At 38.6% G+C, this 72,089-nt stretch overlaps 1 protein-coding gene across 1 annotated transcript; it reads right to left on the bottom strand.

Moving 5' to 3' along the window:
- Positions 1 to 29,631: 29,631 nt before the first annotated feature.
- LOC117615246 lies at positions 29,632 to 30,018 on the bottom strand. The gene has a single exon (XM_034344302.1). The coding sequence runs from the start codon at positions 30,016 to 30,018 to the stop codon at positions 29,632 to 29,634; it is 387 nt and encodes a 128-aa protein (XP_034200193.1).
- Positions 30,019 to 72,089: the final 42,071 nt, after the last annotated feature.

Below are 72,089 nucleotides of genomic sequence, written 5' to 3'. Positions count from 1 at the left end.
CAATTCAATGCACATACTTCTAGGAACCCAGGGCTAGGGTTTTGGATAAAATAATGTTGATGAACTTTATTGTTTGTGTGTGAGCTTTTAGGAAGTTCATGTACGTGCGAATGTTCATTAGTTTGGTTATGGCATTAATTTCATGGTTTAGAATACCATATCACTTATTATGAAATTATATGACTATGGAGTGTGTAGATGTGATTGTATACATATGGATTGCTAAATTATATATATATGTATTTATGTTATATTGTATTTGGAAGGTATTATAGTATGTGATGATAAACCTAAAGGGTATTTTCGATAATTGAAGATTATGTAGTATTGAGAATTGATTTCTGGAAAATTGAGAAGAGAATATAAGCAAGGTTTATGAAACATGAGGAACTTTGAGATAAGTTTCAGAACATGGTTTTTAAACCCACCTCAAGAGTACTGCCTCCACCCCCCCCCCCCCTTCTCCTTTCCCTAGTTGCCTTGAGACAGTTTGTTATTTATGATAATGCCCCACGAGTTTCAGGGACGCCTAAATCATGTGGTGCGATGATTGCGGCTCATATTGAAGTGTTATCTCTGAGACCTGCGAGGAATGCGGCTAGATTAGCTTTATGTTTCCGGGACCTGCGAGGATGGAATTAATGGACTAACATTGGAATTGACGGTTTATTATTGGAATTGATGGTATTAAAGGAATTGACGGATCAGAAATGGGGGTAAGCCTAGGTGGAGAGAATTTAAGTTATGAGATGCTTTTAAAACTAAATTGAGGATTTTATATAGTTACCATTATTTTCTTAAGCGTCACATTTGTTTTACAAGCGATAGATGGAAATGTATATATTGATTTTTATCACGTTATTGATATATATATATATATTTATTTATTTATAAACTTTACATGAGTTCAATACAAGGGTGTTCGGAGTTTATAAATCTTTAACTTATTTTATTTTATTTTATTATGTTTATTTATCTTTATCTTGCATTATTTTATATAATATTAAATAGCTTAAGTGTTTCTAGCATATTTTGCCTCACGAGTCTTAGATATATCCGGACCGTGGGAGCGAGAATTGTGGATCAGGTTGACCAGATGTCTCCTAAGTCCAACGAGGATTACAGGTCAGGACATGTCACCATTATGGCTTGCCAAGCATGATTACCGTATATAAATGCTTTTATTTATTCAATTGAATATATATTGCCATGTGAGAAATGCTAGGAAGCTTGAAACAGAAAGCTGAGATGAAATATTGGAACTAGAGTGGTTTTGCAACTAAAGAACTACGTGTGGCTTGATCCCTCAGTAAGGGCACATAGGCAGCCTAATGCAACAAGGTGCAGCCATGAGTTGGAGTCTTTGAGATTGCTAATGTACTATGGATATTATGAAAGTTGAAATGAACTTATTTTCCAGAATGATTTATTGGATTGGTTGAGGCCTGAGGCCAGAAGGATATACTGTTGTTTTCTTGGATAAAATTTAATGCATGCTGGCAGCTGGGTTATATACATATATATGCTTGTTTCACAGGTGGAAATTTTTTGGAAATGTTCAACTTACAAAGGAGTCGAAATTTCGGCAGAAGTCGAACTTGAATTTCTTTTGGATTTGATATAAAATGGCAATTTGGTCATTTGTGCCCGACACCCACTAGGTGTTGGAAACACACAGGGTTCGGCTCGAATTCCAAAGTGGAATTTGGGTCAGGTCCTGTCATTCGGTGCAGAATTAGAAAGCCTATTACAAGGTGATCTAGGCATTAACATGACATTTATCTTACCAAAAAAGTTCAGGGCAGTAGAAGGGAAAGAAAGCACTTTGGAAGGAGATGTGCTTTCCCAGGAAAGTTTTGAGTGCAGATTGGCAGAGGTAGAGGAGGTGCTAGAACAACAAACACCTGCCAAAACAGGCAGAACTGCCATGAAATTGACTGCAAAACAGCTTTGTTTCTCCCAACCAACCAAAGAGATGGCCAATCATCTCAGACCTCTGTTCATAAGAGCAAACTTTGGAGGTATTCCTATTCCCAAAGTGATGGTAGATGGAGGTGCAGCCATTAATCTTCTAGCTCATAGATTGTTGAGCAAGGTGGGCAGAACAGAGAAGGATCTAATTCCAACACGCTTGACCATAACCAACTTTGCTGTGGGCATCACTAAGACTCATGGAATCCTAGATGTGGACTTCATAGTTGGAACCAAAGAGATGAAGATTGCATTTTTCGTGGTAGACACCACTTCTACCACTTACAATGCATTGCTTGGCAGGGACTGGATCCACCAGAGCCTATGTGTTCCTTCTACTCTACATCAGCAATTAGCCCTTTGGAATGAAGAAGGTTTCATGGAGATAGTACAGGCCGATCCACGACCATTTCTACCCTCTGCCATGTGTTTTGAGGCAAGGTATTATCATAATGACTTTGGTCCTTTCACATTCTTTGGAGTCAACCAGAACGGCCGGCCCCATGGCATCACGGCCCAGAGACTCATTGAGTATGGTCTAACCAGTTCTCTAGAGGACTGGAATAGACCTTTTGTTCAAAATCTCTAGAACTCTGATGTTTAGTCTCAACCAACAAGAAAAGGATCGAGCTGCAACAATCCGATCTATTACAAAAAGATTGTTGATATATTGGGAAGAAATGAAGTTCTTTATGCAGAATTCAGCGATCAATATGGTAGAATTCACCCATGAAAGCACTGGAGAACAAGAAGAGAGTTTACAAGAGGAAGTACTGGATTTTTCACCAGCAGCACTAGATGACTCTTTTCCAGAAGTGAAAGATCCATTACAGGAGATAAACTTAGGGATAGAAGAGGATCCAAGACCTACTTTCATTAGTGCACTATTGAAAGAACCACTCAAGAGTGAAATCATTGCACTTTTGCATGATTTTAGAGACTGTTTTGCTTGGTATTATCATGAGATGCCTGGATTAGACAGAAAACTAGTAGAACACAAGTTGCCAATCAAAGAAGGCTACCTTCCAGTCAAACAGGGCAGAAGAAGAATGTCCATGGAAATGGAACTGAAAGTCAAAGAAGAGATAGAAAGACTGGTCAAGGCAGGATTCATCATACCAACCATCTATGCTGATTGGCTAGCCAATATTGTCCCAGTTCTGAAAAGAAAAACAAGGGCAGTTAGGATATGTGTGGATTATAGGAATTTGAATGAAGCATCTCCCAAGGATGAATATCCTATGCCAACGGCAGATATGCTAGTAGATGGAGCTGCTCATAACCAGATACTATCTTTTATGGATGGCAATGCAAAATATAATCCGATCATGGTAGCAGAACAAGGCATCCATAAGACAGCCTTCATGTGCCCAGGACATATAGGTGCTTTTGAATACACTGTAATGCCTTTTGGCTTAAGAAATGCAGGAGCGACTTATCAAAGAGCAATGAATTCTGATTTACAAATGATAGGTCATTCTCTAGAGGTGTACATAGATGATGTGGTGATTAAGTCCTCAGAAGAAGAAGATCATGTATCGAACCTAAAAAGGGCATTCCTAAAAATGAGACAATACAAGTTAAAAATGAATCCCAAGAAGTGTGTTTTTGGAGTTCAAGCAGGAAATTTCTTAGGTTTCTTGGTCCACCAAAGGGGCATAGAGATCGATAAAAATAAAAGCAAAATCCATAATAGAAGCTCTACCACCTCTGAACAAGAAAGAGTTGCATAGTCTCCTAGGAAAAATTAACTTTCTAAGGAGATTCATATCTAATCCTGCAGGAAAAATCCAGCCTTTCTCCTCCTTTTTAAGGTTGAAGCAGGAACAGACATTCAAGTGAGACGAACAGCACCAGCAGGCTTTTGAGGAAATCAAGCACTACCTCTCAAATCTGCTAGTTCTATCCCCATCAAAGAGAGACAGACCACTCAAATTATGTGTTTCTGCATCAAAAGTGCCATTGGGAGTCTGCTAGTTCAAGATGACAAGGAAAGAAAGGAATAGGCAATCTACTATCTGAGCAAAACTTTGACAAAAGTAGAAAGGAAATATTCTGCAATTGAAGACTTTGTCTAGCCTTATACTTCACTGCTGTGAAACTCAGACACTACATGCTGCCATTCACCATCTACATCATTGCCAAGACAGACCTAATCAAATACATGTTAATAAGACTAATGTTGAGACACAGAATTGGCAAATGGACTTTGGCTTTGACAGAATTTGCTTTCAGATATGTTCCTCAGAAAGCTGTCAAAGGACAAGCTGCAGCATATTTCCTAGCTGATCATCCAGGGGAAGAGATTGAAAACATGGATTCTTCGGATATAGCAAATGTAGATTTGTTGACTAGAGCTCATACTTGTCTTAACAATCCCATCTACTCAGTTTACCTCACACTTTGGAAACTGTACTTTGATGGATCAAGGACTGATGTAGCCTCTGCGGCAGGGATTGTTTTGGATGAGCCATTGGGGATAAGACATTGTTATTCTTTCCAGCAAGATTTCCAATGCACCAACAACAGGGCTGAATATGAAGCTTTAATCATTGGCCTCGAAATTCTGGTAGAATTAGGAATCCAGTCTGTGGAAATTTTGGGAGATTCTATGCTTGTGTTAAAACAGATTGCTGGAGAATACAAGTGTCTAAATCCTTCTCTAGCTGTCTATCTAGTGGCAATCAGAAATCTTCTGACAGAATTCAGGGAATCTACTTGGGAACATATCCCAAGAGAGGAAAACTTCACAGCCAATGAAATGGCTCAGATAGCAAGGGGCACAAATGCTTGAAGACTGTGTGCAAAGGATCATCAAGGTAGGAAAGAAAAGTCTACCACCTATTCTGACTAGAGGAATGGAGATAGATGTCAATTTTACCATAATCATTGAAGATGACTGGAGAACTCCCATCATAAATTACTTACAGTATCCAACTCTGCCTTATGAAAAAAGAGTCAGAATCATGGCTTTAAATTACCTTATGTGAAATGGAGATTTGGTCCGAAAAAGCAATGATGAGGTACTTTTGAGGTGCCTGGGGAGGAAAGAGTACATAAAGGTCATGGGAGAAACCCATGAAGGAATCTGTAGAGCTCATCAAAATGGAAGAAAAATGTGCTGGTTAATTAAAAGGTATGGCTACTTCTGGCCAACCATGATGAAGTATTGCATTTAGTATTCCAAGGGATGTGAAGCTTGCCAAAGACATGGACCAATCCAGCAAGCTCCCTCAATTCCCATGAATCTAGTAGTCAAGCCATGACCATTCAAAGGATGGGCAGTGGATCTCATTAGCAAAATCTATCGAGCCAGTAGCAAACAACATTGTTTTATCATTGTAGCTACAGACTATTTCACCAAATGGGTGAAGGCCAAACCTGTTAAATCTACTACATCTCAAGAGATCATCACCTTCATAGAGGAGCAGATTATCCAAAGGTTTGGCATTCCAGAATCAATCACAACTGACAAGGGATCTTCTTTCATATCTTGAGAAATGCTAGATGTGGCAGAAGCATTCAAATTTAAGCTACTTCAATCCACTCCTTACTATGCTAAAGCTAATGGAAAGGCAGAATCAAGTAACAAGGTGATCATCAACATTATCAGGAAAATGCTTGAGAAAAAACCAAAGCAGTGCCATGAGAAATTATCAGAAACTCTATAGGCATATAGGACTTCAAGGAGAGAAGCAACTGGCACGACCTCATATGCTCTAACTTATGGTCATGATGCAATTCTGCCTATGGAAATAGCAATCCAATCTCTCAGAATTGCTCACCAACACAATCTGACTGGAGAAGACTACTCTCAAGCCATGCTGCTAGAACTGGAAGGATTGGATGCAAGTAGAATTGATACCCTCAACAAACTCTTAGCAGGAAAACAGGCTGTATCAAGGGCCTACAACAAGAGAGTTAAAAACAAGAGTTTTGAAGAAGGAGAAATAGTCTGGAAAGCAGTTCTGGCCCTTGGAACACATATAGCTGGTTATGTAAAGTGGTCACCAACATAGACAGTGCCTTTCATAATTAAGCAAATCCTCAAATTTGGGGCATACAGATTACAGGATCGAGATGGAGATGTTCATACTGCACCAATCAATGGCAAATGGTTGAAGAAATTCTATCCAACTATGTGGGATTCACAAGCTATGCAAACAGATCCTGGAATAGAGAGGCAACAAAATGAAACTGTTGTTTAAAATTTCTATTCAGAGTTTGGTTTTGATGTAATTTGTTAAGTATATCTTTTATTTTTCTGCTTTCTTTTATTTTGTCAAAAGAAATTGAAAATGGAAAAATTCCACAAAAATAAATAACTTTTTATTAAATATAGTCATTTTTTATGACTAGTTGTTTATTACATTCATAATCTAAATTTAAAACCCCAATTTCCTAAGGGTTTCCTGCAAACTAGTCTTCTTGATGGAGAGTTCTGTTTGAAGCAGCACCCCTTAGTGGATTGAAGCCTCTACAATTTCCAATGCTGGCCTGAAACCTGAGACCATACTCTGCACAAGAAAGGTGGCCTTGGTTTTAGAACTTAGTCCAGCCCCAAGCTTGTTCTGTACCTCCCCACATTCTGCCAGCTGCTTTTGGAGTTCTTCAATTTGCTTCTCCTGCTGGTCGGCAGTAGCCTTAGCTTCTTTGTAACCTGTAACCATCTGGTCTAGTTCTACCTTCTGTTTTGCATAATCACCCATATTGGCTTCATGAGTAGCCTTGCATAACTCAGAGGTTTTAAAGGTAGGCTTGAGGTCCTCATAACGATCTTGAAGGTTGAGCACATCTCTGGCTAAGCCAAGGCTCATCTTAAGTATAGCCTTGGGAGCCATGTTCTTTCTGTGCAGTAGGTCCAGGTCCTTCATCAACTAGTCAACAGCTTCCCTATTCTCATCCAGTTCAAGCTCAGTGGCTACCTCAACTTCAGATTCTGGGACTGCAACAGGAAGTTCAGCCTGTTCCACAGGCTCTGATGGAGATTGCTCTGCTTGCTCCCCAAATACTGAAATTGCAACGGAGTGTTCTGCCTCTGCATCCTCGAAAATGGCCAACTCTGAGCTGGTCAGTTCTGCGCTTAAGGCCTCCTGCTGCGCCAGAGTGATGCTCTCTGCAATCACTTCAGCAGGGATTTCCTTCTACAGATAGACAGAAGTCAGAACAGAAGAAATAAAAACAAGACAGAATTGTTGTTACAGTTAGAAAACAAGACTCACCTCATCTTCCATTTTTTTGTTTTTTCTTGGGGTCCTTCTTTTTCTAGCTCTTTCTCCTGCTCCACTGCCTCAAAGGCCTCTCTTAGCTCTTCATCTATCCTAGAAGTGGTGGTGGGAGCTGCTGCAAATTCTGTGGCTACGTATTCTGCCATTGCTCTCTTCTTGAGCCTTTTTGATTTAGTAGGTGGGGGAGGAGGACTTTCAAGTACAATAAACATGCAATAAATGATTAGGACACAAGCTGAATCAGATTAAGACAGCAGAGCAGAATTAAGAAGGCTCAAACTTTCAAAATTTACTTGAAGTTGCAGGCTGAGCAGCACTGTCATGGACTGGAGCAGTCTCTTTCCTCTTATTCCTTCTACCAGAAGGAGTCGCCTCAACAGCTGGTTGATCTGCCAGAGTTTCATCCTCTTTATCTCTAGTGGGAAGCTCCAAGTCTCCAGCAGCAATGACAGAAGTGACTGCATAGAAAACAAACAAGTCAGAAGATAATCCAGCAGGAAAATAATAGAAGGAACAGAAGAGATGAAAGCCTACCAATCACTTCTCCAGCCTGGATAGACTGCCCACCTATGTTTTTTGTCAAAGAAGGATCTGTTGCAGATAGAACAAAACGTTAGAAATCATCACAGAGGCAGAATAAGCAAAGCACAGACAGAATCATGAATCTATCTTCTATGATTTGAGCAGTGATATCTTTGGTGGTCTGCACCATGAATCTGTGGGTTTCCTTTCCTGCATGAACAGTCCAAGAGTCCCAGCCATCAAATAACACTTTGAGGTCAGTACTCGAGGCAGGCAGACAGTGAAATCTGGCTTTCCACCAAGTGTCAAACTCAGCAAAACTGCAGGAATTTGGATCCCAGGATGGATAGAAAGCGTCTGTGCTGTTATTTATCTTGTTCACCGCACATCTAGCATCCTTATGAAATTCTAGATCATCCAGATCCCTTTAGAAAGTGACCCAATTGGAGCTTCTGTAGGATTTGAGTGGAATAAGCTGAAGGTAGCCAAGCTGTCTTGCGCAAAAGTTGGGATGATAGACTTCTGCCTCCAAATGATAATTTGGAGGCTTTCCACCTCCATGGGGCAGGTCTCTCGGCAGGGCTGAAATCTGTTATAGCAATTTCTTCTTCTAGCTCCTTCTTAAACAGCTAGTATCCAGGCTAAAACCAAGGATATGTTCTTCTGATCACCACTTGCCATTGAGCAACAGACCTCTTGGTACAGTGCTTGAAGAACATCAGATACTCCTTAATTGAATGCTTAGGCACTTTTGCTGACATCAATGAATGAGTCAGAACCTGAACTTATGGCAAAACTATGTCTGGAAACCTCAATTCTGGGAAATAAACTTGCAGCCAGATCTGGATCATCCAGAATGCGCCAGGAGTAGGCAGGTTTAGAGGATTTTCTAGAGTAGCCGCATGCAGATTCCTGAACAGATGAGCCAGAACAGTAGGTCCAAGCCCTAAATCAGTGTGGTTGTGTAGTGCTTTTGCCAAATGCCTGTATTCAAGTAGAACTGCTGAGGAACGGTTTGAGAAAACGAACCGATTTAGCTAGTATAGAAGGAACAACATATGCTGCTGATCCTTGTCCTTCTCAGCACTGAACTTCCTTAAATTGTTGGAGAAGGAGCAGTTCTGGTTGATTGTGGTTGGAGAGATAGTGAATGGCTTAGACAGTTTTTCTTGATTCTTCCTCCTATGGTAATCACCAACTGCATCCACATGCCTTTCCTTGGGGTCTGAACCCAAAAATCTAAGCCATTTCCAGCAGAGTTGGAGTTATTGGGCCTAGGCGGAAGTCGAAAGTATTGTTGGCAGAATTCCAGAAGCACAGAGTAGCAGCCAAAATGTTCTCATCCTTGTTTATCGACTGCTTGGACAGAAGAATGGCATCATATATGCCAGCCCTCTTCTAGTGAACTCCATACCTGGGGAGGAGCCTGTCAATCCAGTCTGACCACTTCATTGGACTATTCCTCACTTCACTAGAGGGAAAAGAGTGGCTCAGGTTCTTACTCACCCAAGTGTGGGATGCTAGAGTGGAAGAACTTTGAAAACATAGAGGAGCTTCAGGGTCACCCTTGAACAATTCTGCCATCTCAGCAGGAACAGGGCCAAACCAGTGGGGCCTAGAACCAAGGTATTTTCGAAAAGGTGAAGGACATTCTGGTCCAAATTCTTTCAGGCAAAAGGGTGAAGCTTGCTACGGACCTCTATGGCATGATTATCAATGCCATCTTCGGTGAGATAAGCAGGAGATCGAGAAGAGGAAGAACCCTTGGCTCGAGTGTTTAGAGAAGACATTTTCAAGAATTTTGAGCTGGACTAGGAGGAGTCAAATTGAAAGAAGGTAGGGTTTTGGTCGAAGAAAAGGGTAAAAGTTATGAGAAAAACTAAGAAAATCAAGGTATGAGGAAGTTAGATTTTGAAGTGAACAGAAGCTAAAGTTTTAAATCCCTTAAAAAGGCTCGAAATTGTGGAAAGAAGAAGACAAGAAGCCACCTGATAATGACTAGCTAGTAACTGACCATTTTCCCATGAAGTCTAGTTTGTGGTAGGCAGACGTGGCAGACGAGGGCTAACAAAAGAAACTGGCGCGCACAAATTAATGGCCAAGTCATTAAGTCTGGAACCGTTCCAAAATGATTCAAACTTAGGGGTCATTGTTTGGGCCTAATTTGGCACACCCAGTCCAATATCAAAAAGCCCATGTCAATTTTGGACAGCTGCCAAAGCTCCCCTTATGATTGGGCCTAAAATTTGCACGCCCAGCCTAGGACCTGTCGACCCATGAAAATAAACTTGGGCTTCGGAAAACAAAGAAAAGGAATCAGCCCACAAGTTCCAAAACACAAACATGGCCCTGGCAACCCACATGACTACCTAGCTTTGAAAAATCAGCAATTTCAACTGGGTTGATGAGGAATTAATGAAAATAGGTCTTAAACAGGCAAAAGTCTCCAGCCTTTTTTAGACAAAAGAAGATCGAAACCCCTTCTCTATATTCAGAAAAATTCTGCTCCAGAGCAGGTGCCATTTCCAAGAGATAAGCAGGCTATATTTTCTAAAAGAGATAAGTAGGGAGTTGTTCATCTGGAAAATCAAACTAACCATCACGGAAGATTAAATTCTCACAGGAGCAATTAGGAATAGAAGAAAGATTAGGTTTTCTTTCAAGAAAATCAGGGAAGTGATGCCTTAGAAACTGATTGTTGATGGTCTTTTTGCCAGAAAGGATAACTTCCCTTTTTCTTTGGCACTTGAAAATGAAAAAATCTTGTTCTCTAGAAAATCTGCCGCCCATTTTAAAGACTAAAAATCCCACTCCAAGCATTTCTTATAAATATGAGAAAGCGTGAACAGAGCAAAAAAAAACCAAAAAATCAATCAAAGACAAAACTCAAAATGATCACTTGATCTCAAAAAACCTTCAAACAAACTGAAGCATCCAAAAGCTCATTGAGCCACCAGAACGAAGCCAGCTACAAATCAAAAACTTCCAGTTTCAGTTCAAACTTAGAGAAATAAGTCATTCAAACAAGATTTCTCTTGTTACAAATTTGGTTCAGCAAAAGCCAAATTAAGCAGAGTTCGGGTTTTTACAAATATGAAAACCTCAACAAATTTATGAAGAGCCCTGATCAAGCAGAACAGGTACCACAATGCAGTTCCAGCTCAGTAATCCTCAAGTCCAGCCATTTCTACCCCTTTCAGACTGAATAGGCCGCAATTCTGCAGTTCAAAAAGCCTTCTAGGGCTTGAAATAGATTAAACCTCTGCCAAACTCGAACGTAGGTATCGATTTACAGCTGAAACTTAGCAGTTGAAGTTTTTGACAGTCCAGTCCAACACAGGCATACCCAGTCCAGCCTGGATCGGAAGCATCTATCCAGGCAGAAATGGAAGTCCAGCCTTCTTTTTGTCTTTCTAGAATTGGTTTTTCCTTTTTGAGTTTTGTAAAAGGTAGTTCCACCTGAAAACAGTTCACTTTCTTACCATTTATTCTAGCCAGAACTACCAATCTTGTACTATGAAAAATTGTGAAGTCCTCACCAGTCTGAGGCAAGAAAAGAACTTACTTGGGAGATATTCCTCACCCTAATTCATAATCGCTTGTTTAGAAATCAGTAACTTGGGGAGCAAGATATCTATTTTTAAGAAGTTTGCTAGGATTTTTCATTGCTAGTAGTGGCACGCTCGCACACTAGAGAAAGTTAACTTGTTGACCAGTCAAGGGTTTTCAAGGCAATGGAGAACTTTACCCTACCATCACAGGAACAAACATAAAACGGGTGAATAATTACTGCAATTGTTGCCTTATTGGGTGATTATTGTCTTGCTCAGAGATTCTTTGAAGGTATGGTTGTGATATAATTAAAGGTATATGGATTGATTTAGAGCATGATTGGAAAAATTAGGCAATTAGTATATAGAAGGTTCTTTTATAATATGGAAACTGAATTTTTTCAATGAATTGCTGAATTGTTTATAGTCTTCACTTTGGACTTCAATTTGTTCAAATTTTAGAGATCTCTCTTTAGGTTTATTTGTCTTGATTGGAAAGTTGGTATTTGATAGGTTCCTGGTGAAAGATTTATATGGTTTTTCTTAATCTTATATGCTCTTATCGATTAATTTCAGTATGCGAGAAGTGGGAAAAAGAAGAAATTTTACACCCAAACGCAATTGGACGAGGTTCAAGATGAATGGGCATGTCATGTGCTAGAGAGGATTTGAGTTGGAACATTCTCCTTGTTGTTTTGGTAGTATGTTGCTTATATATGTAAGGATGATGGATGGATTTTGGTTTAATGGCAGGAGAACTCATAAGTTTACCTATATATGTATGTTTTTTGATGTTGTAATGGCAATATATATGAAATGGATGTGATGCCTCTATTTTTCCATTGTGTATAACAACTCCAGTTTTGCCATAACAACTGATATTAAAAACTGAAAACAACATCAGCAGTCCATGAGAACCGAAGCCTATAATCAGAACGGCCAATGATATTTGTAGAAAGTCAAACCATTTTAGGCTTTCTACTTCAGCATAAACACAAAAAACGAAGGCATAGACGATAATTTGCTACAGCTGTAGTATCTTTTTTGATGTGATAAATCATACATCAGAATAATCAAAACTCTTGATGCTATAATGAGTATTTAACATCAATGCTAGGATATTCCCTGATGTTGTTAAAGGTTTAGGCATCGGAGGTCAACGCTTTTTTTGCACATGGTAACAACTTACGCATTAGGGATTATGTCAATAGTGATGCCGTAAGCAATCTTTAGCAACGGATAATTTCCGAAGAGTATGACTATATCATATGCATCTGTTCGTAATACTTCGATTCTTAGGTACGTTTAGCAACGGATATTATCCGTGGCTAAAAGTCAATTTTCACATAGTGACAGGCCATGCTCCTTTCATTGCTTTTTTTACATAAGTGTTATAGTTCTCTCATAGTCATTTGGCGGTCCACATTGACAATGTCACATACTTGCTTCTGAAGCTCCTTCAATGTAATTGTACTCCTTCAGCTCTGAAATTTTCGTACCCTGAGTCAACCCACCTCCCACCGTAATTTTTGTACATTTCACTAAAAACTAAGCCCAAAAAAATAAATAAAAAAATAGCACCTATTTAGCTATGGAATAAAAATGAAAGTAGAAATACTAGTCAGCTGTGAAACAAAAATGAAATTAAAAGATAGCAGATATATTTTATGTATACGTTGATAACAGATATAAATGTTATATTAGTACTATTTAATAAGTTATTAGATAATACTGCTCTTTTTTCAACCAAAAAACAAAAGAAAAGTTACTAGAATGTAGAACCATTAATGAAGCACAACCTCAGTAACATGGCTCCTTTTCAATAATATGGAATCTGCTGCACCTATACAAAATTTTGAACCGCATCAGTCATTCTTATAAGAAAGTAAGCGAGATATATCAATACAATAGGCATAATTATTTGAATTTTTTTTTTATAGTAGCATAATCATAATCTTTCCAAGACATTTGACCTTTTCTTTTGTCCATATGAACTTTACTAAAAGGAACATGTAGGCATGTTACCTACACTGCTTGATGTAAAGCCCAATAAAGAAAAGAGGATATGCCACAATTATATCCAACATCTTCAAGTTCAAGAGGAGTGAGTATTTGCTGCAATGGGAAGCATAGGCAGCCAACAGTACATAGCCAATGATAGTTGGGAGTTTTGCCAATTAGAGAGCTGAAAATGGAGTAGTGTTGTGAAGAAGAGGAGTAGGAAGACGATTAATAAGATAGACCGCTGTTTGGAGGGCATGAGACAAGGGCATATAGGCATGGTGTAGACGATTACTTAGAGTTCTCACTGTATCTAGATTAATGGGGTTCATTAATTTAGATGCTAGTTCAATGTATGGGATGAGAGAATAAGCCTTTAAATACTTGTGTTTGGGCCCAAATTCCATGCGCCAGCCCAACTAACTATTGGCCCATGACAAAAGCATGTGTTTACGCTTTGTTGTATTAAAATAAGAAATCAGCCAAGGTTGGTTTAGAGGCTCAAACTATTGTGAACCAATTGCAAGGAATAAATCTACAGATTAAAGATTAATTGCCATTAATGTAATTTAATCTAAACAAATCAATTTTTCATTGGTTTAAAGGCTAGGCCTAGCTTCTAATCTCCCCAAAAGGCTCAAAATTTGACCATCACCTTTGATCATAGTTTTAGAAATCAAGTCAGCATATTTCTGGGAAGATCATTCTCTCAAGGAGGCCCACGTGACTCTAAAGTCAAAATTTCAACAGGGTAGAGGACGTGATGGGGAGTTGGTAGAAAGTTTAATCAGAAAACCACTCCCCATAACTATTTAATTCCAGAAAAGAAGGCCAAAGCTTCTTTACTATGCTCCTGAGGGCTTTGCATCAGGGCAAGTGGGGTTTTACAAGAGATAAAAGAGTTTGTTGTTAGAAGATCAAAACTGATCATCATGAAGATTGACTCTTAATGGGGTCTTTTGTGAGATCCCACATCGACCAAACGGAGAGGGGGTGATGTGCCTTATATGGCACACCTCGCATCCTCATAGCGCGAGGCCTCTTGGGAGCTCACTGGCTTTGGAGTCGTAGGAACTCCGAAGTTAAGCGAGTTGGAGGCTGGAGCAATCCCAGGATGGGTGACCACCCTGGGAAGTTGCTCTGTGAGCTCCCAGGAACAAATCCGTGAGGGGGGCGTCGGCCCAGCCCAGAGCGGACAATATCGTGCTAGTGTGGAAATCTGCTGAGGCAGTATGGAAACTTAGGCGAGGCCTTTTGGGAGCTCACTGGCTTTGGAGTTGTAAGAACTCCAAAGTTAAGCGAGTTGGAGGCTAGAGCAATCCCAGGATGGGCGACCACCCTGGGAAGTTGCTCTGTGAGCTCCCAGGAACAAAACCGTGCGGGCTGGTGAGAATGTAGCCAGGCCCAAAGCGGACAATATCACGCTACGGCTGAGCCGGTCCGGGGTGTGACATCTTTCTCGTCAAACTAACCACCACGTACCCCTTTTTAAGCTAAAAGCAGATGATCATCTCAACATGTGTTCTTCATACGATCTCAAAAGACCTTTAGACTCTAAAGCAATTAGACTCTAAAGAAATTAGACCATTTGGTTTGAAAATCCATTCAGCCTCTAGACAAAACAAACAGAACTCAGGCTTCTACAATTCATAAAGGAAAAGACATTGATCTCATTACAAATTTGATTCAGCATAGGGCAATCAAGCACAATTAAGGTCTTTCACATATGAAAACCTCAAAAAATTTGCAAAGGTGCCTTGATGTTTGAGAATCATTAGAATGGGTCGCAGGTGATCCATAATTAAGTAGAGCAGGTGGTGGAGTACAATTCCATATTAGAAATCGTCAATCAAGCCTTCTGTGGAAGCAAATTTCCCCATGAGAATATTCGATTGGAAAGATTCCCCTTTCTTCTTTGCCGCCTCTTTCTTCTTGTAAAATAGAACAAATAAGAGGACCACACCTAGGGCGTTGATCAAAGGCCCTCTGATGCCTAAATTAGTTCAATCGAATCGTATAGAAAACAATAGCTAATAGGGTACGGAGATGTGTTTATGGTGTAAACCGAGCGGCCGGAGCCTTATGTCAAAGAGAGAGAGAAAAGAGGTGGCTAGGGTTTGAGAGGAATTTTCTGCAGAGTTTCAATAAAGATTTCAGACATACCTCAATCCCTGTCTGTGGCCATCTTTTTATAGTGGTCTTGGAGGCTAGGGTTTCAGAGGAATAATGCCGTAGATGGAAGGGAATTATTCCTCCCCTATTTGGAATTGATTTGATTAATTAGGGATTTGATTTATTGGGGTAAATCAAATTTATGATTGTGGTAGGTATCGAATCAAATCCTAATTTAATTAGGTAACTCCTCATTTAATTGGGAATTGTGGTAGGAATCAAATCAATTCTCAACCTAATTAGGTAACGTTCCATTTAATTAGATAATCCCCAATTAAATTGAGTAACTCCCAATTAGGTTGATTAATTCCCAATTAGGTCAAATAATACCCAAATGGAAGGAATTATTTGACCTAGGGTCTGATTTAATTCGGTTCCCACACCTTCCATATTAGAAATCGTCAATCAAGCCACTTCCAATTCAATCCAGACTGAAGAAATCCTAGTTCTGCCCATCTAGCAAGACTCTCCATGGCTAAAATAGATTGAAGCTCTGTCAATCTCAACATTGGTATTGATTTCCAGCTGTACTTTATCAGTTGAAGGTACTAACGTTCACATCTAGCACAGACACATCCAGTCCAACCTGCATCACAAGTAACAAACCAAGCAGAGAATCGAGGCCCAATGTTCTGTTGTCTTTCCAGACGTGGCAGTTTCTCTTTTGTTGTAAATTATGCAATATGCAGTTCTCTTTTAAAACAGTTAGATTTATTTTCAATACTCATTTTGGCCAGAACTACAAGTTTTTGAAAAATTTGTGAAGTCCTCATCAATCTGAGGCAAAAAAAGAACTTACTGGGAAGATATTTCTCACCCAAATTGACAATTACTAAAGTAAGTAACTTGGGGCGCAAGTTATCTATTTTTCATAAATCTGTTAGTGTGTTAACTGCTAACTGTGTCACGCTTGCACACCAAAAAAAGTTGACTTGTTGACCAAAAATGGTTTTCAAGTCAATTGGGAATTTTTACCCTACCATCACAAGAACTAAATCAAAACGGGTGAATAACTTGTATGCTCAGACTTCTCAAGGAAGAAGTTGTTGATAATTGAAATTGAAAACAAGAAAGTGTTCTCCCATCTTTGGTCATAATATGACTTCCATTCTTGATCAAAGCAAACTACTTCCTTTTGTGCCTCCATTGGCCGGCCGTACATGTCTTCCCTGGGCAATTGTAGCACGCCTCTCATAACATTTAGCCCAACGTTGCAATTGAAATGTGTTTAATCAGATTGTGAGTTTCATTAGCTTCATTCGAATATGTCCTCAAAGTCATGCTCAGTCTTAGAGGCATTTTCTAGGAGGAAGGTTGTAAAGGCATTTAAAAAGAAAACGAAGAAGAGATACTAACGTCTTTAAGGTTCACGTTAGTTCAGTTAGGGCTTTTTTACAATTTAAAATTCCTTGAATTGAATTTTAATAAGGTGGCATATAGAGAGGAGAAGTCAAGCAGATAATGGGTGAGAGAATCCAAATTCCATCTATTCACCCCATAAGGATGATCAGTTGCTATTAGCTCACGCCTTTAGGCTGGTATTTAATTATTTTTATTATTAATAAATGTTGATAATTATTCAGGTAAACAAATACCAACGTTAATTTAGTGAAATATTTATTTGAATATATTTTGGAAAATTTCTCGAAGTCCAGTTATTTGAGGATATAGTTCTGGGGTGTAACAGTTCTAATAATTTGTACGACATGGGTATTATTGGAATTTGAGAAGTCATCTAAATTATTGTTTCGCTTAAATTACAAAAAGCTTATTGTATTGGCTCAAAGTGCTACAGAAAAAGCAGTTATTTGTACCATGTATTTGTATATGGTGGTGGTTGAATCGATCGGGCACTAAAACTACATTGCTCCGTAATGTCACCATATCGACCCCTCGGGTTGGCCCATATGGTTAGGAGAAATCAAGGGTATCTTCCTACATACCTTTGGAAAGTCCCGGCCAACCACCATGAGGGATGCCTCATTCAGAGACTTAGGAACCGCAAATGATTGAAGATGTCCACGTATCTGATCACCATTGGGCCAGTTCTAGGACAAAACATGCCATTACGAGTAATAGCAGATCTAGGAATTTTTATAGGGGTAGGTTAAATAATTATTATTATTTTTAATAGAGGAGATATATTATAAGCCTTTTTCTCTTGAAACAAAAATGTAAATAAAATTCTATAAATCAAACAAAGTCACATTACAAGCAAATATAGCACAAAGAAGTACAAAATATAAATTGTTCACCCGTTTGATGTTTGTTCTTGTGATGGTAGGATAAAGTTTCCCACTGCCTTGAAAACCATTGATTGGTCAACAAGTCAACTTTCTTTAGTGTGCGAGCGTGCCACTGCTAGCAATGAAAAATCCTAGCAAATTCTGAAATAGATAACTTGCGCCCCAAGTTATTGATTTCTAAACAAGCGAATGTGAATTTGGGTGAGGAATATCTCCCAAGTAAGTTCTTTTCTAGCCTCAGACTGGTGAGGACTTCACAATTTTTCACAGTACAAGGTTGGTAGTTCTGCCCAGGATAAATAGTAAGAAAGTGAACTGTTTTCAGGCGGAACTATCTTTTGCAAAACCCAAAAGGAAAAAACCAACTCTAGAAAGACAAAAAGAAGGCTGGACTTCCATTTCTGCATGGATAGAAGCTTCTGATCCAGGCTGGACTGGGTATGCTTGTGCTGGATTGGACTGTCAACAACTTCAACTTCTAAGTTTCAGCTGTAAATCAATACCAACGTTCGAGTTTGGCAGAGCTTTAATCTATTTCAAGTCCTGGAAGGCTTTTTGAAAGGGCAGAATTGCCGCCTCTTCAGTCTAAAAGGGGCAGAAGTGGCTGGACTTGAGGATTACTGAACTGAAACTGCACTGTGGTACCTGTTCTGCTTAATTAGGGCTCTCGATAACTTTGTTGAGGTTTTCATATTTGTAAAAACCTAGACTTTGCTTGATTTGTCTTTTGCTGAACCAAATTTGTAACGAGAGAAGTCTCATTTGAATGACTTTTCTCTAAGTCTGAAACTTGAAGTTTTGATTTGTAGTTGGCTTCTTTCTTGTGGCTCAATGAGTTTTTGGTTGCTTTATTTATTTTTAAGGTTCTTTGAGATTAAATGATCATTTTGAGTTTTTGTCTTTGATTAATTTTTTTGGTTGTCTTTTGCTCTGTTCACCCTCTCTTATATTTATAAGAAATGTTTTGGAGTGGGGCTTCTAATCCTTTAATAATGGGCGGCAAAATTCTCAAAAAGATCTTTCATTTTTAAATGCAAAGGAAAAAGGGAAGTTGTCTATTCTGGCAGACAAACCGTCAATAGCCAGTTCTAAGGCAATCATTTCCCTGTTTTTCTTGAAAGGAAACCTAACCCCTCTTCAATTTTAACTGCTCTTTGTAAGAGCTCAAACTGTGATGGTTAGTTTGATTTTCCAGATGAACAACTCCCTGCTTCCTACTTGTCTCCCGAAACATTCTGCTTATCTCTTGAAAATGGTGCCTTCTTTGGAGCAAAAATTTCTCTGAATATATAAAAGGGACTTTGATCTTCTGGTAGCAGAGATTTCAGAGATGTCTTTCTTTTATACCTGCCCCTATTAACTCCTTATCAACCCAGTTGAAATTGCTGACTTTTCCAGGTCATGGAATCACGTGGGTCTGTTTCGTTTTTGGGCTAATCTCTCTTCACTTGACCATGCCAAGCCCAATTTGGGTTTGTTCGAAGCCCAAGTTTATCCTCGAGGTTTGGTAGGTCCTGGGCTGGGCTTTCTTGGATTTGGCCCCTTGATTTCAATTTAAATGCAAAGTTCAAACTGCTCGGGTCCTGAAGTTGTCTTGTTATTCTGGGCCTCAATGTTGGGCTGAGTGTGTAATTTTGGCCCATTTATTAGGGAACATTGGTGGCTGTCCAAAATTGATATGGGCTTTTGATCTTTTGGACTGAGTGTGTCAAATTAGGCCCAAACATAAATAAATATCAAATCAAACACATTGTCCAACTTCAAAAAGATATGTTCGATTGCAAAAAAAAAAAAAAAAATTAAAGAGCTTGCCCTTCGAATCTCATCACGTTGATTGATTGGGTGTTCACAAATTGGAATGCGTTTCCCAGAATCCTATTCTAAAGAAGCAATATCAAACTCTTTAGATTCAACTACTTGATATCCGAGTTCAAAAAAGTTCCTCAGAAATTGAAGTATCAACATTAGATTTGTTATCGTTGCTACTTTTTTTGAAGAATGAATAAATAGTTTTTCCTCTTTTTTGTCAGTGTATTATCATCATGTGACATGATATCCTAATAAGAATTACTAGACACCAAAAATCGTATATGCTAATTAATAATTCAAGTTGTAAAAATAAAACATATATCAATAATCTCCAAAAAATTTCACCCAAACCCTAAATCATAAAAAGTTAACAACAACAATTAAAATTAGAAATTGAATATACATAAAAATATAAAATATATAAAATAAAAAAAATTTACCAAGATTGAAGAACCCATTGAAGATAGGTTGGTAAAATTTTTTAGAGGAGGAGAGCTATTGCCTCTAGGTTCTCAAGGATCAAATATGACGTTTTGAGTGGCTAGAAGAAATCTTTTAATGTTTGCTCTTTGTGGTCTCTGTGGGTGTAGCCCAATATCATTACCATTAGAATAGCTCAAGTTGGAAGTGCCTAAGCGTGAGTTCTGCTTCTAATCAAATTTATATAGGTTTGGATTGATGTTTATTATTTCATATATGCTTCAGGAGTGGACTTATTTTAAATAGAGAGATGAACTATTATTTACTTTACTTAGATTGGACTATTATTAGTTTATTATATTTATTTTGGTGCAATGGACTAATATTTATTGGAGTAAGAATAAACTTATAAAATTTAAACCATATTTAATATTTAAAAATCTTTCCCTAGGCTGGAGCCTACCCCAGCCTAAGCATAAATCCGCCCTTGACTACGAGAGGAGATGCCATTGGGCCTCACACATGACAAGACGGCATGCCAAGACCTGACCGCATGTTATTGGGCATGAAAAATTAAATATGTATGGACTTGTTTTGTGGCAATCAATAAGTCAGATTTCTTCGTTATTAGTTCTTTCTCATGCTCAGAATTAGACTCTCAAATGTTCATGGCATTTGAATGCGGGAAAGTTTCCTCCTCGTTTGCTCAAATTAATAAGTTCAAATACACACAGATTACTGATGAGTATATGTTAGGGGTTGATCCTTCTATGATTTTGATCAAGACTGATAGATTCATATTTTGCATATATAATCTACCTTTATTTGCATTGTTTTCATGTGAAATTGGTTAGTTTAATGTGCTTGGTGGAGAACTTGTAGGAAATCATACTTAGCAAGGCTTTGGAGCAAAAACTATAATTTTGGAAGCTTAAGGGATCAAAATGGGTGGAATTATCATCTCAACAAAATCTCAAGAAGTCACTCTGTCATTTCATCAAACACCTGGAGTGCATCTGTGCAAGTGTCAATTTATATCCACAACTAATCTCGGTGACCAGCGCCAGAAAGATTGAGTTAGAGAAGCTTACCATCACATCACTGCCTTTCTCATGAAGAAGAACCCATCGTGAATTGCTGAAATGGTGGTTGCATCATTTCAGCAATTGCAAGAGATGCTAGATGACAAAATAATGACATGGTCTGAAAGGAAAGAAAGCAACATGAATGAATTGCACTATTGCCAACGTAAAAGGCTGATTGGCTTAACAATTGTGAAACAATTGTTGGTTACCTTTTTTTGTTGAGCCACCACCGTGAGCTACTTTTGGAGCAAAGCATGGGTATTGGCTGGACGCTTAATATACTTTCCTATTTTCCCTTAAAACCCCAAAGCCAATTACCTCTATCTTTTGAAGCCGCATATTACTTTTCCTTTTGAGAATAGGTATTGTTTTCTTAATACATTCCTATTTTTCCTTTCCTTCCTAAATAAATATTATCTTCCTTATTTTTGGAGGAGTCCCTTAGCCTATAAATACAAAGCTTTTAACCTAATAGTCAGATAATCTTTTTCCACCATCGTCTTCTCTACCATATTTTTCCACCCACTTTTATTCAACTAGAGAAATATCAGAGAGAGCCAAGAATTTGCTGCTGCTTTATTTGAGGAGCTTTTGAAGGTGTTCCTGTGAAGATTTTGAAGATCAAGTCCATCGGCCAAATTGGTTTTATGACAATAATTCTCTTGTTTATATTTTCTGCTGTCATGAACTAATTTCCCTTGCTAGGGCTACGATGTAGCCTAACCTTGAATACTTAATTTCTATTGTTATATTAATTTCTGATTATTATCTCATGTTGAGTATTTGTTACTGTTCTTAATGATTTAAATATCTAGCTAATATTTAATTGATGATCCAAGCGGAGACCGAGAGGAGATGTTTGGTGTTTGCTTCTTGTAACAAATACCATGACTTGAATGAGTGCCCGAGAGGGACTAACATGACTCATGCAGTTTTCTTGTAGGTTCTCATAGAACTTAATGGGTTCTTGGTTTTCTAAATCCGTTGCTCGAGAGAGAATGGGTTGTTAATTGAGAATACTTTTGGTTGAGCCCGAGAGGGGATATCAAATGAATTAGGAGAAACCAACTGTCAACATGGATAGTAATTAGGGTTAATTGGCTATAAGAATTAAGTAGAATTGGTTATGGTGAAGTCGGATGCTCTAGTGTCTCATCATCTTAATTTTCTATCGTTAATTAAATTGTTATTTTTCATAATTGTTTTAGTTTTCTTAAAATTAATCAATCTTCTTAATCAACTGTTCAAATAAACTTATGCATTAATCATAATTGGTAATTAATAGGAAATTACAGTCTTCATGGGAACGATACTCTACTTATTTCTATATTACTTGTACGGATTGTGCGCTTGCAATAATTTCACAACAAAGACCCACCCACATAATTTCAGGGTTCATAATCCCTACTTTTCTCATGTATAAATTATTTTTAATGCAGAAAATCAATATATTAAATTCAACAGATCGACCCGATAGATCAGATTCGCAACTCCAATGCTGTAACTAACCGCATTCAAATAGTAGACACTACAAAGAAACAAAGATATGGACTATAAAATGGAAGTGAAGTTCAGCCTTTTTCTTTATTCAGCAGCGCAGCTCCCTTTCTCTCTCTTATTTATTTTTACCAAGGCTTATATCATGGCATCTTGGTCATTCCTTCTTTTTGGCTCGAGCTTCTTGCTTCGTCTTTCCTCAAGTTGTAGGACTTGTTGCCAAATTTGCCGACCCCAACAAACTCCCCTTCTTTCGAATCAATCTTTTTGCCATCAATGTTGTAGTCAGTTTTGTTTTGATCCTTCCTTCCTTGATGATCATTAACAGCACCACCTTCGTGATATTTGTTGTTGAAGTCGAAAATCCCAACCTTTCTGCTTTTTGCTGCGGTAATTACATTCTCACGAATGTTCTAGGTCTGGTTGCTAGTTTCTGCCTCACTAGTTCTGTTTTGCGGTAGCTCTGTTTCAGTTTCTTTTTGTGGGAGCTATGTTTTAGTTTCAGAAAGTTTTCTAGAGGAACCAGTAAAGGGTTTTATTGCCATCTCCTTGTGCAGGTATTCAACTTCATTTGGAGACCCAACTTGGATTAGTAAGCAACTTGGATTAGTATAGTCAAAGATTCGAAAGGTATTTAATGTAGGTGGAAAATTTTCGTTTTTCCTATTGCTGTTCACGTTTCTTTCACAGATGCAAATTGAAATGGTGAAGGCTGCTACTAATATTAAATAAATTATCTTCGCAAAGGTAATCACATGATGACAAATGCTAATTAATCATAAACAACTTTTTGTACCATATTTGAAAAATCGACCAAGAATAATTTGTTTTCCCAATAAAATTACATTAGTCCCAACCCCAATTTCTTTCTTTCATAAAACTAGTGAAAAGGGCATTTGTGGATTAGGACCACTAATGATCGAAACCCATCCGTAACCATTACCCATTGACCCACGTGAGGGTCTGAAAATAGGTTCTTGCCATTTAGAATGACTTGAACGCCGTCTCTCTCAACAATAAAGCAGGCTGGATAATGGACGCTAGAACCAAGAGAAACCACCTTCCAACTGGTCTTCCAGCTATATGAAAGGACAACAAATTAAAAGGGACATCCCTTAAAACCAGTGTTTTCATTTGAGATATCATTTTCTCCCACTTTTTGGATCAATTCATGAGGGTAGATTGACAACTGCCTTTGGACAACACCCAAGTTTCCTCCTCTAGCTCTCACCATCATCGCCTATAAATATAGAGGCTCGAAAGCAACACAAGGGGACTCTCTCTCCAAAATCAGACACAACGTCTTGTAAACAATTGAACAGACTTCAAGGTTTTTTAAATTAGCCAACTTGCTGCCCAAATAACCAGGTGACAACTCCTTTGTTTATCTTTTATTACTTTACCATCTTTATGGTATGATTCTTGTTTAGATATGCAATATAGTTTTCTTGTTTAGATATGCGTAAGAGCATTCTCCAACCTCTTCAAAATTGTAACTTGTTTTTGAAAAAAAAACTCCTAATGGAGAAATCTTTGGCTTTGCTTTTAACTTGTTATCATATTGAAACTGGAAAGAGTAATCTCCTACTTTTGAAAATTTTATTTTCCTTGCATTCTACTCTAATCGTACTTTATGTTCTTGTCATTTACCTTTATGTATCGTATTTTATAATGGTTTACTTTCCTGCATTTTTACATTTGAACTTCTTTACATAACTACCCATTTCTGAATAGACCCAAAATAAAGGTTTTAGGTCCAAAGAAAAAAGGGCTTGTCCAGGCCCGAATTAGTTGAGTCTTAACCCAATCTAGGGTTATCCCGGACCAGAATTAGGTTTCTGAACCCAATCAAGGCCTCAATATTGGTTTTTTCTTGTTTTGGCTAGGTACCATCCGTATCTACCAATCCATCAACCCACAACTGAAAGAATATTGAAGTCCTCTTAATTTTGGCATAGAAAAGAACTTATTCAAGCCACTACCCCCTTTGGAGCACAATGGCTTGATTGGAGGTCCATAACAAGTGCAAGTCCATTAAACAAACTCTCTATACCAAAAATACTAGGTCTATTGGATTAGTCTCATACCCAATAGTTCATGCCAGCTCTTCTCAACCTCATCCAACTTTCCACTTTGTCCGAAATTGAACGAGTCCTCTCACGAGCCAGAAATTCCATCGGGGCATAAGTGTTGACCAGGCTCCCTCCTATTCCCCACTCCTGTTGTAAGTTTTAGATACCTATAAAACAAAGGATAATCTAAACACAAATTATACTAGCAAGTGCACAAGGTCAATCGTAATTTAGCAAGGCAAGCACGAGGTCATTCCCCACAAGGATTGATTTATTAACTTCGAAGTAATTAATCCTAATTTAACTTAACAAACACTTGGACAAATGAAAATGAAATTTAAACACATAACTTACGCACATAAACACAAACGGCAATTTTGAATAACTGATTTGAAGGCAAATAAAAAAAACAAATTAAACACGCAAACAAAGGACAATAGAACTTGTTTTTAGCAAGATATAACGGCACTAGGACAATGAATCCACTCCTAATACTCTTCTTTAATCTCTTATTCCCTTCCTCTTTGTTACTCAAATTATATTGTTGACTAATTCCCTTTAGTGTGAATTATCTATGGTATTTAGGCTAACTCACATACCATAACATGCAATTCAATACTATGGTATTTAGTCAACTGCTCATGCAAGCATTCATTAAGTCTAATGAATCCAGTATAAACCATGCAACTCCCTCGGAATATGATATTTACCCTAAGTGAATCACAATTTTTAATCACGAGAAGATGGTCTTGAATAACTCAATAAAAAACCTAGATCGTAGCTAAGCATCCAGGTAATCAATCAAGGATAAAATAGTGATTAAAAATCCAATTCAATAGAGCCACGAAAGAGAAATTAGAATAAGAAAACTAGATAATCATATTAGAGTATCATCATGCCCTGGAAAGAAAGTATTTAGTTACACTAGTTGTGAGTAACATCAAAAGAAAAGACATGGAAAAAGAACAGAACCCACAAAAACGGAAGATTTTGCACTTTAGGGTTGATTTTCTTCTTCTTAAAGCATAACACCTTTCTCTGAAATTTTCCACCTCCCTACATCACATCCTAGGGTCCTAAAAGTTCTCTCCAAATAACCTAGGACATCCCAATCCCTAAAGAAATAGGTAAAGAAGTAAAACTAGGAAAGTCTTGACTCGGAATTCTTCTTTGACTGGGAAAGCAAGTCATTTTTTTGTATGCACGTTTGGGGTAATTCCTGCTTCAGGATAATTCAGTAAAAATATTTAAATTGTAGATCTTTTTCTTATATTTCCAGCCATATATTGCACGCCTTGAGGAAAAATCAAGAAAGACTTCAAATAATCATTCTTCCACAGCAGCATAGTTTTGACTGGATTGCACCTTATGCCGGCTTAACTTCAAAGACTACTCTCATTGGCTGCTCCAACAATTCTAGAAATTCCACAATCATCTTCAAGATCTTAGTTTTCATCTCCAACTATTTTGTACAAAACTCCATGAAAAAGTCATTTTTCCATTGAAAATCAATTAACTGCTCCCAAAAGCTGAAAATTGAGAAAGTAAAGAGCACACAAATGTGTAAATTTATGGACTTATCAGCTACGTTCTTGAAATAGATCAACCCAGGAAAGGAAGGAAAAGGAGACCAACATATTTTTGGCATGCCCAATAGGACTTTCAGTTGTGGATGGTGAGGAAAGCAAGAAAGAAGGTCCACATGGCATATTCAATGTCAATTCCCAATTAAAGAAACAAAGGAATAGCTAGCACATACTTAGTAGAATTCTCCTTCAAGAATCCTTTCGACTGTTTCGAAAGAACCATGAAGGAAGGTTTCCAAGCAATAACTGAAAGTATGCAAAAAAATGCCTTAGAGCGTTACCCAAAGTGTCGAAACATGCATGCATTAAGTCAATGTCCATATTGCCCATAATAATGGCAACAATAGGGAAAATGAAAGGGGCATGAGGAATAATGTACGACAACCTAAACACATCTAGGATTCAGAAGATGAGGATGAAGCAAGACCAGAACCTCTATTGGCTGCCAATGGTCATATCCCATTAGCGAATCCTAATATGGCGATACAAAATGAAATTGAGGGCCAGGGTGAGATGACTGGTATAGCCTACTTATTGACTGCCATATCCTACTTATATTGATGATGTACCTTTTCCAAGTGGTTCCAAAGTGTTGAGTTGTAACTTATTTAATAGAGAAGATTTGCATGTGTTAGCCTTGGAACACATAGGTCAGCCCACTGTGTTGCTATTGGAATGTATTGTAACACCCCGACTCCAAATTTAATCCCTTATTTAAATTATTTAAGTGAAACTACAAATTTACCCTTGAGGTAGGGGTAATTTGATCATTTTCTTACACGGAAACATTTTGGGGCAGTGACTAGTATTTTTGGGAAGGTCATACGGAGATGAGTCTGTAGACACGTGGTGGGCTCGAACCGGAGTTGTAACGAGAGAGATATGGTGAAAAGAAACTCAGTGGCACAATCGTAATTATTTCGAAATGGGATTTTTTTGAAAACCAGATTTCTCTCTCTCTCTCTCTCTCTCTCTCTCTCTCTCTCTCTCTCTCTCTCTCTCGTGCTCTCTCTCTCTCCTCGAATCTCCTGCCACCGGCCCGGCTATGGACGGGACCAGTGCCAAAAGGACCGGCAAAAGGCGATTTTTTGCCCAGTTTTCGTTCGAACTTCACCGGCTCCGATCTCCCTCCTCTGGCCGCCATTTTGGAGATTAAGGTATGGAAATTCATCCATTCTTCATTATCTAGCTGCCTGTTGGGTAGGATTGGATCGATTCTTAGCGTAGGTAATTCGATTTACGAATTGAAATTCGGTCGGTCTTGGGATTGCGATTCCAGCCACCTCCGGTCACTTTTTGGGGTAGGTCCAAGAACAAAAGTGGCTCCAAATAGGATACCTAGGGTAGGAGTTTGGAACCGCGGTTTTGAGATTTTCTGGCGATGCGTAATCGCTTTGGGCAAATGAAGAGAGTGAGAGGCTTTCGAGGCTGTAGAGCCAAAAAAAAGAAGCAGATGCCTTGATAGGGGACAAAGAAAATGGCAAAGATGCTAAAGAAGAGGTGAGACTTTAATCTTGCTGCATGGAACATGACTATTTTGCGTCTACACTTCTTCTAACTTTGACTTTTGTTCATTTGTAGGAGGAGATCCCTGCTGAAGTGATTGCAGAGAGCATCGCTTTGGCGAAGAAGCAGCAGGAAACTCAAAGGGCAGAACTGACAAGCTTAGAGTTGGCCTTCTTTGAGGATGTAGAGGCAGAACACTCCACTGCAGTTCCAGTGCCTGTGGAGCAGGCAGAGCAATCTGTATCAGAGCCCATGGTACATGCAGAACTTCCTGTTGTAGCTCCAAACCCTGAAGTGGAGGTGGAACACTCTGTTGCACTCCCTATACCTGAGGTAACTTCTCTTCAACTTAAATTCTATCCTGGCTTTTTCAATTCTGTTTGTTTTGGTTTTCCTAATTGATATTCCTATTTTCCTAAGTAGAAAAGAACAGAACTGCTGGGACTCTGGCTGTGGTGACCAGTCCTCTCAAGCCCCCTATTGTTGCTGTAAGTATTACTTTTTCTTGAGCTTTCCTTTGATTTTAAATTTTGCACAGAACTGACTTGAATTCTTTTTGCAGATGCCCATCCATTCCATCCCTGGTTCATCAACCACGGCCTCTTTTGCTTATCCGGAACTGGCTGAGTTTGAAGCCATGGATCTAGATGCTCAACTGGATAAGTTTGAGAAGCTCAGCTCTACTCCTAGCAAGGCTAAATCTAAGGCAGTGGATGAGGCAGTAGACAAAGTGAGAATCTGGCAGTCAGCTGAGCTGGACTTGGATTGCTGTTGATTAGTTGATGAAAAATCTGGATCTACTACACAGAGAAAGCATGGCTCCCAGCCTATACTTGAGATCAGCCTAGGTTTGGCAAGAGATGTGGTCAATCTTCAAAGTCGCTATGAGGATCTTACACCCTCCTTCAATGCCTCCGAGTTCTGCAAAGCTACTCATGAAGCCAACTTGGCTGATTACCATAAACAAAAGGCAGAACTGGACATAATGGTCACATATTACAAGGAAACCAAGACTGCTGCTGACAAGCTAGAGAAACAAATATAAGAAATTAAAAATTAGCTTGATGGATTGAGGGAGAGGCAGAACAAGCTTGGGGCTGGACTAGGCACCAAGACTAAGGCCACTTTTCTTGTGCAGAACATGGTTTCAGCTTCTAGGCCAGCATTGGAGATTGCAAAGGCTTCTATTCATCAGAGAGTGCTTCTTCAGAAAGACTGGATTGCAAGAGACTCTTAGAAAACTTGGAATTTGAATTTCCTAAGAAATGTAATAAACAGTTAGTCATAACAAATGACTATATTAAAATAAAAATCCTAGTTATTTTGTGGAACTTTGCATTTTTATGTTCTTTTAACTTAGATGAAACAAAAGGGTAAAAAAAGAAATACATACTAATAGTAAGTCTTTTGTACAAATCTAATGGAAAATCGAACAACAATCCCATCCTTTTTCCCCTCAATTCCAGGATCTGTTTGTACTACCTGGGAATCCCACATAGTTGGATAGAACTTTTTTAACCATTTGCCATTGATTGGTGCAGCATGAATGTCTCCATTTCGATCCTGTAATCTGTATGCTCCCAATCCAAGGACTTGCTTAATTATAAAAGGTCATTTCCATGTGGGTGACCACTTTCCATAACCAGTTATGTGTTTTCCGAGGGGTAGAACTGCTTTCCAGACTATTTCTCCCTCCTCAAAACTCTTGTTTTTAACTCTCTTGTTATAGGCTTTTGCAACAGCCTGCTTTGCTGCTAAGAGTTTATTGAGGGTATCAGTTCTGCTTGTGTCTAATCCTTCTAGGTCTAACAATATTACTTGAGAATAGTCTTCTCCAACCAAGTTGTGTTGCCGAGCAATTCTGAGAGATTGAATTGCTATTTCCATGGGCAGAATTGGATCATGACCATAAGTTAGAGCATATGGGGTCATGCTAGTTGCCTTTCTCTTTGAAGTCCTATATGCCTAGAGAGTTTCTGATAATTTCTCAGGCAATTGCTTTGGATTTTTCTCAAGCATTTTCCTGATAATGTTGATGATCACTTTGTTACTTGACTCTGCTTGTCCATTAGCATGAGCATAATAAGGGGTGGATTGAAGAAGTTTGAACTTGAATGCTTCTGCCATATCTAGCATTTCTCCAGATATGAAAGAAGATCCTCTGTCAGTTGTGATTGACTCTGGAATACCAAACCTTTGTATAATCTGCTTTTCTATGAAGGTGATGATTTCTTGAGATGTAGTGGATTTAACAGGCTTGGCTTCTACCCACTTGGTAAAATAGTCTGTAGCTATAATGATGAAACAGTGTTGTTTGCTACTGGCTTGATAGATTTTGCCAATGAGATCCATTGCCCATCCTTTGAATGGCCAGGGCTTAGTTACTGTATTCATGGGAACTTAGGAAGCCTGTTAGATTGGTCCATGTCTTTGGCAAGCCTTACATCCTTTGGAATATTCAATGCAGTCTTTCATCATAGTTGGCCAAAAGTAGCCATACCTCCTAATTAACCAGAACATCTTCCTTCCACCCTGATGAGCTCCACAGATTCCTTCATGGGTTTCTCCCATGACCTTCATGTACTCTTTTTTCCCTAAGCATCTCAAAAGTAACTCATCTTTGCTCTTTCAGACCAAATCTCCATTCAACATGAGGTAGTTTAACGCTATGATTCCAGTCCTTTTTTCAGAGGGAAAGGTTGGATACTACAGATAATTGATTATAGGCAATCTCCAATCTTCTTCAGTCATTATGGCAGTATTGACATCTGCTTCCATTCCTCTGGTTAGGACAGATGGTAGACTTTTCTTTCCTACCTTGATGATTCTCTGCACGCAGTCTTCAGGCATCTGTATTCCTGTTGCTATCTGGGCCATCTCATTACCTGCAAAGTTTTCTTCTCTTGGAACATGTTCCCAAGTGGCTTCCCTAAATTCTGCTAAGAGATTTCTGGTTGCCACTAGATAGACAGCCAGAGAGGCGCTTAAACATTTGTTTTCTCCAACAATTTGTTTTAGTAGAAGCTTGGAATCTCCCAGAATTTCTAGTTCCACCAGCATTTCTAGTCCTATGATTAAAGCCTCATATTCTGCCTTGTTATTGGTCCTAGAAAACAGAATTCATTGCTTTTTGATAAGTTGCTCTTGCATTTCTCAAGCCAAAAGACATTACAGCGCATTCAAAAGCACCTATATGCCCTGGAAACATGAAGGTTGTCTTGTAGATGTCTTCTTCTGCCATCATTATTTGATTGTATCCTGCATTGCCATCCATGAATGATAGCATTTGGTTATGAGCAGCTCTGTCTACCAGCATGTCTGCCATAGGCATTGGATACTCGTCTTTGGGAGATGCTTCCTTCAAATTCTTATAGTCCACGCATATCCTGACTGCCCCTGTTTTTCTCTTAAGTACTGGTACAATATTGGACAACCAATCAGAATAAATGGCTGGCCTGATAAACCTGCTTTAACCAGCCTCTTCACTTATTCTTTGACTTTCAATTCTGTCTCCATAGACATCCTTCTTCTGGTCTGTTTGACTGGCAAGTATCATTCTTTTATTAGTAACTTGCATTCCACCAGTCATTTATCCAGTCCAGGCATTTGATGGCAGTGCCATGCGAAACAGTCATTGAAAGCATGCAGAAGTGCAATGATCTCATTCTTTACTGGCTCTTCTAGTAATGTGCTTATGAAAGTAGGTCTGGGATCCTCTTCTGTTCCCAAGTTTATTTCTTGCAAAGGATCCTCTACTTTTGGAAGAAAATCATCCAGTGCTGCTGATGCAAATTCCAATTCTTCCTCTTGTAGATTTCCTTTCTGTTCTTCTATACATGCATGAATTCTGCCATGTTAATGGTTGGACTATGCATAGAAAGCTTTCTTTCTTCCCAATATACCAACAATCTATTTGTAATGGATTGGATTGTTACAGCTCGATCCTTTTCCTGTTGGTTTGGGCTAAACATCATAACTGTGGAGGTTGAGAACGCAGGGTCTATTCTAGTCCTCTAGAGAACTAGCCAGACCTTTTTCAATGAGTTTCTGGGGCGTGACTGCATGGGGACAGCCATTCTGGTTAACACCAAAGAAAGTGAAATAACCAAGGTCATCATGGTAATACCTGACCTCGAAACATAATGCAGATGGCAGGAATGGTCGTGGGTTGGCCTCCACAATTTCTATAAAACCCTCTGCATGCCATATGGCCAACTACTGGTGTAGAGTGGAAGGAACACATAGACTCTGGGGGATCTAGTCTCTTGCAAGCAGTGCATTGTAAGTGGTAGAAGTGGTGTCTACCACTAAAAATGCAAGTTTCAGCTTCTTGGTCCCTACTATGACATCCACATCTAGTATTCCATGAGTCCTAGTGATACCCCTAGCAAAGTCGGTGACTGTGAAGCGTGTTGGAATTAGATCTTTCTCTGTTCTGCCCATCTTGATAAGCAACCTGTGAGGTAGAAGATTAATGGCTCCACCTTCATCTACCATTACTTTGGGAATAATAACACCTCCAAAGTTTGCTGTTATGAACAGAGGTCTAAGATGATTGGCTATTTCTTTGGTGGGCTCGGAAAAGCACAGCTGTTTTGTGGCCAATTTCATGGCATTTCTGCCTTCTTTGGGAGCAGGCATTTACTATTCAAGCGCTTCTTCTACTTCTGCCAACCTGCAGTCAAAACTTTCTTGGGAGAGCACATCTCCTTCCAAAGTGCTTTCTTGTCCTTCTATTGCCCTAAACATTTCTGGCAGGATGAACACCGTGTTAATGCCTAGATCACCTTGTAATAGGCTCTCCAACTTTGCACCAAAAACCTTAGTCTCTTCATCCAGTTCTCCATTGTACTCCATCTGTTCTTCTCCATATTCTTCTGTCCAGTCTTCTCGTTCACCTGTTTCGAGAAGTCCAATCTGGTCATTTGCAGATGGTTCATAGTCCAACTGCTTGTCTTCATATTCTTCAGTCCAATCTTCTTGTCCCTTGAGTTCCTCTGGCTTGGGCAACTTGTGGGGTGTCTCTATTGCCTTATGTAGCAGGATCTCATCAAACAGAGCATCAACCGTAGTTAAGTCGAAAGAATAAATTTTGTTCTATGCTGGTTTTTTTGGAACACACAATCCTATAAATGGTGGCGGCTTCTGGTCCTTTAGTGGCTTTGTCAAGGCCTTGCAGCTGATGGGATATTTTAGTTTTTCCATTTTTGCCACTGCAACTTCTCTTTCCTCCGAGCCTTCTGTGCCTTCTTTCTGAATCTACCTCAACTAGATGTACTGAGGAAGATGGGGTTTTCTAACATGTGCCTTTGGAAGAATTCCTCTTCTGTTGTTCTTCCCTGAGTAGTTCCTCGTATTTAGATGCTTTGTCTGCCAGTTCTGCCAGATCTCCAAACAGCATCACATCAAATCTCTTCCTCTGAGAGATTTTAAGTGCGGTTTGAGCCATTCGGATGAAGTGCCTTTCTTCCATAAGGATACATCATTTCATTTTGAGCTTTCCTAAACCTGGTTATGAAGTCTTGGGCAGGCTCATCTTCACTCTGTTTGAGGGCAACAAGATCACTTATGGTGACTTCTGGCTGAATCCTGAAATAGTAGTCACGGAAGACATTTTCCATCTGTTCCCAGGCTTGGACAGAATTGGCTGGTAAGCTAGTATACCATGTGAAGGCTTGTCTAGAGAGAGAATTTTCAAAAAGCCTTTGTTTTAACAAAGGGTTATTTTCTATGGCTATGCACTAAACAGAGAATGAAGAATGGGTGTCCTCTCCGTTGAACAAGGTGAAGTGTTACCTTCAAACCTAGGGATAGAGGTATTTGATCAATATAAGCTGGATGTAGATTTCTGTAAATGGGCCTTCTCCTTTTCTGGCCTCAAGTTCCATCATCTCTCTGATCATTCTTTGAAGTGCCCTATGTCATTCAAAGCATTGACAGGATGCAGATTTCACCCCTGTTCTGGCTGGTTGTGTTCAATCTTTTGTTCCACTCTATATGGCCTGGGCTGAACTTCCTCTCTATGCTCTTCCTCTTCTTCGAAATCTGGATGATTCCTCCAATTTGCCCTTGGTCTGTTCCTGTCATTGTTGGCAAAGGGATTAACTCCCCCTCTACCTATCCTACCTCTTTCTAGTGGAGGGAATGGATTGGGGTCCATCCTTCTAGGTCCATAGGGCAACATAATTGGTTCAGGCAGAAGTGCCAAGGGCTGATCACATGGGGTCACTGCTTGCGGAATGGGTGGAGGTTCTGGCTGGGTCTGGGAGGCCTGAACTGGTGTAGTGCCTTCTGGATGAACTGGAGCCTCGTGTTTTTATGACTCAAGTCCTTCTTGGAGAGCTGCTTGATCTCATTCCATTGCACAACGTGGATTCTGTCTAGAACTTTCAATATTCATATGCTTTAGAAGATTCTTCTAGGAGTATGTATACTGAGAAGTCCCACTGGGCGTGCCAAATTGTTCGCCCGTTTTATATTTGTTCCTCCGTTTTATATTTGTTCCTGTGAAGGTAGGGTAAAGTTCCCCATTGTCTCGAAAACCATTGATTGGTCAATAAGTCAACTTTCTTTTGTGTGCGAGCTGCTAGCAATGAAAATCCTAGCAGACTTCTTAAAAATAGATAACTTGCACCCCAAGTTACTGATTTCTAAACAAGCGATTGTGAATTTGGGTGAGGAATATCTCCCAAGTAAGTTTTTTTCTTGCCTCATACTGGTGATGACTTCACAATTTTTCACAGTACAAAACTGGTAGTTCTGGCCAGAATGAATGATAAGAAAGTGAACTGTTTTAGGCAGAACTGCGTTTTTCAAAGTTCAAAACGAAAGACCAACTTTAAAAAAAGACAAAAAGAGCGCTGGACTTCAATTTATGCCTGAATAGATGCTTATGATCCGGAATGGACTGGGTATGTTTGTTCTGAATTGGACCATCAACACCTGCAACTGTCAAGTTTCAGCTATAAATCGATACCAACGTTCGAGTGTGGCAGAGCTTTAATCTATTGCACTGTGGTACCTGTTCTGCTTGATCAAGGCTCTTCATAAATTTGTTGAGGTTTTCATATTTGTAAAACCCGAACTCTGCTTGATTTGGCTTGTGCTAACCAAATTTGTGACGAGAGAAATCTCACTTTGAATGACTATTTCTCAAAAATTGAACTAAAGTTAGAGATTCTGGATTGTAGCATACTTGTTTCTTGTGGATCAATGAGCTTTTGGTTACTTCAATGTTTTGAAGGCTTTTGAGATCAAGTGATCATTTTGAGTTTTTGTTTTTGATTGATTTTTGGTTGTCCTCTAATCTGTTCATCTCCTCTTATTTTTATAGAAAAAATGTTGGAGTGAGATTTCTATTCTTTTAATAATGGGCAGCAGATTTTCCAAAGGAAGATCTTTCATTTTAAATGTCAAAGAAAAAAGGGATTTTATCTATTTTGGCAGACAAACCATCAACAGTCAGTTCTTTATGGTGATCACTTCTCTGCTTTTTTGAAAGAAAAACCTAATCCCTTTTTTACCTTTAACTCCTCTTTGTGAGATTCAATCTGCTGTGATGGTTAGTTTGATTTTCCAGATGAACAACTCCATGCTTCCTACTTATCTTTTTTTTATAGAAAATATAGGCTGCTTATCCCTTGGAAATGATGCTTGTCCTGATGCAGAATTATATAGAAAGGGATTTTGATCTTCTGACCTGCCTTCACTAATTCCCTATCACATCTCTTGTGATAGTTGATTTTGTTGACTTTTCAAAGCCAGGTAGTCACGTGGGTTTCTTTGTGAATAGACTTTTCAAAAGTCTGCTGATTTTGTACTCTGGGCTTTGAGATCAATCGAGAGCATTTAGAAGCTGGGCCCAATCCAATTCTTCTTTAGATTTTTATCGATCTGCTTAGTGGTCAATTGCCATTTAATTTGGTGTTTTTTACAACTCTGCCATTTCGTAAAAGACGTGGGCTTCTTAGGCGGATTGGGCTCTTTTTTTTGGAATCAAAGCCCAATCCTTCGTTCTTTTCTGTTTTGTGGGCCTTTCTTTGCGAAGATAGGTTGACGCGTGGATTTCTTTTAGGCCCAAACAAGAACTTCCCCAGCATTAAGATTTGGGCTTGGAGGTGGCACTAAAGCTAGTTGAGGGGAAGGAACCTATAGACAGATAAACAAAAATTAGCAATCATAGCTCCATTCTTTTACTAACCAATAGATGGACAGAGAGAAGTACCTAGGGTGCACCAGTGGCTGACTTTGGAGCCTTTGCAGGTGAAATCCTTACCCGCTTGCTTTGAGTAGTTTAGGACTGAGCCTGGCCCACATCTTCATCGCACACAAAATCCTTAAGCACGGATCTCTTTCAGGTTCCCAGTTTTCAACTGCATCAAACAAAGGGGTGACAAGACCTGACCCAAATTTTGCTTAGGAATTCGAGCCGAACCCTGTGCTTGTCCGACACCTGACGGATGTCGGGCACGAATGACCTAATTGCCCTTCCATACAAAGCACGATAAAATAACAAGGTTGACTTCTACCGAAAAATCGGCAAAGTCTCCCTTGTAACTACTAAGAATTTACAAAAGAGTCAATCCTTTTACAAAACAAAAGTCCTACATCAAAAAGGAAAGTGCGGAAGGTGGAAAACGACCTGGTGGTGGATCCCTATGCACGTCTACTGCCTGGGGGCGCAAAACATTAAAAAGGGTGAGTGGACCTAAAAACAAAGTTTAGAAAATAGCATATGAACATACTAACCCCACTGGAAAAACAGTTATGCAAACTAAATTATTCTCTTTATTTCTGAAATCAATGCACTTATATAATTATACATATATATAAGCCAATCATACTCATGGTCAACATTAATTTCTTAAGACATTGAGAACAGTTTAAAACTACCACCTAGGTGTAGACCTTATTTCCGTCAATTCCTAATATCTATCAATTCCTTGCATCACCATGGGTGATACGTACTCGGAGGTCTCAGTGACACAAGGTCAGCCCGAGCCGTAACTCGCAGGATTCAGGGGACCGTAGTTCACCTGATCTGCATTACTCGGTCCACACGAGTTGGAGTACTAAAGAACTCGTGGGGCAACTGTCAAGCATGCTGACTAAACCAAAGGCAACCAATAAAATCCGAAGGCAACATTTAATCTGAAGGCAACTTATTTACCAAAGGCAACATTTGTATATCTGGTTACAAGGCGGTTTAGGACAATATAAAGTTTCTGAAGAAAATCTGCTACCATTTATCTGATAATCTGATAATTAACTAGAATTTCTTTTCCTATATCCTTTAAAGGAGATGCCACTCCGCATGCAGAACAAAATATTTAAAAGCATATAACAGGTTGTAAAACACTAATCTTTGAATAAAACTTATTCAAGATCAATAACTGTAATTGAACTGCTTAAATTCATTTATAAAAACAAAGAATCCACTCACTGGTAGTCCGTGCTCAATGGACCTCTTGAAGGTCCCTCCTGCGGGTCAACTGGTGCTTGGGTGCCTAATTCAATGACCATAATATTCTATTAATACAATATAGTATTAATTTAAAGTTGTTCCTATGCCCATAAAAGCTTTCCTTCCACTTGGAATAATTTAGCAGTATCCTGGGACTCAAAAGGCGCTAAAGTACCAAAAAGTCAACCCGGGACCCCGCGGGTCCATGACCTCGCAATTATGATCTGGAAGCCTCTAGAAGTTCCAATATACCTAGGACACGTCTCGAGGGTTTGGTCTCGATTGGACGGTCGGATTGATCACGATTGTAAAATCGCACGATTTCTAAACCCTAACCCTAAGGTTCGCGATTTCGGAGTAGCCAGGACTCCGATTCACCATTCGTCGAACCCTAAACGATTCTAAAATTGTCTACAGTAACATATATGAAAAAGATTACGATCCAACGGCTCAACAATATTGAACCCGGAAATCGCACAATATGTAATAATCCGTTCGAGGCTCAAAAGGTATCCAAATTGCGATTCGTGAATTCCTACGTGCTCATGACAACCTAAGGATCTCATCGACACACAGTACAACTTCACTATCCCTTGCCCACACGCCGCCACACGCGCCAGCAGGGCTGGGTGCCCAAAGCAATTACTTATCGCCGGAAAATTTCAAAATCACGGCTCCAAACTCCTACCCTAGGTATAACACCCTATATGGAGCCACTTTTGTTCTTGGACCAACCCCAAAAACTGACCGGAAGTGGCCGGAATCGAGATCCCAAAATCAGCCGAATTCCAATTCGAAATCAAGCTACCTATGTTCAAAATCGATGCCATCCTACCCAACCATCAGCCAGAGGATGGAAAATAGGTAGAAATCCATATCTTACTAGTCTGATTTGGAGGAGAAATGAGAGGGAACGAGCGGTTTGAAAATTCGGGAAAAACCACCAGATTTTCTACAATTTCCGGCGATACTCGTAGCTGCTGGCGGCGGGGCTTGGCTGGGGTTAGAAGCGGGAGACCAGCCAGTTATTTTGGGACCAACACCACCTTGAATGATGGTAGAGGAAGCTGTGGCGGTGGAAAACCGCTGCTGTGGTTTTGACAGGGAGGAGGCGCGCGATCGGGAGGGAGAGAGAGCCCACTTCGTGTCTACGAACTCATTTCGTCGTGCTCTACGCAACGGTGTGTGTGGAATTGTCAAATTCCTTCTCTGTCAAAAAGTCAACCTTTCTTTAATAAATTATTCCAAGGGAAAAATTGTCTTTTCCTCTTAATAAATTACTAATTAAATATCAATTTAGGTTCGGGTTATTGCAAGGGGCAATTCAGATTCCATATAGTTAGGAATTGAAATTCCTAAGATATTACAAAAATATGTCCATTTATCTTTGTCTGGAGTAGCAGGAGAAAGAGGTACAGGAGAGGCAGAGGGCATTGTCTTCAATAAATTCTGCTTCCTCTACACAAAAATTAGACCTGTAGGCCAAGTTGACCCTGAACCTTCACAAACATCTTTGCCTTTTTCAATCGCCAACTCGCTGACTGGAGTGAAAGTATTGTGGCTAGTGGCAACTTCAAACAACAGATAAAAACCAGTAAATAATAGAAACCCTTCTTGCCTCCACCCCCATTGGTGTCATCTCTTGATTTTTCATTTCATACTCCAACTCATTCATCCTATATCCCATACCCTATGAATAAGTGACATGAAAAAAAAAAATTTAACACATATATCACATAAGTTTGAAAAGAAGCCCATATTAAAACCAATAACCAAAATGAAAAGCTTTAAGAGACTAAACCATGGCTCTTGATACCACTTGAAGGAAACACGCATTTAATGCTTAGGAAATGAATTTTAGCCACAACCTATACAACCTAAATAGCAGATTTATTTTGTTTATATTAGTTGAGCTAAACCTTTTTCATTTGAAACCAAGTATCTTAGCCTAGTCCCTTTGAACACAAATAGAAAAAGGAAAAAGGGAATAGATCTTTAACCTTGATGACCTCTTCTTGATTTTTCAAGAATGAACACCTTTGTTGAAAAGGCCTTTTGTTTCTCTTGATTTGACTCCTTTACCTTAAGGCTCCAAGGTTGAAGTCCTCTACCTCACCACACCAAATGCTCCTAGAGATAAAGAGAAGACAATCAAGAAGTATGGATGCTAGTACCCAATCCAATTGTTCTTTGATTTGTATCTCTATCATGCTGTTCATATAGGGAACTTGATAAGGATAATTTGATTGTGTCACTGAGTCCAATTCAATGAACTTAGGAAGATCTGAGAGTTAATTAGTGCATTCACAATTAATTTGGGGCTTTGTCATTCATACTTTATAGAAAGAGTAATTGGAGATCGATTTGTGTGCATATGTTCCATGTGTGGAGAAGAATCCTCTAGCTATCCCTTCATCCATATTTCATTCACAACTTAGTTGTTTGCTGCTGTCAGTATTACTTTAGTCTAAATCGTCCAAATCGCCCCCAATCATTGTTCCCTTAACTTAGTTTTCAGTTTAATAAGTTTAATTTGTGTTGATTAGCATCCCTTCTAATCCCCGGAATAGAACGATCCCTACTTACTCGTACTACGATTGCATAATTTATAGAGATTAATTTGTGCGTTAGTTATTTCTCACGCCAAATTTTGGCACCGTTGCCGGGGATTACCAAAATTGCTAATCTTCCCTTTGTTTTCATTTTTCTTGTGTTTCTGATTTTGTTTTATTTTGTTTTCTTTGTTTTAGGTACTAGTTTATGACTCGAAGTTCACACCCTATTTGTGTGCACATATTGGACTTTGACGACGATTTCGAACGAACTTTAAGAAGGAAGAGGAAGCAGCCAGAACTCAATCCCTCTAGTTCTAATTCTGAACCTAAATCTGAAGCTGGAACGGACTTGGAAGAGGAACAAGACATGGCTGTAGACAATAGAACAATCAAGGAACTTTCAGCCTCTGGATTGGACAATGCAGTCCCTCTTTGCATTCAATACCCTGGGGCAGCTGAAGGCAAGACCGATGAGTTTGAATTGAAGTCGAGTTTGCTACATCACATTCCCAAATACCATGGGCTGTCCATGGAAGATCCAAACAAGCATTTGAAGGAATTTGAAGTAGTATGTTCAAGTATGACACCCATTAACGTGGATGGAAATATTTTGAAGATGAAAGCCTTCCCATTCTCTCTTATGGGCAAGGCTAAAGATTGGCTCTATGAACTAGCACCTGGAACCCTTACTTCTTGGGAAAGTCAGCTCTCAATCTGGAACGTTATCTCACCGTTCAAAACATCTCTCAGACTGCCTAAAAACGTAGATGGGGATCAATTTTACTTGGTGCCTTATAATCCAGGGTTAGTCCCGTTCTATACTTGGCCCCTTGTAATATATTTAATCTATATGGATCATTATGTGTAGGGGTCATTGGGTATTAAAAATTGTGAGACCAACTAAGGAGATTGTCTATTACATGGAATCATTGCGAAACCGCTCTGTTGATGAGGACATGAGAAATATAGTGAATACGTAAGTTTATTTATGAAAATCTAAGATTTTTTATTTCTATATTTGAATGATACGACGGCTTTTTCAAATACCGACGTTGTAATGAAAACACAATGACGATATATTATAACGGGCATTTGAAATCATTTACAACGTCAGTATTTTCTGTAAACCGTCGTCTTAATTGAAATACTACATCATTTGTGTTTTTCATTTTATGACGTTTTAATTTTTTCTGTTCAACTTTCATTTGAAAACAAAACTGGTTATATGTCGTTTTTCGTCATCACCGACGTTAGAATGATACACAATGACGATTCTTATTTACCGACGTTTGAAATAAAATACGACGTCATTTGTTTTACAAAACCGTTGTCTTCACTTATTTACCACGATGGTTAATATTTTTTATGCTGATTTTTAGTTTTGTCATTAACACTTTCTGTTTTCTTGAAAGTTCAATCAAAATGTATAACTCTCACACAGACAAACAATCCTCACATAAATCACCCATATTGAAAAAGGCACTCCTAGACAACCAACAAATGTAGAGTGTGGCTATTACGTGATGCATTTCATGAGAGATATAATTCATGATCCAAGCCTAGAATTTGAGAAGAAGGTAAAATTTAAGATATAATTTCTTTATTTTAATACCACGACTTTTTTTTTTAAAACCCATCATTTTAATATTTATAACACGTTGGTTTTTGTTATTTATTTGTAGTTTGACAAGAAAAAGGAACCAGTTGAGTATGCACAAGAACATATTGACGAAGTCATGCTCGAATGGGTACAACTCGTGAACAAGCAATTACGAAACAATAAGTGATATAATTTATTTTAACAATGTTTTGGTTTATTTTAATTTATTGATAATGTATACAAATATATTTTTGGAAATCAATTGAACAATCATCAAAAAAATCAAATGAAATATATTTTTGTTTCTAGTTTTTTTTTTTTTTTTTGTATAGGATATTTATGTCGTTAAATGAAATAAAATGACAATAACTCATAAAAATTTAAATTAATTCCCAAAAACAGACATCTCATTCTTATTTACACGTCTCATATCTATAAACAATCACCATCTTATTATAGCAGGAAAGAAAACATTGACGGCATTTCTCAAAAACGACATGTAAGGTTGCTAAACACGATGGTTAATATATAAAATTGAAATCTACAAAAAAAATTTGTATAGATATACTACGTCCGTTAGTACAGCAGACAGGACGTGTTAAAGACATACAATGTCCGTTACAGGTTCAAATGTGACGTTGAATATCTAAACAACGTCGTCATCAACAAAATAATCGACGGTGTAAATTCTACCCACTTGGATTATTCAGAAAAAGAGGACGTTGTAACTTACTAACCACGGCGGTTAGTACATTGCGACGTCTAATGTGTTCTAGGACCACGTGTTGTGTTATTTAATGTCGTTGTAAAGGGATGCAATGTCGGTTATGTACATTTGTCATTTAATTTTTATATGACTTTTATATTGTATTCCTAATATTCATAATAATTTCAAAACAAATTCCATAATTTAAACTGACAACTACCACGCACTCATTTAAAGATTTTATCTCCCCTAAATCTTAAAAAAATGTAATTTTAAAAATATTTTTAATTGTATTTAATTACTAATATTCATAATATATTCAAAAAAAATCCAAAAAATAAACCGACAAATTCTATGCACTCATTGAGACAATATCTCCCCCCTACATGCCTGAAAATTTTAATTTTAGATTTCAAAATTAGAAGTGATAACAAAAGTAAAAAAGATTTAGAGACAAAGCACAATAGTCATTATACTTTCCATAACATAACCCTAAGGTTTGTGTGATCCATTGGTGGTCATAAAATTCAAAATTATTTCATATGGATTTTAGCCTACTAATTTAGAAGGCATTGTTGCAAGGAGTGCATAGCAATTTTTAGTTCATTTTTCACATACTTGTGTATTTTTTTTTATAATTATTGTAAAATTTAGGATTTAGGGTTTAGTTTTATTGAAACGACGTTGGTTTTCTCTCGCTCTTTTTGGTCAATTACGCGCGTTCGAATCCCAGGAAATGCACACCAAATCTAATTATTTAATATTTTAGACGTCAATTTTTGTAGGGGCGATGTCAAAACGATTTACAACGGCATCGGTGTACCATAACCGTCGTCGTAAATCTGAAATTAAACGACGACTGGGTTGTATTTACCGTCGTCTTTAATAAACGCGGTCGTTTGAAATTTTTGACCGGGATCTAAAGTTTTCAGAGTTTCCCTTTAACCATAAAGTATTTCCTTCTCTCTCTTCAACGTAAATTTGTCTTAAACTTTTCTCTGAGTTAAAGTTTTCCCTCTCTCTCAAAGCATTAGGTATATTCTCTGAGCTCTCTCAAGCATTTATTATTTTCTCTCAACTCTCTCTCAATATCTATGTAAGTATATTCTCTCAACTCTCTCTCAATATTCTCTTAGTTTGTATATTCTCTCAGCTCTCTCTCAATATTCTGTTAGTTCATATATTCTCTCATCTTTGGTTTCTTAATATATGTTTTGGGAGCTATGGGTTCTTGATTGGGAGCTATATATGGATTCTTTTATGTTTTGGTGTTTGCATTCTGTTAAGGGTTCTTTGAAAAGGAATGGGGATGGAAGAATTAGGCTTCGATTTTTTGTAAACCACGACGATGGTTGGTGGAACCAACTATCATCTAAATTTTTATGATACGTAAGTTTTTTATTTACTACCGCCATTGTCGTTAGGTGACCAGAACCCAGACCTGGTTCTTCAAAAAGAATACAAATATCTTGTTTAGGTTGCTTCAAGACGACGGAAAATAGACATGCTGTCGTCGTACTCTATGTTACGCGACGATTATTTTGTAAAAACCGTCGTCTGATTCTAGTGAAATTTTTTCTTTCCACTTTGCTCTCTTTTTGTCAATATAGTAGTGTTTCATTACTGGTCTTTTCACTTTATTATATATATGATTTTGTAGTGCGTGAGATGGATAAGTCATGGATGCATGCGGATAGAAGATAGAAGGGATATGAGTTAGGTGTGGAAGGATTTTTTAATTTTGCTGTAGAAAATCTTGGAAATACAATTCATATTCATTTTCCATGTGTTAAATGTGGGAATATTCAATTGTTTGGAGTTGGAATCATAAATGACCACATATACTTTGATGGAATTGACCAAAGCTATAAGATTTGGAAATGGCACGGAGAACCTTGGGAATGAACTACTAATGCTTGTAGAAATGTGGAAGAAGAAGGGATGGATGATAATGATTTAGGCGATATTGGATTTGATCCTTATGAGTTTGCCAATGTGATTGGGGATGGAGATCAACCGTTGTTCGCAGGTAGCAGTAAGTACACGATGTTGTCAGCTTTGGTGAAGTTATATAATTTCAAAGCAAAACATGGGATGAGGGATGTTTGTTTTATAGAATTATTGATACTTCAAGGAGATTTTCTTCTAGAAGGAAATACACTACCTTCCTCTATGTACGAGGCAAAAAAGACATTGTCTGCTTTAGGGATGAGAAAATCCACGCATGTCCCAAAGACTGCATCTTGTATAGGAAGGATTACGAAAGAAAGTGTGCCAGCGAAGGTGGTGTAGTATTTTCCTCTAATTCCAAAGTTTAAAAGGATGTTTCAATCACATAATACAGTTGAGAGTTTGACTTGGCATGCTGCTAGAAAATCATTTGACGGTCATATGTCTCATCCAGCGGATTCCCCGTCTTGGAAACTTGTTGATGATAAATGGTCTAAGTTTGGTAAAGAGCCGATAAACTTGAGATTGGCTCTCTCATCGGATGGATTCAATCCCTACAATTCTTTAAGTGGCAGATACAGTTGTTGGCAAGTTATCTTAGTTACATATAATCTCCCACTATGGCTATGTATGAAAAGGAAGTTCATGATGTTGACCTTATTGATTTCCGGTCCTAAACAACCCGGAAATAATGTAGACGTCTGCTTAGAGCCTTTGATTGATGATTTAAAATCTCTGCGGGATGGAATTAGAAGAGTGTATGATGCACATATAGGAGAATACTTCACACTCGGAGGTGTATTACTGTGGACAGTTAATATTTTCCTGCCTAAGGGAACTTATATGGTTGTGTCATTAAAGGATATAAAGCTTGTCTAATATGCGGCGATGATACATCTAGTCACAAGTTGAAAAATGCCTACAAAATTTGTTACATTGGGCATAGAAAATGGTTACCAATCAATCATCCATATCGGAGGCAGCGTGCAACTTTTAATGGAAAACCTGAATACAGCACACCTCCCAAGCCATTAAATGGAGAAGAAGTGTTGTACATGGTTGAAGATATTAATTACATATGGGGCTCGAAAAATGGGAAAAGTGTTGGTGAGAATGATGGTGACAGATTTGTTGGAAGAAGAAATCAAAATTCTTTTATCTCGAGTATTGGAAATACCTTTATGTGAGTCATGTCCTAGATGTTATGCAGATTGAGAAGAATGCTTACGATAGTATCATTGGTACATTGCTGGAGATCCTAGGAAAAAATAAAAATGGGATTGCTGCTCGGTTAAATTTATTGAACATGGGGTTCAAAACTGATTTGCAACCCAAGTATGGAGAAAGATGCACTCGCTTGCCTCCAGGGCCTTGGAATTTGTTAAGAGCAGAGAAGAAAGCGGTTTGCAATTCTTTCTATGGTATGAAGGTCCCTGAAGGTTATTGTTCAAATATAAAAAAACTTGTATCTTTAAAAGATTCAAGACTTCTTGGACTTAAATCTCATGATTGTCATACCTTGATGCAACAATTGCTCCCTGTGGCAATTCGTTCTGTTTTGGAGAAGCCTGCAAGGTATGCAATAACTCGATTGTGCTTCTTCTTCAATGCTATATGTGCAAAGACAGTAGATGTTTCCAAGCTAGATAAGTTGGAAGAAGATGTAGTAGTTACTTTGTGTTTGCTTGAGAAGTACTTTCCCCCTTCATTCTTTGATATCATGGTTCATCTAGTAGTACATCTTGTCAGAGAAGTTCGTCTATGTGGCCCAGTATATTTTAGATGGATGTATCCGTTTGAAAGGTATATGAAAGTGCTAAAAGGGTATGTTCAGAACCGTACTCGTCCGGAAGGTTGCATTGCTGAGCGGTATATAGCTGAAGAAGCTGTAGAGTTTTGCACCGAGCATTTATCTGATGTTAGTACAGTTGGAGTGCCTTCAAGCCAGAAGATGGGAGTTTCGAAGCCATTATCAGGTTGCACAGTAAGCTTAGTTGATCGGGACTTGTTGAACCAGGCACATCTATATGTCTTGGAGAATACGGAGGAAGTCCTACCTTATATCGAGTACGTATGACTTTTATTTTTCATATGGAGCCATTTTAAATATTATTATTCCTTATGTTTATCTTATATACAAGGGACCATAATGCTTGATTTTTTCGTGTCAATGTAGGGAACATATGATCCACATCAAGACCACTTATCCAAAATTTAGAAAGAGAACAAAGTGGCTGCAAGATAAGCACAATAGCACTTTCATTCAATGGCTCCACTTTAAGGTATATATATGTTATTGAATGACATGCATATTCAACTTTTAATTTTCTTCCATTCTATATGTTAGATTGAATTAAGATATATATGATTAATTTGCAGGTTCAAAGTGAACTTAATGGGGAAGAGCATAATGGCGTATCAGAAAATTTGAGGTGGCTAGCAGCTGGTCCAAGCATGGCAGTGCCATCATATAGGAGCTATCTTATTAATGGTGTTAAATTTAACACCAAGGCACAAGATGATGTGCGAACTGTCCAAAATAGTGGAGTTTATTTACTTTCACATACAATGCGAGTTGCTAGTGCCAAGCATAAAATTCCTATTGTCTCCAATATCGGTTTTTATGGTGTTATTCAAGAATTTGGGACCTTGACTACCAAAAGTTTAGAATCCCAGTCTTGAGGTTTGATTGGATAGATAACACTTCGGGCCTTGTAGTGGACGAACTTGGATTTGCCCTTGTAGATCTGAGTGAAATTGGACATAGGAATTACCAATTTGTTATGACTTCTCAAGTCAAACAAGTATTTTATGTTGACAACCAAATGCATCGTGGTTGGTCCGTAGTGCTATCAATGCCTAATAGAGAATATAATGATGCTATTGGTCATGATGTGCTAGGTGATACTAGAATTGAGTGTGAGCCATTTACTAGAAGGATACCAAATGTTGACACATTTGATGACCTAGTGGATGAGTTTGGGAATGAAAATATTAGAGATGGGTGTGAAGATATATGGATTGATTGATTGTTGTAATGTATGACATTAGTTATTCAGTTAATTGTATGACATTAATTAATAACTTTGTACATCATTTTAATTCTGATCACATTTTCATTATGCAGGCTTTGGGCATGACAAATCAAAAATTATAAAAATTGGTTTAAAGGTGTAAAGTACGATGGTCCAGTAAAAAAATTGGAAACACAGACGTCTAAAATAAAAACAACGTCGGATTTTAAAAATGCAAATGACCGTAAAACAAAAAAAACAGCCATCTGAAACAGAAATCACGTCGGTTTGTTAAATACAGCTTGAAAGAAACTGTCATCTAAAGAGTGAAATAAAGGCCCATCAGTTCCATTAACTTTCGTGACAGATATTCTGCACGTCGGCTAGTCTAAAACAACTAACATCTCCGAGAATACATACTTCAAGGAAGGTTAAACAAGCGACTTTTAAAAGGACAATCACGTCATCATGTAATCAAAACCGGCGTGGTAAGCAATTACAGCATCAAGCAGTTGGATCTCTTGACGTAGTGAAAAAATTAACCACGTCCTTTATTTTAATGCCACGGATGTTGAATATCTAATCCACGTCAATTTTTTTCCTGTCCACGCCTTCAATATTATTTATAACGTCATCCTTTGACAAAAATTGTCATGGGTACCGTTTGTTACGTCGGGATTGAGTAATATTATGTCATTTTAAATCTTTTAGACGTCGGTTATTTAGAAAAAGTGATGTCTAACTCTGCCAAAGGGACTTCTTTGTACAATTTAAAGGACGATTCTCGTAAGAAACGGACGTGGAATAAACGTAAAACGTCGGTTTTTAATATTCCACGACTTGGATAATAACATAAGCATCGGTGCTGCCAGGTGTGGGACATGGTGATGGCATGTTACGGTGGTTATTGGTGTCTTTGTTTGTTTAACGTAGTATAAATTTACCACGACGGTTTTTAGCTTATTCAAGTCTTTTTTCCTTCATTTGGGGACGTGGATACTTATTTGTATGTCGGTTCTTCTTTTGATCTTGACATGTAACAATCTTTAGACGTCTCAGTTTTCATAAAACCGTTGTCTAATGTTATCGACAATTTCATTTTAGGCTAATTATATAGTAATTACACGTTGGTTCGTAATAAATCTCGATGTTGAATGTCTTAACGACATCGGGTATTAACCGTCGTTATTTTTTGGACATGATCACCTGTTTTATATTTGTTCCTGTGATGGTAGGGTAAAGTTCCCCATTGTCTAGAAAACCATTGACTGGTCAACAAGTCAACATTCTTTTGTGTGTTAGCGTGCCACTACTAGCAATGAAAATCCTAGCAGACTTCTTAAAAATAGATAACTTGCGCCCTAAGTTCCTGATTTCTAAACAAGCGATTGTGAATTTGGGTGAGGAATATCTCCGAAGTAAGTTCTTTTCTTGCCTCAGACTGGTGAGGACTTCACAATTTTTCACAGTACAAAACTGGTAGTTCTTGCCTGAATAAATGATAAGAAAGTAAACTGTTTTAGGCAAAACTGCCTTTTACAAAGCTCAAAAGGGAAGACCAACTCTAAAAAAGACAAAGAGAGCGCTGGACTTTAATTTCTGCCTGGATAGATGTTTCTGATCCGGGCTGGACTGGGTATGTCTGTGTTGGTTTGGACCATCAACGCCTTCAACTGTCAAGTTTCAACTATAAATCAATACCAACGTTCGAATGTGGCAGAGCTTTAATCTACTTCAAGCCCTAGAAGGCTTTTTGAACGGGCAGAATTGGAACCTCTTCAGTCTGGAAGGGGTAGAAGTGGCTGGACTGGATGATTATTGAGCTGGAACTGCACTGTAGTACCTATTCTGTTTGATCGGGGCTCTCCATAAATTTGTTGAGGTTTTCATATTTGTAAAACCCGAACTATGCCTGATTTGTCTTATGCTGAACCAAATTTGTAACGAGAGAAATCTCGCTTTGAATAACTATTTCTCTAAAATTGAACTGAAGTTTGGAGATTCTGGATTATAGCTGAATTGTTTCTTATGGCTCAATGAGCTTTTGGTTACTTCAATGTTTTGAAGGCTTTTGAGATCAAGTGATCATTTTGAGTTTTTGTTTTTGATTGGTTTTTTTGGCTGTCCTTTGATTTGTTCACCTTCTCTCATTTTTATAGGAAATGCTAGAGTGGGATTTCTAATCTTTTAATAATGGGGAGCAAATTTTCCAAAAGCAAGATCTTTCATTTTAAATGTCAAAGAAAATGGGAATTTATCTATTCTAGCAGACAAACCATCAACAGTCAGTTCTTTATGGTGATCACTTCTCTGCTCTTTTTGAAAGAAAACTAATCCCTTTTTACCTCTAACTTCTCTTTGTAAGAGTTCAATCTGCCGTGATGGTTAGTTTGATCTTCCAGATGAACAACTCCCTACACTCTACTTATCTCTTTATAAAATGTATCTGCTTATCCCTTGGAAATGATGTCTGTCTTGATGCAGAATTATATAGAAAGAGATTTTGATCTTTGGGCTGCAGAGATTCAGAGACATCTTCCTTTTATACCTGCCTTCATTAACTCTCTGCTAGCTTTTCTGTGATAGTTGAAATTGCTGACTTTTCAAAGTTAGGTAATCACGTGGATTTTTCTGAGAATAAACTTTCCAAGAAGAATCTACTGACTTGTTTCTAGTTTTTGGTTCAATGGTGATAATTTTAGAAACATTGGCTAAGTAATAATGAAAAGGCTTTCATGCCTAATTTATTTTTATGCGCACGTAATTAAAATGAATCACCCCAAGACCATGATCCAACATAGTGGCTCGTGTTGGATCAACAAGAAAGTCCGAAATCATCCTACAAGCCCAGTGCAATTGCAATGTTCGGTAATGACAATAACTAAACAATTAGTGTACCATGTATTTTCACTATTTCAAGCAAATGGTTTCTAAAATATTTAGTGGGAGTATTATGTGCTACTAAAATATTGCATTGGGAACCATTTAATGAGATTAGACAGACAATTTTAATAGGATTAAAATTGGATTAAAATGAGAGCAATTTAACTACCCTCAAAGCAATATTAAGTTGATAAGCGAAATGGCACTTTGAATGCTATTTTGTGGCCTTCCACCGTGGTAGTCTCTTATTGGGTGGCACATTTACACTTTGGTGTACCTCAGTGAGGCAACATCCAGTACTAGTAACCATCCAAGAGAAGGCTATTACACGTACTTGACGTAGTGCAGATAGATAACGAGTGTGGCCAACAAATCGTTAGGTTGAGGACACACTTGAAAACCTATACCCACAAGCATGGTGGGAATAAATTAACTAAGACAAATGAAACCAACAAACTGTTAGGTTGAGATCTAGTTCTCTATAGGCCATAGTGATGGGTATTCACATTCATGATGTGATTGGATAAGAGTATCCTCTCATTAGTAACATAGCAATCCAACAAACTGTTAGGTTGAGGAAAACTATGTGAAAGTGAGACTCCCATCCCCACTAAGAGTTTCAATGGAAACTCTCCGATTTCAGGAGGGATATGAAATTTGCCAAAAATAATGGGAGCTACCATCATGACTTAAAGACCCTAAGTCCTTGGTAGAAGATTAATCTAAATTAAAATCTATTTTACGTTTTGCAGAATTTCAAAATAACCATCACAAACCCAATCTCAAAGATACTTGACTCAAACGTCCAAGATGACACAAACTATCTGGTTTGATTGCACAAACATCAACTTGTCCTATAAATGGATGAGATTGGTTGTGTATAAGAAAAACCCCACCACATACCCCTATTGGTCCATATGCCATTGAGGAGGAGACAAATGCTTATAAGAAGCATGTGTCGGATGACAACCGAGGTAAACGTTACATGTTGGCATCCATGAAAAGGTGAAGCTACTCCTAGTTTACAATACCATAAGTGAACTTGTTATGACAAGAATGGTAAGTGGGTTCCCGGTTAATCACCATGATCTCAAAGTAATATAATTACTTAAGATATTGGAAAATATGGATTTTTCTTTGATGTTAAAGTTCAACAAGATTCTTTCTTTCATCCCCATCATCAATTAATCCCAATATGTTTTGAACTATAAAATGGGAAAGATGAATGACACCCTATCTGAGCTACTCAACATGGCTATAGGAGCTTAAATGAATATCTCAAAAGATAAAGGGTTAAATACGATAATTGTAATTTTAGAAGGGTTCTTATTAATCCAAATCCAAACAAAAGGTAAGGATAAAGGAAAGAAGAAGAAAGGTTTTCTAAAACCCCAAGGAAGGAAGAATACAAAAGAAAAACAAGTAACTAAAATGTACTCGTTTTCACTGTGGCAAGGATGGACATTGGAAGAGAAATTGCAAGAGATGTCTTGCAAGCCTCGAGAGAAAAACCTTTAGAAGGTAAATCTCTTATTCTAAAATTAGTAATTACAGTTAAAGCTTCTAAACTGAATAGTTGATTCAGGAGCTAGTCAACATATATGCAATTGTGTGCATGGACTAGTGGGAAGTAGAAGACTTGGAAAATGAGAAATGGTGCTAACTGTGGGGAATAGCACTAATGTAGTTGTCAATGCTATGGGCACCTAACATCTCATACTACCCTCCGAAGAGGACTTGAATTTGAAATAATTGTTAGTTCATTTTTGGATGTGTAAAGAACTTAATATTTGTCTCTATATTTTTTAAGAGATGGATTTGATGTTTTGTTTGACAAAATACTTTGTTCTATTTCACATATCAATCAAATCATTGCTTATGCAATTTTGATTGATAGTCTCTTTTCTACTTTAGAAATGAAAGGTAGCATTAATTGTATATGGATAAAGATGTAACTAGACCTGAGAGGCCTAGAGATGTGGATACCTCAACTAAATTGTGACACCTTAAACTTGGAGGCATTAGCCAAGATAGAATTCACCGGATGGCAAAAGATGGAAGCTTTGAATCATTTGATCATCATGTTCTTATGCCTAGTTGTGAATCTTGTCTATGTGGCAAAATGACCAAGTCTCCTTTCACTGGTAAAGGAGAAAGAGTTACAGAATTGTTGGAATTGATCCACTTAGATGTTTGTGGATTTTTGTCTACAAACGCAGAGGGTGGTAATTCATACTTCATTACCTTTACCGGTGATCATTCATAGTTCGAGTATTTATACTTAATGAAGCATAAATCTGAATCTTTTGAAAAGTTTCAGGAATTCAGGAATGAAGTTGAAAACCAAACAGGCAAGAGTACTAAAATCCTTATATCTGATCAAGGAGGTGAATACTTAAGCACAGAGTTTCTTGATTGTCTCAAGGAACATGGCTTCTTATCACAATGGACTCCACCAGGAACTCCACAACATAATGGAGTTTCTAAAATGAGTTGCATGAGCTGTACTAATTTACATATATCCTTTTAGGGATATGCACTTGAAACTGCAATTCATTTGCTAAATAGAGTGCCTTCCAAATCCAGTCCACAAACTCCGTATGAAATGTGATCTAGGAATAAAACCAAGTCTTGGCTATATCAAGATTTGGGGTTGTCCGACATATGTCAAAAGACTAGATGCGGATAAACTAAATGCAAGGTTAAGTGAAGTGTAGATTTATAGGGTATCCAAAAGGAAACTATGGGATATCACTTCTGTCACATCGACGAACAAGATAAATGTAATCCCAGATCTACAACCTGTTGTAACACAGACTCCACGTAGTTCAATTAGTTTCTACAGACTAAATGCCTAAAAGGTATTATGGTTTCCTGCATGAAAACAAAGGAGTGTTAAATCTCCTAAGTAGTTGTAAGGATATTGAAGACCCTTCGAACTACAATGAGGCAGTGTCAGACATTGACTCATAGAAATGGCTTGGAGCCATGAAATCCGAAATGGATTCTAGGGAGTTGTTTGTCACAGATCTACAACCTGTTGTAACACAGACTCCACGTAGTTCAATTAGTTTCTACAGACTAAATGCCTAAAAGGTATTATGGTTTCCTGCATGAAAACAAAGGAGTGTTAAATCTCCTAAGTAGTTGTAAGGATATTGAAGACCCTTCGAACTACAATGAGGCAGTGTCAGACATTGACTCATAGAAATGGCTTGGAGCCATGAAATCCGAAATGGATTCTATGTATACTAACCAAGTCTGGACTAGTGATCCTCCTCCTGGTATTATACCAATAGGCAATAAATGGATCTTTAAGAGGAAGATAGACTCAGATGGGATAGTAGAAATCTACAAGGCAAGGATAGTAGCAAAGGGCTACAAGCAGAGAGAGGGGATTGACTATGAAGAAACCTTCTCTCCTGTCGCTATGACAAAGTCTATTCGGATTTGGCTTGCAATAGCTGCATACTATGATTGTGAGATTTGTCAAAATGGATGTGAAGACGGCTTTTCTGAATGGCCACCTGCAGGAAGAACTATACATAGATTGACTTACAAGCTTCATTTCTAAAGTTGATATGCATAAGGTATGCAAGCTACATAGATCCATTTATGGGTTGACGCAAGGTTCTAGGAGTTGGAACATCCTCTTTGATGAAAATGTCAAATCATTTGACTTCACACAAAACATGGATGACCAATGAGTGTACAAAAGGGTCAGTGGGAGTTTGATAGTATTCCTAGTGATGTATGTAGATGACATACTACTTATCAGAAACGATATATGAATGATACCTTCAGTGAAGCTGTGACTCATTAAAATCATTCTCAATGAAAGATTTTAGAGAAGCATCTTACATACTCAGAATAAAGATTTATCCTGATAGACTCTAAGAGAATAATTGGATTATCTCAATCCTTTTATGTTGAAAAGGTGCTAAGGAGATTTCATATGGAACAGTCTAAGAAAAGTTTACTTCTAGTATAACATGGACTTCACTTTTCTAAGAGCATGTGTCCAAAAACTCATTATGAGATACAACAAATGAGTAAAATCTCTTATGCATATGCAATAGGGATTCTCATATATGTCATAGCATGTACAAGACATGATTTCGGTTATACGAGTATAACTAGAAGATATAAATCAAGCCCATGATTAGATCAATTGGGAGCAGTCAAGTATGTTCTTAAACACTTAAGAAGGACTAAGGACATGTTCCACATCAGGGAGGAATCAGAGTAGCAAGTGGAAGCATTAACTGATTCGAATAATATATATATATATATTATCAATGATTGCAAATCACTTATAGGTATGTCTTCATTTTGAATGGATACGTAGTTAGTTAGAGAACAACTGAAGTTGATTACATTGTCGCTTTAGAAGCTACAATAAAATCTGTTTGGATAAAAAGGTTCATTACGAAACTAAAAGTGGCTCTAACCATAATGTCACAAGTTGTTTGGGCCAAGAAATCCACATGATAGCCCATTTTTTACAAAGAAGTCCAGGAACAGAAAAACAGAAGACTGGGCCTTGACTCCAAAAGCAACCCAATCACAAACCTCGCAAGTGCACAAATCAAATGATAGTATAGTAAGCAAGCAAGGGTCTATCCTACAGAGATTGCGATCTAAAGAGATGTTTATCAATGTCACACAATGAAAACTAAAACACAATTAAACCCATAAATAAAATAAAGATTGAAACCACAAGGACTTCCACACACACGCCAACACCAAGGGGGGCTTTTGAGTTGATTTTGTGAACAAAACAAAATAAGGAAAAGAAAAGAAAACATAATTTAAATTAGAGTTTAAGAGAAATTGGTTTAGAATCAGTCAAGAACAATAGCTAGGACTCACTATCCACCTCCAAACAATTAATCAATCCATAAACAACGATAGAGAATCAATTTCTAGCAAGCATATGATGACGACACTCACAACAAGATCATGGCATTTGACTTGAGTTGTATGATTCCCTCTTAAGTGTATGTAAAGTGTATGGCATTTACATCAATACGTGTATTCTTAATTGAAATCTAGTATGGCATTTACTCAAATTAACAATCAAGAATCCATTAAGATCAAAGAGAATATGAGTGTCACAAAAACCCTAAAACATGGCATTTGTTATTAGGAATTCAAGAATCGATTTCTCATAACTAGTTCTTAACCCAATTATTCGTTGCAAACAAGAACACATTCAATATGGCAATTGACCTATGTTCTACAACAATTTAATTCCAATACATGCTTCTAAGTTAGCTACTCAAAGAAACAAAATATCAGAATTCACATAACATAGAGAAACCGAAATCATCACGCTTGTAGAAACTAAAAATCCATTAAACTTGTTTATAAAATTGAAATCATGTTTAGGGCTTCAAGATTAAGCCCTAACTAACAAGAAATTAGTTACTCATGCTCTTGGATGAACTCAAAAATAAATACATAAGAACTGAAAATTAAAAGAAGAAAGGAAAAGAAAGAACTCGTTGGCAGCTTTCTCCTCTTGCACAGTTGATCTCTTTAGGACATGAATCCATTGTATGGGGGCCTTGGCTGGCCTTTTATATCACTTATATCAGAGTTTTACACCCTAAAATTGACTAAAAAGTCGTCCAAGAAGTCTTGGTAAACAAGGAATCCAAATATGAAAGTAAAAATCACAATTCCTAACTCCAAAGGGAAATACAGCTCAGCCCAATTTTCACACGATTTGGGCATCTTCGGCCTTGTAGAAAAATCATTAAAAATATATTTTAGAAATATAAATATCTTATCTTTCCAACCATATATAGCACGTAACTTGGAAAATTCAGGAAAGCTTCCGTTTCTTCACATTCACGTAACACATGTACGAAACTGTCCTGACTGCACGTGGGCTAATTTTACTTGTAATACTGTACCAATTGGCTTGGTAGAAAATTCTAGAAAAATCATAGATTGAACTTCAAGATGTTAGCTTTCATTTCCAATTGGCCTTGAGCTAAAATTCCTCCAAAAAGTTGATTTTCCCTTAAAAATCTTCTAAGAGCGCAGAAAAGCTGAAAATCAGAAAAGTAAAGTAATAAGCCCTTTTTAAATCTAATTCTCCTACAAAATCTAAGTAAAAAGAGTACATAAATGAGTATATTTATGGACTTATCAAAGGACTGAGGACATGTTCCACATCAGGGAGGAATCAGAGTAGCAAGTGGAAGCATTAACTGATTCGGATAATATATATATTACCAATGATTGCAAATCACTTATAAGTACGTCTTCATTTTTGAATGGATACGTAGTCAGTTAGAGAACAATTGAAGTTGATTACATTGTCGCTTTAGAAGCTACAATAAAATCTGTTTGAATAAAAAGGTTAATTACGAAACTAAAAGTGGTTCTAACCATAATGTCACAAGTTGTTTGGGCCAAGAAATCCACACAACAGCCCAGTTTTTTACAAAAGAAGCCCAGGAACAGAAAAACAGACGACTAGGCCTTAACTCCAAAAGCAGCCCAATCAAACATTAAGAGGCCCATGTCTTTTTGCAAAATTGGTAGAGGTTAGAAGAGTACAAAGAACAAATATATTCATCATCAAGCAGGTCGATAAAATTCTAAGAAGAATGGGATCGGGCCCAACTTCTAAATTTCTCACCATTGATCTCAATTCCAGAGTGCAAAGCCAGCAGACTTTTAAAAACCCACGTGACTACTTGACTTTGAAAAGTCAACAATTTCAACTATGACAAGGGATTTGACGAGAATTAATGAAGGTAGGTTTTACAAGAAGACTTCTCCAGCCTTTACAGTCAAGGAAGAAGATCAAAATCCCTTTCTATATACAAAGAAAATATGCTTCAGAGTAGGTATCATTTCCAAGGGATAAGCATACTATATTTTCTAAAGAGATAAGTAGGGAGCAGGGAGTTGTTCATTAGGAAAGAGATTGGGTTTTCTTTCAAAAACAAAGAAGTGATCACCATAAGAACTGACTAATGGCTTTTTGATAGAATAGATAAAATCCCTCCTTTATTTGACATTTAAAATAAAAGATCTTGCTTTTCAAAAATCTACCGCCCATTATTAAAAGATTAGAAATCCCACTCCAGCATTTTCTATAAAAATGAGAGGAGGTGAAACAGATCAAAGGATAGCCAAAAAACCAATAAAAAACAAACACTTAAAATGATCACTTGATCTCAAAAGCCTTCGAAACACTGAAGCAACCAAAGTTCATTGAGCCACAAGAAACAAATTAGCTATAAATTCAGAATCTCTAACTTCAGTTCAGTTCAAAGAAATAGTCATACAAAACAAGATTTCTCTCGTTACAAATTTAATTCAGCATAAGCCAAATCACGCAGAGTTCAGTTTTTTACAAGTATGAAAACCTCAACAAATTTATGGAGAGCCATGAGCAAGCAGAACAGGTACAACAGTGCAGTTTCAACTCAGTAATCATCAAAACCAGCCACTTCTGCCCCTTCCAGACTGAAAAGGTTCCAATTTTTTCCATTCAAAAAGCCTTACAGGGCTTGAAATAGATTAAAACTCTGCCAAACTCAAACGATGGTATCGATTTACAGCTGAAACTTGACAGTTGAAGGTGTTGATAGTCCAATCCAACACAAACATACCTAGTCCAGGCCAGATTAGAAACATCTATCCAGGCAGAAATTGAAGTCCAAAGTCCTTTTTGTCTTTTTTAGAGTTGGTCTTTCCTTGTGAGCTTTGTAAAAGGGAGTTTTGCCTGAAAACAGTTCACTTTCTTATCATTCATTCTGGCCATAACTACCAATCTTATACAGTGAAAAATTGTGAAGTCCTCACCAGTCTGAGGCAAGAAAAGAAATTACTTTTCAGATATTCCTCACCTAAATTCACAATCACTTATTTAGAAATCAGTAACTTGGGCCGCAAGTTATCCATTTTAAGAAGTCTGCTAGGTTTTTTATTGCTAGCAATGGCACGCTCACACACAAAAGAAAGTTGACTTGTTGACCACAGATGATTTCAAGCCAATGGGGAACTTTACCCTACCATCACAGGAACAAATCTAAAACGGATGAACAATTTGGCACGCCTAATGGGACTTCTCAGTACGTACACATATTCCTAGAAAAATCTTCTAGTATATGAATATTGGAAGCTCTAGCCAGAATCCACGATGTGTCATGGAAGGAGATCAAGCAGTCCTCTAAGAAGGACTTAAGTCAGAAGAAAGTGGTGCTAGGCAATCAACCCATGGCAGTACCAGGAATAGATGTTCTAGGTCTGGTTCTAGAAGGTTAAACCAGATACAGGAGACTGTGTTCCGGCAAGAGGCCACAGCACAAAGGGGCCAGGATACTCTAAACAACATGACAGCCATGATGCAATGAAAAGTCAACCGACAGTTCAGGAAGGGCCGTGAGGCTGCTATTGCCAGAATTCCAAACCCATTTATAGTGGTCCAGCAGCTAGATCTCCCTTTTGGACCTCCACCAAGACTGGCATGGCCATACCAAGAGAATCCTCTTATCGCACAGGTAGCTGGAATGCCAAGACATGGAGAAATCCAAGCTCGACGGAGGGGATGAGCCCTTCCCGTCCAAGAACATGAAGCTCCAATCCTTCCAGAAGTCCCTGCACCAGTTCAGACCCCCTAGAACCAGCCAGAACCTCCACCTATTCCATAACCAGTGGTCCCACGTGATCAGCAGGTGGCATTTCTGCCTGAGCAACTAGCTGTGTTGCCCTACAGACCTAGAAGTATGGACCCTAATCCATTCTCTCCACTAGCTAGAGGCAGGAGAGGTAGAGGGGGAATTTACCCTTTTGCCAACACTGACATGAACAAACCAGGGGCAAACTGGAGGAATCATCCAGATTTCGAAGAAGAGGAAGAACATAGGGAGGAAGCTCTGCCCAAACCATACAAAATGGAACAGAGGATTGAACACAACTAGCTAGAATAGGGGCGAAATCCGCATCCTGCCAATGCCTTGAATGACATGGGAGCACTACAGAAGATGACTAGAGAGATGATGGAACCTGAGGCCAAAAGAGGAGAAAGGCCTACCTGCAGAAAGCCATATCCAGCTTATATTGATTAAATACCTCTATCTCTAGGCTTCAAGGTACCAAACTTCACCTTGTACAACTGAGAGGACACCCATGCTTCATCAGTTGAGCATATAGGCAGATTCTCTGTCCAGTGCATAGCCACAGAAAATAACCCTCTATTGAAACTAAGGCTTTTTAGAAACTTTCTCTCTGAACAAGCCTTCACCTGGTATACTAGCTTACCAGCCAATTCTGTTCAAACTTGGGAACAGATGGAAAATGTCTTCCATAACTACTATTTCAGGATTCAGCCAGAAGTCACCATCAGTGATCTTGCTGCCCTCAAACAGAGTGAGGATGAGCCTGCACAGGACTTCATAACCAAGTTCAGGATGCTGAAGATGAAATGCAGAATACCTATGGAAGAAAGACACTTCATCCAAATGGCTCAAACTGCCCTTAAAATCTCTCTGAGGAAGAGATTTGATGGGATGCTATTTGGAGATCTGGCAAAACTGGGAGACAAAGCATCTAAATACGAGGAGCTGCTCAGGGAAGAACAGCAGAAGAGGAACTCTTCCAAAGGCACATATTACAAAACCCCATCTTCTTCAGTACATTTGGTTGAAGTGGAGTCAGAAGAAGACATAGAAAGCTTGGAAGAAAGGGAACTTGTAGTGGTAGAAATGGCGAAATTAAAACATCCCATCAGTTGCAAGGCTCTGACAAAGCCACCGAAATCAAAAGCCACCATCTTTTACAGGAGGATTTGTTCCAAACAAAACAACACATAACAAGATCTATTCTTTCAATTTAACCAAGGTTAACGCTTTGTTTGACGAGATGCTTCTCCAAAAGGCAATAGAGATACCCCGCACGTTGCCCAAGCCAGAGGAACTCAAGGGTGGACAATATTGCAGATGGCACAACTCTTGGAACCATTCCACCAATAGTTGTGTTGTTTATAGGGACGTCATACAAGAAGCAGGAAGGCTGAAACTGTCTGAGAAACCTCCCTCAGTAACAACATACCCTTTTCCCCAACCTCAAGTCAACATGGTCAACTTAAATTGGCCAAAACAGAAGAGAGGCAAACTAACAGCAGAAGCTAGCCTTAGCATAGGCAGAAAAGTCACAAGAGAGGCTAATCAAAGACCAAAAGCGACCATTTCAGCTGGGGCTAATTCTGTGCAGCAAGTGCAAATGTGAAAGGGAGTTGGAGATAACTCTGGATGCATAAACTCAGCCCACAGCTAGTGTTTTTGATAGGATTTGAACATCATACCAACATGGCCCAGTTTTGGCTCCACCTAAAGACATAGCTAGGCAGAAGGCATGCCCAGCGCAACAAAAAAAATGACAGAGCAGCCAAAGAGGGAGATACTAGTTAAAATGCCCGGAAATGATAAGCCCTTGACAACTATCATAGAAGGCATATGGTATTCTATTTGAAAAAGTGGCAGACCAACTTTGGAGCTAACCAGAGCACAGAAAAGGAAAGTTCAGAAGCAATATTGCACCTTCCTAAAAAACAAGGGTAAAACACAGGTAATTTTAGAGACCAGTTCTGCCAGAAAGAGAAGAATCTAGAAGTAGATTCTCAGGTAGAACAACTGAAGATAGAATCTCCAAGCAAACCTTCTATCCATCTCGCCTCACCCTCAGTCAACTAGTTAGAACCTTCATAGTCACAAGGTCAATCCTAACCTATTTCAGTAGAAGGACAAGAAGATTGGACTGAACAATATGAAGAGGAGCAGTGGATAACAAACTATCTGTAGACGACCAGACTGGACTCCTAGAAACAGGTGTTTAAGAAGACTGGACAGAAGAATATGGAGAAGAACAGATGGAGTACGATGGAGAACTAGATGAAGAAACTGAGGCTTTCGGTGCAGATAAAGAGAGCCTGTTACAAGGTGATCTAGGCATTAACATGGTGTTTATCCTGCTAGAAAAGTTCAGGGCAGTAGAAGGACAAGAGAACACTTTAGAATGAGATGTACTCTCCCAGGAAACTTTTGAGTGTAGATTGGCAGCAGAAGAAGAGGCGCTAGAACAGCAAATACCTACTGCTAAAACAGGCAAAACTGCCATGAAATTACACAGAACAGCTTTGCTTTTCCGATCCTACTAAGGAAATGGCCAATCATCTCAGACCTTTGTTCATACAGCAAACTTTGGGGGTGTTCCTATTCCCCCAAAGTAATGGTAGATGAAGGTGCAGCCATTAATCTTTTACCTCACAGGTTGCTGATCAAGATAGGCAGCTATTAATCTTCTATTCCCCAAAGTAATGGAAGATCTAATCCCAACACGCTTGACGGTCACCAACTTCGCTGGGGGCATCACTAAGACTCATGGAACACTAGATGTGGATGTCATAGTAGGAACCAAGAAGCTGAAGATTGCCTTTTTCATGGTAGACTACCACTTACAATGCACTGCTTGGTAGAGATTGGATCCACCAGAGTCTATGTGTTCCTTCCACATTACACCAACAGTTGGCCCTCTAGCATGAAGAGGGTTTTATGGAAATTGTAGAAGCCGACCCAAGGCCATTTCTGCCATCTGCATTATGTTTTGTGGCCAGGTATTATCATGATGACCTTGGTCCTTTCACTTTCTTTGGAGTTAACCAGAACGGCCGTCCCCATGGTGTCATTCCCCAGAAACTCATTGAAGAAGGTTTGGCTAGTTCTCTAGAGGACTGGAATAGACCTTGCGTTCTCAACCTTCATAGTTCTGATGTTTAGCTTAAACCAGCAAGAAAGGCATCGAGCTACAACAATCTGATCCCTTAAAAATAGATTGGTGGTATATTGAGAAGAAAAGAAGCTTTCTATGCATAGTTCAGCCATTAACATGGCAGAATCATGCATGAGAGTATAGAAGAACAAGAAAGAAATTTGCATGAGGAGGAATTGGAATTTGCACCAGCAGCGCTAGATGATTCCTTGCCAGAAATAGAGGATCCTTTGCAAGAAATAAACCTGGGGACAGAAGAAGATCTCAGACCTACTTTCATCAGCACATTACTAGAAGAGCTAGTAAAGAATGAAATCAATGCACTTTTGCATGATTTCAAAGACTGTTTCGCATGACACTACCATGAGATGCCTGGACTGAATAGAGGATTGGTAGAGCACAAGTTACCAATAAAAGAATGATACTTACCAGTGAAGCATGCCAGAAGAAGGATGTCTATGGAGACAGAACTGAAAGTCAAAGAAGAAGTGGCAAGGCTGGTCAAAGCAGGTTTTATCAGGCCAGCCATTTATGCTAATTAGTTGTCCAATATTGTACCAGCCCTTAAGAGGAAAACAAGGGCAGTCAGAATATGTGTGGACTACAGAAATGCAGGATGCTATCATTCATGGATGGCAATGCAGGATACAATCAAATAATGGTGGCAAAAGAAGATATCCACAAGACAGCCTTCATGTGTCCAGGACATATGGGTGCTTTTGAATACACTGTAATGCCTTTTGGCTTGAGAAATGCAGGAGCCACTTATCAAAGAGCAATGAATGCTGTTTTCCATGACATGATAGGTCATTCTCTAGAAGTTTATATAGATGATGTGGTGATTAAATCCCCAGAAAAAGGAGATCATGTATCAAATCTAAAAAAGGCCTTCCTAAGAATGAGACAACACAAGTTGAAAATGAATCCCAAGAAATGCATTTTTCGAGTTCAAGCTGGCAATTTCTTAGGTTTCTTGGTCCCCCAAAGAGGAATAGAAATCGACAAGAACAAAGCAAAGTCTATCATGGAAGCTTTGCTACCTCATAATAAGAAAGAATTGTAGAGGCTCCTAGGAAAGATCAACTTTCTAAGAAGATTCATATCCAATTTTGCAAGAAAAATCCAACCTTTCTCCTCCTTGTTAAGACTAAAGCAGGAACAGGCATTTACATGGGAAGAACAGCACCAACAGGCTTTTGAGGAAATCAAACATTACCTCTTAAATCCACCAATTCTGTCCCCACCAAATAGAGGCAGACCACTCAAGCTATATGTTTTTGCATCAGAAGTATCCATTGGGAGTCTGTTAGTTCAAAATAACAAGGAAGGAAAGGAACAGGCAGTTTATTACCTAAGCAGAACTCTGACGGAGGTAGAAAGGAAATATTCTGCAATTGAAAGGCTTTGTTTGGCTTTATACTTTACTACTATAAAGCTCAGACATTACATGCTACCTTTCACCACCTACATCATTGCCAATACAGATCTGATCAAGTACATGCTAACAAGGCCAATGTTGAGAGGGAGAATTGGTAAATGGACTCTAGCCTTGTCAGAATTTGCCTTCAAATGGACTCCATCAAGGGACAAGATGCTGCGATTTCTTGGCAGATCATCTAGGAGAAGAAATTGAGAACATGGATTACATGGACATAGCTAATGCGGATCCACTGACCAGAGCTCACACCTGTCTCAATAATCCCTTTTATTCAGTCCATCTCAGCCCCTGGAAGCTATACTTTGATGGATCTAAAACAGACTCAACCTCTGGAGCAGGGATTGTTTTGGAAGATCCACTAGGAATCAAACATCGTTATTCATTCCAGCTAGATTTCTATTGCACCAATAACAAGGTAGAGTATGAAGCTTTAATCATAGGACTAGAAATGCTGGTGGAACTAGGAATCCAATCTGTTGAAATTCTGGGAGATTCCATGCTGGTACTAAAATAGATTGCTGGAGAATACAAATGTTTGAGTCCCTCTTTAGCAGTCTATCTTGTAGTAGCCATAAATCTCTTGGCAAAATTCAGGGAGGCCACTTGGGAACATATCCCAAGAGAAGAAAACTTTACAGCTACTGAGATGACCTAGATAGCAATAGGAGTACAGATGACTGAAGATTGCGTACAGAGAATGATCAAGGTGGGAAAGAAAATCCTACCATCTATCTTGGCCAGAGGAATGGATATAGATGTCAATGTTGCCATAATGACTGAAGAAGATTGGAGATTGCCTATAATTAATTATCTGCAGTATCCAACCCTTCCCTCTGAAAAAAAAAAAAGGATAAGAATCATAGCCTTAAACTACCTAATGTGGAATGGAGATTTGGTCCGAAAGAGCAAAGATAAGTTACTTTTGAGATGCTTAGGGAAAAAAGAGTACATGAAAATTATGGGAGAAGTCCATGAAGGAATCTGTGGAGCTCATCAAGGTGGACAGAAGATGTGCTGGTTATTAGAAGGTATTGCTACTTCTGGCCAATTATGATGAAAGACATGGACCAATCCAGCAAGCTCCCTCAGTCCCCATGAATCCAGTAGTTAAGCCATGGCCATTCAGAGGATGAGCAATGGATCTCATAGGCAAAATCTATCTAGCCAGTAGCAAACAACACTGTTTCATCATTGTAGCTACAGACTATTTCACCAAATGGGTAAAAGTCAAGCCTGTTAAATCCACTACATCTCAAGAGATCATCACCTTCATAGAAGAACAGATTATACAAAGGTTTGGTATTCCAGAGTCAATCACAACTGACAGGGGATCTTCTTTCATATCTGGAGAAATGCTAGATATGGCAAAAGCATTCAAGTTCAAACTACTTCAATCTACTCCTTACTATGCTCAAGCTAATGGAAAGACATAATAAAGTAACAAGGTGATCATCAACATTATCAGGAAAATGCTTGAGAAAAATCCAAAGCAATGGCATGAGAAATTATCAGAAACTCTCTGGGCATATAGAACTTCAAAAAGAGATGCAACTGACATGACCCTATATGCTTTAACCTATGGTCATGATGCAATTCTGCCTATGGAGATAGCAGTCCAATCTCTCTGCATTGCTCAGCAACACAATCTGGTTGGAGAAGACTACTCTCAAGCAATGCTGCTAGAACTAGAAGGTTTGGATACCCTCAATAAGCTCTTAGCAGGGAAACAGGTTGTGGCAAGGGCGTATAACAAGAGAGTTTGAGACAGAGTTTTGAAGAAGGAGAAATCGTCTGGAAAGTAGTTCTGCCCCTTGGAACATACATAGCTGGTTATAGAAAATGGTCACCCACATGGGAAGGTCCTTTCATAACTAAGCAAGTCCTTGGATTGGGGGCATACAAATTATAGAATCGAGATGGAGACATCTATGCATCACCAATCAATGGCAAATGGTTGAAGAAGTTCTATCCAACTATGTGGGACTCACAGGCAGTGCAAATAGATCCTGGAGTTGAAGGAGAAAAAGATGGAACTGTTGTTTGAATTTTGTTCAGAGTTGTTGTTTTAGTGTTAATTTTTAAGTGTGTTTTATTTTCTACTTTCTTCTATTTTCATTTAAATTAAAAGAAATTGAAAATGCAAAGTTTCACCAAAAACATGATTTTTTTTAAATTATTATTATTAAATATAGTCATTTTCCATGACTAAGTTTTATTACATTCAAAATTTAAAATTTAAAGCCCTAGTTTTCTAAGGGTTTCTTGCAATCCGATCTTTTTGGTGGAAATCTCTTTTTGGACGAGCACTCCCTGGTGGATAGAAGCTTTTGCAATTTCAAAGCTGGCCTGGAAGCTGAGACCATATTCTGCACAGGGAAAGTTGTTTCGGTCTTGGTACCCAGTCCAGCCCTAAGCTTGTTCTGCCTATTCCTAAAGACAGCCAGCTATTTCTGAAGCTCTTAAATATGTTTCTCCAGCTTGTCAACGGCAGTCTTGGTCTCCTTATAGTATGCAACCATCAGGTCCAGTTCTGCCTTCTGTTTCTGGTAATCAACCAAATTGGCCTCATATGTAGCCTTGCATAACTCGGAGGCCTTGAGATCTTCATAGCGATTGTGGAGATTGAACACATCCCTTGCCAAGCCTAGGCTAATTTCAAGGATGGGCCTAGGAGCTATATTCTCGCCATACAGTAGGTCCAGATCTTTCATCAGCTAGTCAACAACTTCTTTGTTTTCATCAAAGTCCAGCTTACTGGATTGCCAGATCTTCACTCTATCCAGTGCCTCATCCACTACCTTGGATTTTTCCTTGCTAGGAGTGGAGCTGAGCTTCTCAAGCTTGTCCAGCTGAGCATCCAAATCCATGGCTTCAAACTTTGCCAACTCTGAATTAGTAAAGGAGGTCGTGGTAGATGAACCTGGGAGAGAATGGATCAGCATCTACAAAAGGAACTCAAGTCAATTTCAGGCAGAGTTTGAATAAAAAGGAGGACTAAGGCACAGTGATACTTACAGCCACAATGGGTGGTTTGAGAGGACTGGTCACCACAGCCAAAACCCAGGCAGTTCTGTCCTGTCCTCTTCCATCTAAAAAACAGGGTCCTCAAGATTAGAAAGATAGTGAAGAACAGGACTATGGAAACCAGACATAATTAAGAAAGAATGGAAGCTACCTCAGGTGCTGGACCAGCAACAGAATATTCTGCCTCCACCCCATCAAAGAGAGCCAGTTCTGGACTAATGGCCTCTGTCCTTTGAACCCCTTTCGGTTTAGCCAGCTCAATGCTCTCTGCTATTACTTTAGCAGGAATTCCTCCTGCAAAAAGATAGAACTCACATCAGAAGGAATGCAATACAAAAACTATGCCAAGGGAGGAAGGGAATCCTTGCTATAAGCTCACTTCCTCTTCTTCTCCTTATTTTGCCTTCTCTTTGTCCACTTTGGAAACCTCCTGCTCCTGTTCTACGGCTTCAAATGCCTCTCTCAGCTCTTCATCAGTCTTTGTGGTTCCAGTAGGAACTGCTGCAGGCTCTTCTGCCCTTTCAAATTCACTAACAACCCTCTTTCTCAGTCTCTTTGCCTTGGAGAGAGGGGGAGAGCTTTCAACTGTACAAAGGAAGAAAGTCAGAAATGGGGATAGAACTGATCAAAAGGGAATTGACAAAATTAAAGATACCAAAATTTTACCTGGAGGTTAGAGTTGGGCAACACTGTCCTTAGCCTGAGTAGTCTCTTTTCTTTTGTTCTTTCTGGCAGAGGTTGCCTCAACAATTGGTTCTGCCAGAGTCTCATGATCATCCTCCTCATCACCAAATGGGAGCTCCAGGTCTCCAGCAGCAATGACAGATGTGACTACATAGAAAAGGAAGGGGTCAACAGACAAAACAACAAGAAACAAACATAAGGGCAGAATTCAGAAACTTACCAATCACTTCCCCAGCTTGAACAGCTTGTCCTCCAAGGTTGTCTGTCATGGAAGGATTTGTAGAAAGCAGGCAGAACAGGTTAGAATTACCAGACAGGATGACATAAATCACTAACATAACAAAAGTAAAAAGGCGGAACTAAAGACTTTACCTTCAATTACTTGAGCATTTACGCCCTTCACCAGCTGCAGAATGAACTTCTTGGCATCTGATTCTCCCAAGACAGTGCCAGCATCCCAGGTGTCAAACAACACCTTCACAGTAGCGCTTGCATCCGTCAGGCCAGAGAACCTAGCCTTCCACCAAGGGTCAAAATCGGCAGAACTGCAAGAATTAGTCTCCCATGATGAATAGAGAGCATCCACACTGTTCTTAATTTTATTAACTGAACATCTGCAGTCCTTGTGCACGTCCAAGTCATCGAAATCCCTCCAGGAAGTAGCCCGGTTGCAGCTTATGTATGACTTAAGAGGAATTAGCTAAGGACAACCAAGCTGCTTGGCACAAAAATTAGGGTGATACACTTCTGGCCCCAGATGATAGTTTGGGGGTTTGCCTCCCCAAATGGCATGTCCCTGGGCAGTATTACACTCAGGAACCACTTCCTGAAATCAATCTTGGCCTCCTCTTCTTCTGGCTCTTTCTCAAACAGTTTGTACCCAGGTTGAAACCAAGGGTAGGTCTTCCTGAGCACTACTTGCCATTGTGCAGCAGATCTCTTGGTGCAGTGCCTTAAGAACATCAAGTATTCTTCAATAGAGTGCTTGGGCACTTCTGCTGACATCAATGAATGAGCCATGACTTGGTCTTCAGGCAGAATGATGTCTGGGAACCTCAATTCTGGGAGCCAGATCTGGATCATCCAGAATGCGCCAGGAGCAGAAAGGTTCAGGGGATTCTCCAAAGTAGCGGTGTGCAGATTCTTATATAAATGGGCCAGAACTGTTGGACCAAGCCCCACATCAATATGATTGTGCAGAGCTTCTGCCAGATGTCTGTATTCGAGTAGAATTACTGAGGAGTGGTTGGGGAAGATGAACCCATTCAGCCAATACAGGAGGAACAACATGTGCTGCTGATCTCTATCTCTTTGTGTGCTGAACTTCTTCAAAAAATTTGAGAACGAGAAGTTCTGATCAATTATCGAAGGAGAGATGGTGAATGGCTTCGCTAGCTTTCTTCCTCCTATGGTAATCACCAACCGCGTCCACAGGCCTTCCATGAGGTTTGAACCCAAAGATCTGAGCCATGTCCAGCAAGGTTGGAGTCATAGGACCTATGCGGAAGTCGAAAGTGTTGCTGGCAAAATTCCAGAAACACAAAGCAGCAGCCAGAAGATTCTCATCTCTGTTGATGGACTGCTTGGACAAAGCATTGCATCGTAAATACCAGCCCTCTTCCAGTGAGCTCCATGCCTTGGGAGAGCTAGTATCAGTTATGTTTATTCATAATTTTACACAGTTACTCCATTGTGTGTGTGTGTGTATGAAGCTATGTAAATTTGTTATTGAACTAAGTAATATCAAATCTTGTTTGTATAATTTGACCTGCCAATAGCTTTTCGTCAGGTATGCAGAACCTAATATGATATTTACCAAAATGAGTAGTAATTAAACTCAAAAATAATTTTCAACTCAAATAGTTGTGTGACAATAATTATCATAATTCTTGGAGGCTTTGTCATACAAGACCCTCCCATTATACTATTTAACTTCAAAAACATTTCACTTCCGGGACAATGCGTAAGTGACATTTGTTTCTGAAAATGATATAGAGCTTACATTCGATTTAGGGAATTATGTAAAGCTTATATTACTTCAGGAAATAATAGATCCAATCCTATGAAATTCGTTGATGCATAATAAAGACTTTTTATTTACCAACAATTGAAACACATCATATTTTTCATACTACTACTACTGAAGCACCTGGAATATGAAAAAATAAATTTAGTCCTTTATGCTCTTCCACATTACAATCCTACTTGGATCTCTATTTTCTATCTTATTTGTGTGTGTGTGTGTGTGTACATATATAGAATATCCACTTTTATATCCACGAAAAATAGAAAAATAAAATAAAATAAAAATCATTGAACTTTTGGTTTATATAATATACTTAAAACATTCTTTGTGGACTTAAAATTTCAAAATCTATAACTTCTGGTTTGGAGATTGTTGGTTTTAAAACATTTTTAAGAACTTCATTTGAATATTAAACATACATTTAATAAAATTAATCGCAGCAGAAGAATATGGTGGTTGTTTAAATTCAAAAACAAAACTTCTTCCAGGTATCTTATGCCATGAACATTGATATGATTTCATAAAGTGAAAGTACAAGAGAAAAGGAAAAGTTCTCATTACCCTTGAAGGTATAATATGAACCAAGTTGTGTTTTGGTCTTCTCTTGATGATTTCCCTTTGTTGATCTCCTCTTTGATCCTTCTCTTCCTTGTGAGCCACAAAAAGATAAAGTCTCCACACCAATGGAACCTTGAGATGAGAAGAAATATCTTGAGAATACAAGGATGCTAGTTCAAGATTCACAAGATTGGTTTCAATCTAAACCCCTTTGAAAGATGAAAGTGTTTCACTCTTGAAAACTCTTCTTTTTTCTCTCTTTGATCTCCCAAATCTATTTGGTTGATGTTGAATTGTGTTTCTGTGCTAATGAGCTTATGGAAACAACTCTCATACACATCTACTTAAGCATTTTCGGCCAAACCCCATTGGGCTTCCAAAATTAGGCCTTATGACACTTAAACCACAATATTTAGGTGTCTTACCCAACCATTTGGGCTTCTCATTAACTATTACCAAGGCCCAAATACATTTTTACACGTAGTAAATCATCCACATCAAATCAATCAAATTGATTTCCTCATTCTCATTTGTAGTACTCAAAGTTAACCATTTAAGGTGTGCGATCCATTAGGTTCTAATTTAGCAAGGCAGTAGGAAAATATTAAAACTCTTTCTAACCAACTGGAATTAAAACCCCTTTTTAATTCTTGCTTTATTTGGATCGATCACAATCAATCCTAGGACTTCCACAAGTCAAGAGTGACATCTAGCAATATATCATGGTTACCCAAGCTAATTAGAATAGACGAAGAATCTATTCAGTTGGAATTGCAATGCAATACAGTCCTTCTCTTATACAATGTTTCCAATCATATTCTTAGGGTACGGATTGATAATATCAAACCCCTAATATGATTAACCTCATGTGATTCAATAGAATAAGATTAAAAACCATTTTCTAAATCATGTTCAAGTACTTCGGCTGAAGATTCACTGAATCATATTTTGAAATATTCTCCTTTTCTTATCAAAGGTAGATATTCCTTATTGTGGGAACCGAATTAAATCAAACCCTAGGTCAAATAATTCCTTCCATTTGGGAATTATTTGACCTAATTGGAAATTAATCAACCTAATTGGGAGTTAATTTAATTGGGAATTGCCCAATTAAATTGAACGGTACCTAATTAGGTTGAGAATTGATTTGATTCCTACCACAATTCCCAATTAAATGAGGAGTTACCTAATTAAAAAAGGATTTGACTTGATACCTACCACAATTAGGGATTTGATTTACCCTAATAAATCAAATGCCTAATTAATCAAATCAATTCCAAATAAGGGAAGAATAATTCCCTTCTATCTATGGAATTATTCCTCTGAAACCCTAGCCTCCAAGACCACTATAAAAGGGTAGCCACACACAAAGGTTGAGGTACGTCAGAATTACATCTAAAATCTCTAAAGAAAATTCCTCTCAAACTCTAGCCACCTTCTTTCTCTCTCTCTCTCTCTCTCTCTCTCTCTCTCTCTCTCTCTCTCTTTTACATAAGGCTCCGGCCGCCCAGTTTACATATTAAACACATCCCGTACCCTATTTTAGCTATTGTTTCTTTACGGATCGATTGAACTGACTTAGGCATCAGAGGGCATTTGGCCAACACCCTCCGGGTGTGGTCCTCTTATTTGTTCTATTTTACAGGGAGAAAGAGGCGGCGAAGAAGAAAGAGGAATCTTTCAAACCGAATATTCTCGTGGGGAAATTTGCTCCCACAAATTGGTGCTTTCATTGAGAGCACGAGATATACTCAAAGCGTGCTCCAACCTTATTTTCCAATCCACCGAAGCCTTCCAAACAACCATGGTTGGAAGCAAGAAGACGAGAGGCAAAACCGCCACGATGGCTAGATCCGCAACGGCCCAAAGCCATTCCACCCACGATTCCGCGATCGACATAGTGGCACCACCACCTCTCACCACCGTGCCACCTACCGGACCTCCAGCCGAGACCAACGCACTGGCCACTGCTGCCGAATATGGTGGAACCTCCCATCAAGATAGGCTCATTACCACCACTGACTTAACCCCAGTCTTTGAGCAACTTCAAGCATTCCCTCCAATGCTTCCACACATGATGCGCGCTCCCGCATACACCTCCAATGAAACCCTAGCCCGTGTGCAGTTGGGCTCCACACACTTCTCTCATCCCGATCCACGAAATCAAGCAGACCTTAATCTGAGAGTTGACCAGCTAGCTCTGAGAATGGACGACCAAAGCAATCTAATGAGTCAGCTCCTCAACCAAATAGGCTTTGCTCAAAACCTTGGCCTTGGACAACCGAACGAAGAGAGAAGGATAAATGAACGTGCAGGTAGACGACTCGACGTCCAGGCCCGCTTGGGCCCGTAGGGAAAAGTACATCAAATGCTAAGCCCCTAAGGAGGTCAGCTAAACAACCATCGCAACGAGGATTGCGAAGAAAGGCGTTCAGCTGTCTACTCACAGAGAAGCGTTCTCAAAAGGCTAGGCACCCAGGGAGGCCAATTGGATAACCCTCACAATGAGGACTATGAGGAAAGACACTCCGTTACTCACTCTCGAAGAACCAATTCTCATTGACAAGCTACAGAGAATCTTTCGCAGGTGCAGTCCACCAACACTCCAACTAGGCAGCGAAGGCGAGAAGGTCAACCTTCGGAGGACAATGAGGAAGTCAGTCAATCTCGTGGAGGTCGCCAACGTAACCGACTAGCAATGTGTGTAGAAGACATTGAGAATCTCATGA

Source organism: Prunus dulcis, chromosome 1, assembly GCF_902201215.1.
Source record: "Prunus dulcis chromosome 1, ALMONDv2, whole genome shotgun sequence".
Classification (NCBI taxonomy): domain Eukaryota; kingdom Viridiplantae; phylum Streptophyta; class Magnoliopsida; order Rosales; family Rosaceae; genus Prunus; species Prunus dulcis.
Note: the sequence above shows the minus strand (reverse complement) of the source record. Positions and strands in the feature narration are given on the sequence as shown.

Excerpts from the sequence above, each read along its gene's own strand:
- LOC117615246 (XM_034344302.1), bottom strand. The coding sequence starts at position 30,018 with ATGGATCTCATTGGCAAAATCTATCAAGCCAGTAGCAAACAACACTGT.